The sequence below is a fragment of the Quercus suber genome, unplaced genomic scaffold, assembly GCF_002906115.3.
Source record: "Quercus suber isolate HL8 unplaced genomic scaffold, Cork oak 2.0 scaffold_66, whole genome shotgun sequence".
NCBI classification, from domain to species: Eukaryota; Viridiplantae; Streptophyta; class Magnoliopsida; order Fagales; family Fagaceae; genus Quercus; species Quercus suber.
This window is the reverse complement of record NW_027069531.1, coordinates 106,808-177,758: the sequence shown is the minus strand read 5'-3', so window position 1 is coordinate 177,758 and position 70,951 is coordinate 106,808. Positions and strand designations below refer to the sequence as shown.

Sequence of the window (70,951 nt, the reverse complement as noted above, 5' to 3'; positions counted from 1 at the left end):
CCCTCAACAGAGGCCAAGGACTCAGCTGCTGGCTGATGCGAAATTGCGGATACATGGCATTACCTAGCCATAGATTGATTTCCTATTAGCTCCTCAATCCGATCTCCTGACGGATACTTCACCTTCTGATACAGAGTTAAAGAAACAGAACCTAAAGTATGAAGCCATGGTCTAGCTACAATGGCCGTGTAGGCAGAATATGCATCCACCACAATGAAGTCTACTTCCACCACCTCCAAGCCTGCCTGCACGAGCAACCTAATCTGGCCTTTTGGGATAACAACTTTACCATCAAAACTCACTAAAGGTAAATCATAAGCTGTCAGATCTCAGGCTTTAAGTTTAGTCCTTTATACAAGTCAGGGTACATGATTTCTGCACAACTGCCCTGGTCTACCATTACCCTCTTCACATCATACCCTCCTATTATGAGGGTGACTACCAAAGCATCATCATGCGGTTGGATGGTTCTAATTTTGTCTACGTCCAAGAAACTCAACAATGGTTGGACCTCCATTCTAGCCCTTTTTAGCTCAAAATTAGTGTCCTCAGCTGATAACCTAGCTACAGACATCACCCTAGAAGGGTGAGAACCAGTTCTCCCAGGTGCAGCAAAAATAACATTGATTGTGCCTAACGGGGACCTTGAAGAAGCGCTCCCCTGAGCCCTTGACCTCGCTTAACCTCCTTGCCCTTCGGGACGATACAAAAACTGCTGTAACCTTTCTTCTTTAACCAACTGGTCTAGATGGTTCCACAAGGTTCTGCAATTCTTAATGGTATGCCCTCACTCCTGGTGGAATTGGCAATGAAATTTTTGGTTGCGCCTCAAAGGATCTCCACTCATTTTGTTTGGCCACTTGAGGTATGGCTCGTTCTTGATCTTGAACAAGACTTGATACACCGGTTCTCAGAACACAGTGTTGACCACTTGAGGAGGTGTAGACTCAGATTGCCCAACAAAGTCCCTCCGGGGTCTGTTATTGTTGTAACAATCCGACCTGAAATCCCTCCTCTTCTGAGAGATAATCTTGCATTTTCCCTTGTCTTACTGTTGGTCCTTCTCAACCCTCTTATACTTATCAATTCGATCCATAAGTTGGCGTATACTGGTAATAAGTTTTCCAGTCAAAGACTTCCTTAAGCCATGATCGGCAGGAAGGCCGAGCTTAAAAGTAATGATGGCTACATTGTCAAAATCACCGTCAATCTCGTTAAACATCTCCCAATATCTGTTCGAGTATGTTTTCAGGGTTTCTCCTTCTCTCATTGACAAAGAGAACACGGAAGTTAAAGGCCGAGGAACCCTGCTGCACGAAATAAAGCGGGATCTAAATGCCCGAGTGAGTTCCTTGAAGAAATCAATGGAACTTGCCCTCAAACCATCAAAGCACCTTATCGCCACAGTCGCTGGATGGGAATACCTTACACATCAGAGCCTCGTTCCTGGAGTGTACAACCATCCTCTGATTGAAGTGGCTAACGTGCTTCACAGGGTTTATTCTACCATTGTACATAGTGAATGTGGGTTGAGTGAACCGTCGAGGAAGTCTCCCTCCCTTAATCTAGTGCGTGAAAGGTGATCTGGAAATTTGGTTGAGTGCTTTACTCATAGCGTCATTTCCCATACCTCCTGGGGATGAATTTCTGTTTCTGCGCTCATAATGATAATCTTCGTCGTATGAGAAAGACTCGCTAGGAGGAGTCCTTGATTTGCGCTAATAACTACCGTCCTCTTCACCATCAGAAGAGAAGTCAAAATTGAATGAAGTTCGCCTTCGCCATTCATGGTGTAAGCTTCCCTTCAGGTGATCAATCTCCATCTGCGTGGCTTTGGTATTTTTCTCATCCTTGACATAGTCTGAGGAGATCTGTTCCAATATATTTCTCACAGGTTTGATTACACAGTTAGTTCTTGGTGATATAGTGTTTTCTATGTTTTTTTCTCGATCCTCCGTCTCATTGCCTCCTTCCTCTTTTATACTATCTTTCATTTTCATCTCCACCTTCCACGTGCAAGCCAGATGGTTGGTGTCGATACTTGTCCCATCAGCATCTCCCATAAGTCTTCATGTAATAATTGTAAGGCTGAAAACCATTGTTCAAGTATCAGCTCCACATTAATGCGGCTAGAGAGTTAGCTGTAGAGCATTTAATGCGGTGACAACAAATTTCTCCTAAGATATTTCAAGACTTCTCCCTGTTTGATGTCTCTACAATGCTTATCTGCACTAATAAGATTTCCTGAAACGTTACCCTGGTCGACAGACAAACTCTTCAGACCTCGGCATTGGTCAGCCAAGGATGCATTTGTCCTCGACCCACCCTTTTGAGTCATTGTGACCAAAACGAACCTCTATTTACTAACACAGTCTCTTTTGATAAATATTTCTCTTCCTCGGACAACCCCTCATCGTCGAATTGGGCCACAAGCCTGACATGCATACTAATAATGAACTCTCGGGCCCAATACCCCTACAACTTTATTTTAAAATGATAATTTTTTCAATTAAAAAAAAGAATGAAAGAAAAAAGATGAGTCTAATGGACCAAACAGGACTGATATTGACCAAATAGATTGAACTGGCCAAATATACTGAACAGGACCAAAATGGACCAAAGCGGACCGAAAAGTAAGAAAGCAAGATTTTAGAACAAATTATTAAATTAATTAAAATAGTAGGTTAAAAATTTTATAATTTACTAATTAAAATAAAAAATTATAAAAAAAATAATTAATTTCGAACATATTGGAAGCTTATAATAAAAAACTTGAAGAAAAAATTAATTCGAAAATGTAAATCAATATAAGTAAAAGTTAATCAATTAAACAAAAAATTGATTGATATAAAAAAATATAATGTAAATATAAGTTATAATTTATATTTTCATGCCTAGTGTCAATTTATTTATTTGTGTGTATAGTAGAACTATGCAGAAGCCGGGTTGAGATTAAAGTTCTTAACTAGACAACTTTTGATGGGTTGGACCAAAATGATAGAACTTTAACTTACGATGTCCAATTAATAATGTTTACTTTTTATTATCAGATCAAAACACAGAGTTCTATCCATGAATGTGTCCTTTTTCCAGGGGACACACCTAGCTCTGCCCATGGATGTACTGAGTTTCAATCATAGGCAAAGTATAGTAGTATTAAAGAATTACAGAAATACGTACGACATGAAAGATGTGCATACTGCATCACTGCTACTAATAGGTAGTGACTCATGGTCTATAGATTCGTATAACCAGCCTGTACGAATTTTGTAGTGCATCAAAACAGTTTGGAAGTTAGGATCATCCAAGAAGTCGGGTTTAGTCTACTACTGATTTATTATTTTTGTGTAGCATGTTTGGTTCTGCAAATTAGTACCTCCTTTGGTGGCAGACCCTACTCGACATTATGTAAAATGGTTTAGCTAGTAGTGGTCCTAAGTTTTACAGCCACGAGGACCATGACCAATCTGGGCCCAAAAAATAAATTTTTTTCCCAATTATTGAGCTAATTTTTTTGGAATCAGGTGGCAAAAGAGGATCCTATAATAAGCACAACAACAAAGGCGGCAAAAGAAGTTGGAAGTTGGTGATTAATTGCCGAGCTATTAGCCTATTATACTGACTCGAGTGTTGCCACCACAATATTTTCATAATACTTTCATAATAAATCATAAATAGTAAGTTGTTATTGGTTCTAATTTGAATTCAAAATTTAAATTATTTTTGGCAAAAACACTATTTTGGTCCCTACATTTTTGTAGCAATCAATTTAGTCCATGTTATTTTCAACTTGTAATCAATTTGGTCGTTGTCGTTAACTCACTAACGAAAAATGCCTACATGGCAAATGGTGTGAACAGTTGGTATACTTGATGCTGACATGGCATTAAAATAACAATAAAAAAATGCTCCATCAGCATTTGAATAAGCAAAAATTTATTTATCAATTTTAATGAAAAAAAAAGTAAAATTAAAAACCAAAAGCTAAAAACATGATCCCAGATGATTTTGAATGTGAACTATAGGGGTGTTAGGCCTAGGAGCCTATATTTATGTATATATTGGGTTAGGGGCCCAATTCAAGAACATTAAACAATCCGAGGACGGGTAAACACTTTCATGAGGAATCATGTTAGTAAGTAAAGAGGTGAAATCCGGTTAAGGTTGTCCAGAAGGGTGGTCCGAGGAAGAATCCCTCCTCAGCTGGGCAAAGCTGAGGTCAGAGGGTGTGGTCTGCCATCAAGAGTAACATTCTAGATCATTCCATGAATTAGGATAAGTATCAGGAAGGAACAAGACAGAGAAAGGTCATGAAATATCTCAAGGGAAAGCTGCTACCACTGCATTAAATGCTTTTACAGCTAACTATCTGGCCGCATTGATAAGGAAGTGATACCTGAATAGTAATTTTCAACCTTACAGCTACTACCTAAAGACTTTAAGAAGATGTTGATAGGACAAAGATCAACACCTATAATTTGATCTGCACATGGAAGGTGAAGATGAAAGGAGAAGATAGTATAAAATGGAAGAGAGACTCTGAGAGAGAGGGATCGAAAAACTAAAAGAGAATCACCGTAGCCATCAAGAATTAGATCTGTAAACCAACATGAGAGAAATATATAAGAATTGATCTCCTCGGACTTTGCAGAGGACGATTTTCCTTAGTTTAAATTAGTTTATCTTTCTTTTCTTATTACCTGAATCCATTCTATCTATTGTCCAACTCATTAAAGCCCAGTTTTCCAACCCACTCTCTACAAATTTATTATATTGGGATTTTTGGGCCTAAGTTCATCCATCACTTAGGCTAGAAACCCAAATTGCGTTCTTACATGAACCTAGATATGGAACCTATTCAAATCTCAATCATCTACAAATCCCCTCTGAAATTCAGCAAAAATAGTTCAAATACATAGAACCTTTGAGATTTTCTCACGAAACTGACGGAAAAACAAAATCCAAAACAAATTTGCCAAAAGGATTTTTTTCTCAATGTGTAAATGATTCCAGGGACAAAGTTAGGAACATGAAAAGGGAAGTGATAGAAAATATTGAAGGGATTTTTTTTTTTTTTTTTTTTGCGTTCTTTTGTTTATGAAATTTTCGGTAATGAATTGAAGTTGATGAACAATTTTGCAGTAGTGTTGAGAAAGTGAGTGGAGATATTGTGAGTTTGGGTTTTTGGGTTTTTGGCTACGGTTTTGGGCTTCGTGGAATGGAACGAAAGTTGTGAGGGAACGAATAGAGATATTGTGAGTTTGGTTTTTTTGTTGTGGTTAAGATCTGGGCTTAGTTTATGAAGATGTGTGCTTCCAAATCTAGGTTCACGTTCAAAATCATTTGGGTTCATGTTTTTAGTTTTTGGTTTTTAGTTTTTTTTTCTTTTTTTTTTCATTAAAATTGATAAATTAATTTTTGTTTATTCAAATGCTATGGGACAATTTTTTATTACTATTTTAATACCACGTTAGCATCAAGTATGCCAACTGTTCACACCATTTGCCATGTAGGCATTTTCTGTTAATGAGTTAACGGCAATGATCAAATTTATTATAAGTTGAAAATAACATTGACCAAATTGATTGTTACAAAAATGTAGGAACCAAATTGACTGTAACCCCAAAATGTAAGGACTAAAATGGTGTTTTTGCCATTATTTTTTTATCCACCTGTAACTCTCAATAACAACATAGCACTTAAGATTTTTTATGAAAATGTTATTGATATAGTATTTTTTTTTATTAATCAATACCGTGTACGGAAAATTGATTACTCACTTTCTATTGCATACTTTGTACCCACTGTCTTTTGAATCAATCTTTTTAAATTTAAAATTAGAAAAAAAAAAATGATTTCGCAAATTTCACTTGAAACTGTGAAATTGTGTTTTAAAAGCACAATTTCAGTCATGTGATGATGTGTGTTCGGTGACTATCAATAATAAAAGTTCAATAGACAGCTAAGGAGTAGCCGAGTTTTCTGTTGGCTGGCCAACTAGTTATAACTTTACATTTATTGGCGCGAAGAAATGGATGTTGCCATCATTTTCAAGCTTTTTCATGAAAAGAAAGAGCGTCACGTGCTTTGTTTCCAATTTCTGTTATCACTCTTAACTGTCTCTGCAACTTTTTAGTCTACATTTTTCCATGGAAGAAGTGGAGCTTGCCTCCAGTTCCAACCCAGTTGTAAAAATGGAAGATACATCTAATGCAAGCAAAAAGAAGAGTGTTTCATTACTTGGCCTATTTGCTGCTGCTGATAAAATTGATTGTGTCTTGATGTTTTTCGGAAGTGTCGGGGCTTGCATCCATGGTGCTGCACTTCCTGTGTTCTTTATTTTGTTTGGTCGTATGATTGATTCTTTAGGACATCTATCCAAGAACCCTCACAAATTGTCTTCACAGGTTTCCAAGGTACGAGGAACTTTGATACCTTCATTTTGACTTTTGGATTACCTTTTAGTACTTTTTTTTTTTTTCTTGGAATTCATTTAAAAATTAGAATGAAGTAAGACTGCTAACTAATGGGTCAAAATGGATAAATTCTCGGGGTAAAACTTAGGTACATGAACTAGTCGCACTACATTAAGTTTCCCAATTGAATTAATGGTCCTTGGAAAAGATAACATAATTTGTGTTTTACCAGGTGTTCGAATTCAATTGGGGAACCTAACGTGTCTAACAAGTTTAGCAAGATGTTTACCCATAGTTGATACTTTGCATGTGAGGTACAGAATGCCATGTTCACCTCTTCTATATAAAGAAATAAGGAAGTCTTATACTATTTTAGAAAATTGGTATGAAATTTACCAAATCATATAGAAGGATGAGAGGCAATTTTGGAGTTAAAAGGGTATTTAACCAAGATGAATTCAAGTTGATATCTTCCCAGCTCGTCCAACTACTATAATTAAAGAGTGATTCAAGTAGGGCTGTTTTTTGTGTATGTTAGAAACTAGAATAATGATTAAAAGATTAAATTCATAATTTCCTAAAAGTTTAAGCTTTTGAAACAATTGGTAATTTTATCACTTTCCTTTAGAATTCATTACTATAAAGGCTTTTGAAAAGCAGTCTGCACTAGAAATTTTGAGTTTTGCCCAACCATTGTTTTATAATGTATATCAGTTTGGAAAGAAGTAGCACTCAATGTTAGAATATACATAATGATTCAGGATTAATATCCTTTTTATATATGCACTTGTACTGCAATTGTATCTGAACTTTTGTGTTTTTGCAGTATTCTCTGTACTTAGTTTATCTTGGAGTCATTGTTTTGGCATCAGCGTGGATAGGTATGTCTGATGATACTAAGTCTAATCTGGCTGGCATTGTTATCCTTTCCTGCCAACTGCTTTGGTTTTTTCACCTAGTTGAGTGTAAGCATCCTTGTTTACTTGATGTTTTCAGGTGTTGCATTATGGATGCAAACTGGAGAGAGGCAAACTGCTCGTTTGAGAACGAAGTATCTTCAATCAGTTTTAAACAAGGATATCAATTTCTTTGACACTGATGCCAGAGATTCAAATATTATTTACCACATTTCCAGTGACGCAATACTAGTGCAGGATGCAATAGGTGACAAGGTATATCATAATACAAGTGGCTATGCTTGATGATATACTGAACAAATTTGGCATTGGATTTTAAAAATGAATAAGATTATATTGTATCTTAATGCAGACAGGTCATGCTCTGCGTTACATTTCTCAGTTCATTGTTGGATTTGCTGTTGGATTTGCATCGGTATGGCAGCTTACACTTCTCACCTTGGCTGTTGTTCCATTGATAGCTTTCGCAGGGGGGGCTTATACTATTATTATGTCTACCTTATCAGAAAAAGGTGAGGCTGCTTATGCTGAAGCTGGAAAAGTTGCAGAAGAGGTAAACAATTGCCTTTAAAACATCTCCTGCTATCCCCATTGAATTGTTGCAAATACTAATGGGGACATTTGATAGTTGTTACCTCTGTGCTGAAGCTGGATTTTAACATGGCAGTTACTTCAAATAACATAAAGCATATCAGCATAGAATTGATTGTATATCTAATTACACCTTGGCTGATTGTTGAGCTGATTCTCATGTGTTCTGGCTTTAACATTTTTTTTCTTTTCTTTTCCTCTTCCCTTTTGCATGGCTCAGGTTATTTCACAGGTTCGTACAGTGTACTCATTCGTAGGAGAGGACATAGCAATTGATGCATACTCCAAATCACTTAATAGAGCCCTTAAACTAGGGAAGAGGAGTGGCTTGGCAAAAGGAGTTGGTGTAGGATTTACATATGGCCTTTTATTTTGTGCGTGGGCATTGCTTCTCTGGTATGCCGGCATACTTGTCAGACATCGGGACACAAATGGAGCAAAAGCGTTCACGACAATTATCAATGTCATCTTCAGTGGATTGTAAGTCCCTTTTTTAAAGATGTTTGCAGGTATAACTGTTCCATTATATTTTTGTTTAGATTAAAAACAAACTTCTTTTTTTGTAGTGCTCTCGGTCAAGCAATGCCAAACCTTGCTGCCATTGCGAAAGGCCAGGCGGCTGCTGCCAATATCATAAGCATGATTGAAACAGATTCCAAGTCTTCTAAAACATCAGATGCTGGAGTAGTGTTGTCAAAAGTAGCTGGTCAAATTGACTTTTTCGAGGTCTGTTTTGCTTATCCTTCACGATCCAGTTTGGTTTTTGAAAATTTGAGCTTCTCAATTACTGCTGGGAAGACCTTTGCAGTAGTTGGTCCAAGTGGCTCAGGAAAGAGCACTATTATTTCCATGGTTCAACGTTTCTATGAACCCACTTCAGGTATGTAATGCCCACCTTGGCAGAGACTATTTATTTTTAGTGTCCAAATTGTGATTGTAGGAAAATTCACTAGTTGACTTCTGAATGTAAATTATTAAACTTTGAAAGCTCATGTGGCTTATGCCTGAAAATGTACAAGGTAACATACTGTTGGATGGACATGATCTCAAGAGCCTTGAATTGAAATGGCTGAGGGAACAAATGGGATTGGTTAGCCAGGAACCAGCATTATTTGCAACAACTATATTTGGAAATATTCTGTTTGGTAAACAAGATGCAGACATGGATCAGATTATACTAGCTGCCAAAGCTGCAAATGCACATTCTTTCATTGAAGGATTACCTAATGGTTATGATACTCAGGTGTGTCCTATTGCAAGCCTTTGTCAAGTGTACCGCTCATTGTCCATTTTTCATATATTGAAACTTAGTGCTCGTTCAGTAAAACAGTTTTAAACTGCACATTTTGAAAGGTTTTTTTTTTTTTTTTTTCGTTTTAATGAAAATAATTCTGCTCTCCTGAGTTAAAATTTCCTAGGCACTTTGGTTCGTTTGGATTAGCCTTTTTTTTTTTTTTTGGTTATCTTATTATTATTATTTTATTTTCTTCTCAAAAAAATAGTATTAGTTTATTTACTTATATACAACTTCTTTTTNCAAGTAGGGCTGTTTTTTGTGTATGTTAGAAACTAGAATAATGATTAAAAGATTAAATTCATAATTTCCTAAAAGTTTAAGCTTTTGAAACAATTGGTAATTTTATCACTTTCCTTTAGAATTCATTATTATAAAGGCTTTTGAAAAGCAGTCTGCACTAGAAATTTTGAGTTTTGCCCAACCATTGTTTTATAATGTATATCAGTTTGGAAAGAAGTAGCACTTAATGTTAGAATATACATAATGATTCAGGATTAATATCCTTTTTATATATGCACTTGTACTGCAATTGTATCTGAACTTTTGTGTTTTTGCAGTATTCTCTGTACTTAGTTTATCTTGGAGTCATTGTTTTGGCATCAGCGTGGATAGGTATGTCTGATGATACTAAGTCTAATCTGGCTGGCATTGTTATCCTTTCCTGCCAACTGCTTTGGTTTTTTCACCTAGTTGAGTGTAAGCATCCTTGTTTACTTGATGTCTTCAGGTGTTGCATTATGGATGCAAACTGGAGAGAGGCAAACTGCTCGTTTGAGAACGAAGTATCTTCAATCAGTTTTAAACAAGGATATCAATTTCTTTGACACTGATGCCAGAGATTCAAATATTATTTACCACATTTCCAGTGACGCAATACTAGTGCAGGATGCAATAGGTGACAAGGTATATCATAATACAAGTGGCTATGCTTGATGATATACTGAACAAATTTGGCATTGGATTTTAAAAATGAATAAGATTATATTGTATCTTAATGCAGACAGGTCATGCTCTGCGTTACATTTCTCAGTTCATTGTTGGATTTGCTGTTGGATTTGCATCGGTATGGCAGCTTACACTTCTCACCTTGGCTGTTGTTCCATTGATAGCTTTCGCAGGGGGGGCTTATACTATTATTATGTCTACCTTATCAGAAAAAGGTGAGGCTGCTTATGCTGAAGCTGGAAAAGTTGCAGAAGAGGTAAACAATTGCCTTTAAAACATCTCCTGCTATCCCCATTGAATTGTTGCAAATACTAATGGGGACATTTGATAGTTGTTACCTCTGTGCTGAAGCTGGATTTTAACATGGCAGTTACTTCAAATAACATAAAGCATATCAGCATAGAATTGATTGTATATCTAATTACACCTTGGCTGATTGTTGAGCTGATTCTCATGTGTTCTGGCTTTAACATTTTTTTTCTTTTCTTTTCCTCTTCCCTTTTGCATGGCTCAGGTTATTTCACAGGTTCGTACAGTGTACTCATTCGTAGGAGAGGACATAGCAATTGATGCATACTCCAAATCACTTAATAGAGCCCTTAAACTAGGGAAGAGGAGTGGCTTGGCAAAAGGAGTTGGTGTAGGATTTACATATGGCCTTTTATTTTGTGCGTGGGCATTGCTTCTCTGGTATGCCGGCATACTTGTCAGACATCGGGACACAAATGGAGCAAAAGCGTTCACGACAATTATCAATGTCATCTTCAGTGGATTGTAAGTCCCTTTTTTAAAGATGTTTGCAGGTATAACTGTTCCATTATATTTTTGTTTAGATTAAAAACAAACTTCTTTTTTTGTAGTGCTCTCGGTCAAGCAATGCCAAACCTTGCTGCCATTGCGAAAGGCCAGGCGGCTGCTGCCAATATCATAAGCATGATTGAAACAGATTCCAAGTCTTCTAAAACATCAGATGCTGGAGTAGTGTTGTCAAAAGTAGCTGGTCAAATTGACTTTTTCGAGGTCTGTTTTGCTTATCCTTCACGATCCAGTTTGGTTTTTGAAAATTTGAGCTTCTCAATTACTGCTGGGAAGACCTTTGCAGTAGTTGGTCCAAGTGGCTCAGGAAAGAGCACTATTATTTCCATGGTTCAACGTTTCTATGAACCCACTTCAGGTATGTAATGCCCACCTTGGCAGAGACTATTTATTTTTAGTGTCCAAATTGTGATTGTAGGAAAATTCACTAGTTGACTTCTGAATGTAAATTATTAAACTTTGAAAGCTCATGTGGCTTATGCCTGAAAATGTACAAGGTAACATACTGTTGGATGGACATGATCTCAAGAGCCTTGAATTGAAATGGCTGAGGGAACAAATGGGATTGGTTAGCCAGGAACCAGCATTATTTGCAACAACTATATTTGGAAATATTCTGTTTGGTAAACAAGATGCAGACATGGATCAGATTATACTAGCTGCCAAAGCTGCAAATGCACATTCTTTCATTGAAGGATTACCTAATGGTTATGATACTCAGGTGTGTCCTATTGCAAGCCTTTGTCAAGTGTACCGCTCATTGTCCATTTTTCATATATTGAAACTTAGTGCTCGTTCAGTAAAACAGTTTTAAACTGCACATTTTGAAAGGTTTTTTTTTTTTTTTTCGTTTCTTTTTTAACTTCACTTTTTTCCTAGGTAAAGCTTTTTCAAACCACCTCATTTTCAATAAACTGAAAATAATAAAGTTTTATTACGTTGACCATGTCCTATAATGCACAAACATACTGATGGTATACTACATTTAGAGGACAATCTTGGAACATGATCATAACCTCATTATTTTTGGCAAATATGTTGTCCTATCCTCAAGTTTGATGGTTGTTGAATTCAGGTTGGGGAGGGAGGAACACAGCTTTCAGGAGGGCAAAAACAAAGAATTGCAATTGCAAGAGCAGTGCTGAGAAACCCCAAGATTTTACTTCTAGATGAGGCCACCAGTGCTCTTGATGCAGAATCAGAAGTCATAGTGCAGCAAGCACTAAATAAAATAATGTCAAATCGGACAACAATCATAGTTGCACATAGGCTATCCACTGTACGAGATGTTGATACAATCATAGTGCTAAAGAATGGTCAGGTTGTTGAAAGTGGGACGCACATGGAATTAATATCCAAGAACGGTGAGTATGCAACTCTGGTGAACTTGCAGGTTACAGAAAATGTTAAAGATCCTAGCTCAATATCTCGCTCTGGAAGTTCAAGGCATTCCAGCTTTAGAGATTATTCTGCAAGTTCCAGTTTTCGAGAATATCAGAACCATCCCCTGGAGTTTAAATCAAATACTATAAGTGAAATGCAGCCAAGTGATCAAAACTCATCCCCATCAAAGCACACTCCATCGATTTGGGAACTACTAAAACTAAATGCTCCAGAGTGGCCTTATGCAGTACTTGGCTCAGTGGGTGCAGTTCTTGCTGGCATGGAAGCTCCTATGTTTGCCTTTGGAATCACACATATCTTGACTGCATTTTATTCTCCTGATCTTTCTCAAATGAGAGATGAAATCCAGCGGATAGCTCTTATATTTGTTGGAGTGGCAGTTATTACTATTCCTATATATCTATTGCAACACTATTTCTATACATTGATGGGAGAGCGTCTCACCACTCGTATTCGATTATTAATGTTCTCAGGTTATTGTCTCTTCACCATACAACTACAATTATCAAAAGTAATAATCTTCTTGACGCAGGATAACAGCTACAAGCATGTTCAAAATATAATCATTCATTCTAATTAAGAACTATATGTCTTTCTTCAACTGCAGCTATCCTTTCCAATGAAGTTGGCTGGTTTGATTTCGATGAGAATAATACAGGCTCACTGACATCAATTTTAGCAGCAGATGCAACATTAGTAAGAAGTGCTCTTGCTGACCAATTAAATATGTAATTTATGCCTTTTTTCAACAATATATATATATATATATAGAAAATTCTATTTACTTTGAATAGTAAAACTACATTTATAACATTTTCAAAACAAATTCATAAGTGGCAAGTTGTTTTTTGTTCTAATATAAGTTCACCACAAAAATGTCTTAAATTAGGCTATAGTAGAATTTCTATCTTGTATAAAAAAAAAAAAAAATTTAAAAAAATTAATAATTTATCACCTAATCTTTTATTTATTTATATATTTTCAATTTATGGTTTCCACTTTTGATTATTGTTCTCTTTATAATTATTATGTATAACACAACATTTCTCTTTCAACGTTATATTGCATGAGGCAGATCATAGCCATAGGTATGGGAACATACAATTTGGCACGTCTCTATGACTCCACAGAATAAGGCAAATATAATATAGAATGAGAAAACAATGCTGCTGCCCATGTTGTCAGAGTCCCATGTTTCTTCATCAAATGTGCCTTTTTTTACTTATATGTCATGTTCTTATTGTTTTTAATATTCACTGAAAATTTTCAGGTAGCAAAACGATGAAGAAGTCAAAATATAAATGTTACTTAAATTTAAAAATAAAAAATAAAAAATTAAAGTACTCTTAGTATTTGTGTCCTTATCTTTTTAAGAAAGAATAATAAGTGTCAGAGTCTTAAACCATGTTAAACAATTTCATTTTCATCCTCTTCGGGATCTTGAGGGAAGTCTCAAACCTTACCAAGATCTTATTTCTGTTTCACTTCTTTTCTTATAATGAAAAAAAAAAATAGAAAATATCATTGCTAAGATATTTATATTAAAAAATATTGTAGATTATCGGGAGTCAATTACATAACAGAATGTTAGCACTTTCTTATCAGATAAAATTTTAATGTGATACTAAATTCATGCACTTTTAATAATTTGGTGGGACTTTTTTTTGGAAAATGTTAAAACTGTCATTTTACTAAATTAATATTGTTAGGTTCTAAAACTTTAGGATCTTAATGTATTAGAACTTCAATGTGTAATGTTAACAAACTATGATCAAAATATTTTAGTCTAGATTAATGCTACTCAAAGTGTGGTTATGTGTAAAGTTAGAATCGAGTAATTGCAGGAAATTACTATTCAATTTCTGCAAGACTTGACTGATCGAAAATTAGACTCAATCGATCGAAACCCGTGCATATTGTTTTTTGCAGAATTTTCTAACTCAGCACAAGCCCATATGACATGTAGGGTTTTATGTTTTGCTTCAAGTATAAAAAGAAAAACTCTAGTCACGTTTTAAAGGTTGTCGATATGTTGTGTGTGTGAATCTCTTGTGAGATCCAGAGGTGTTTATCTTCATACATACTTAGTGTTATCAAGATCAAGATTGATGTTGAGAGCTTGATGATCACTTCGGTTGCTGTTTCAAGAGCTTAAAGAAAACACAAGTGGGAATACTTGTGGTTGTTGTGGATCAAGGAAAAAAGTAGTTCGTGGACTCGGAGCTATCACATGGTCGTGATAGTAAGTTTTCTACTTCATATAGCAATAGGATGTTAGTAGTTTAAGTCGCTATTGTAAAACTTCAATTCTTTCATAGTGTATCTGTTTTACCTTAAGGATAGCTAGGTTAAATCATTTACAGGTTTTTTACTGGTTTGGTTTTTCTAGGTCATCATATCGTTGCGTTTTTTTATTTTCCGCATTGTTTACATAATATGATTTACTTGTGTTAACCTAGATTTAAATAATTTACCTAAGTAATCACTTGGCTAAATAACTAGGTTAACCATTTTATGTTTTAAGAGGTCTAAAAACGCACAAACATGATAATGAATGTGATTAGTATTAATTCAATAACATAATAAATCAACATCTCATTTTTTTAAGATTAATAACACAAATTTATAAGATTTATGTAGTAACCCTTTGAATATGGGCGGGTGGGAATTTCATTGTGCTCCATGCCGTCTATATTGAACATTAAAATGAGTCAAAAATGGATACATGTGTGAGCCGCACATACCACCCAGACACCCAACATACTCATCCATGTGCAACGATGAAATTACTCTTATTATTGCTATTTAACATCGAATTACACAACAAGAGGTATATTGATACAATTCTCTCAATTTAGGGTGCCAATAGAAAATTTTGATAGTTTCAAGGGACAATGGAAATGAGGCAAAATTTTCCAGTGGAGAATAGTAATTTTCTTCTTTTTTTTGCAATTTTCCCTTTAAATTACAAGGTGAAGTTCCATCGCCCAAATTAACTATAAAATTGAACAATCAACCTATTAATGAATTGATAATAGGAAAAATGACTCCTGTTCTTAACAATTTCAATCAATTGCAAAATTTTAATTAAAAATTCACAAAGTCAAAACGAGAGAAATTCGCAATGTGGACATTGATCTATTTCAAAATATCTCATTTTAATTTTGAAACTAATGGAAATTGTTAATTACATGGGCATTTTGTCTATGATCAGTGAAGGGGGGAATTTCATCCTATGTTTCTTATTTGACGACAATTTATATTATCAGTTGAACAAATTAAAATGATACAAATATTTGAAACTTAAAATTATAGTTCCCACATCTTTTAACACGTAGAACTTTCAAACAAAGTTGCAGGCTTGCATGCTTGCAGGGCAGGTTATTGTTGGACCAGTAGTTAATTGGTTGTGGCTCATTAATTTTAATGATAGGACATAGACCATAAAATTTCCTCTTTCACTATCATCATATTAGAAAAGTGATAGCAAAAAATTTAATGGGACTCACGTTTTTGTTCTAAGGCAATATTGAAGGTCAAAGTGAAGGACCCCATGAACAGCAAATTATGATTGTCAAGGAGGTTGCTCAGTCTTGTAATTACTGGTTTATTCGTACTTTTTGTATAGTGATGATGATGATGATGATGATGATGATGATTATTATTATTATTATTATTATTATTTTGCTGAATTAACTACAAGATTTTTTTTTTTTGGAGAAAGAACACTGTAATTTTAATTAATTCAAGCCAAATCGGCTTGTATTACAGCAATGAGATGTGGAGGAACATCCTTCACATCTCGTATTTGTTCTAAGGTCAGAGTGGATGACTCCTTGGTCAATATTGAAAATTAGCCTATCAAGGAGGGTGTTAAGTGTTGTATTGATTTTTTTTTTTTTAAATATTTTTTGAAAGTTGGGATGAAAGATTTTTGAATATTTGATGTATTAGTTGAAAATACAAAAAAATACCAGTTGAATTATAATGCTCATAACATTATAGTTACTACTTGTGGTAATAGTGGATCAAAAAAATTTTATTTTTTATTATTTCTTTTTTTATAGCTGAGTTAACTACAATATTTGATTGTATTTGAATTTCTACTTTTTTAAATAAATTTACTTTTCTTCCAAAAGAAAAATTATGCCATCAAGTGTAAGCCAAGGGCCCTAATCTAATATTACTACTCATGTCCCACACGGGTTTCTTTTAATTATCAATGGCGATTTTAAGAAAAATTATAAATTCCAATTATTGTATTAGTCACTATTAGCCATTAATGAGTGGCTTCATCTCATGTGAGGTCCAACGATTGGTGTAATTAATTTGCTTATAATTAATCATGATAAAATTCAAAACCACTACATGACAATTCAAAAAATTAATTATGTATTAAATTATACGATTAATTAAATTATTTAAATAAACAAGATAATATATATATATATATATATTTTTTTTTTAAAGTAGGTTATATACTAGTATATATATATATATTTTTTTTTTTAAGTAGGTTATATACTAGAAGTACACAAATATAGTGTGGGGAGTGGAAAGATCACCGTCCAGATTAAAGCCCACAAATGAAATAGGCCACGGGAATGAGATTAGGACAGATTTGGCTACAAGGAGGAAGTCCAAGAAGGGAATAGACTGTAAGAAAAAGAAAGTTAAACCTCACGCTTGAGAAGGGGAATGTGTGGTATAGTGACTCCCGTGAAGAGAATGGAAGGATAATCGTGTGTTCAAACAGCTGCACGGATGATCCACATACTGCCACTAGAAGGCGCTAGGAACTGCGGGAAACTTCTAGAACACGCAAGAAGATAGAAGATTTTTATCTCTACCTCAATTTGGGAGTGCTCACCTAACCTTTGCAGCATTAAATGCATGTAAGACAACCTAAACAGTAAAAATATCTCACTGGAGGAAGAGTTCAGGGATAAGGAAGGGGAAGAAACCAATAAAGTAAGAAAAATATTTTTGAAGACTAGGTCGGCAGTGTAACAGCTGTAAAAGTAGGAGTAGAAGTGAGACTTATAAATAAGAGGAAACTTCAATGGAGAAGGAGGCAATTTTCTTTTTGGAAGAAGAAGAAAAGTCTATCTAGGGAGAGTAATAGAAGTAGAAAGAGAGAGAAACACTAAGGGTTTCACCACGGGAACAAGAAAGTTTCCTATAGCAACATCTATAACTGTAATTGTAACACGAATGATCAAAGAAATCCACTACTTGTGTTTCCCATTGTGGAGTGTTTATTCCTTATTATTTATTTGTATTTAAGTTGTGTGAACTGTTATAGTAGAATTTTAAGGCAAGTACATTGGGGGACAAATTCCATGTCCCTACAATTAACGCCATCAATGGGAATCACTCTACCAAGCAGAAGACTGAAGAGTTGGATTTTTTGGGACAATGGCCAACCGAACATGGAGCGGTCTCGCTCATCTGGAACAACCTAGTATGTCGAAAGAATATATCCATGCAGGTCGACATGTGAGGTCTGAAGTTCATAAGGAGACTTAGCAGCAACCTAGCCCTCCTTCACAAGGAGAAAGGTCAGGTACCAATATGGAGGGCCCATCCTATGCAAATAGGGATATGGAGGTGAAAAGGTAGAGGAAGCAAGTGGCCCTATTGCAAAGAAATGCATAGAAGGACAAAGAATTGCTTCGCCGTAAGGACAAGGAGCTATATCATTAGAGAAGACCAAGTCCAGCATCCAATCACTCTCGAGGAGATAAGCACGGAGTGGGTGATAGGAATTAGAAAAGGGATAGGAGATCACCTCATCTTCATAGGGAAAAAGAGAAAACTCCCCCTAGGGAGGAGCAGGATGGGGAGAGGCTTAAAGGGCTAGTTCATCATTCCCAAGTCCTTACAATGCCCCATGTTACTAGTAAGGATGCCACGAGTAAGGGTCTACATCAAATATCTCAGTCCCCATTCTCGAAAGAGATAGAGAAAACAGACCTACCTAAGAGATTTGCTAGGCCAACTTTCATAATTTATGATGGCAAGACGAATCACGTGGAGCACGTCAGTCATTACAATCAAAGCATGGCCATATACTCTAAAAACGAGGCCCTGATGTGTAAAATTTTTCCTTCTAGCTTAGGTTCGATAACTATGAGATGGTTTGATGGGTTAGAAAAAAAGGCTATTTGAGGTTTTGACAAGCTTATTAAGGCATTTGAAGCTAGGTTTATGATGTGTAGTAGGACCCCGAAACTATTCGCCTCACTCCTCTCGTTAGCAATGAAGGAAGTTGAAACACTTAGAGCTTATTCAGATCATTATTGGGAATTATATAATAAGATCGGGGGAGATAACAGGGAATTGCTACAATTACCTTTAAGGTGGGCCTTCCCATTGATTTCAACTTGAGGGCTTCACTAGCCTTAAAGCCAGTCACAGATATGAACAAACTGATGGAACGGGTAAAAGAGTACAAGAGATTGGAAGATGATCAGTTAAGATAAGGCCAAAGCAAAAGTACTCGTAGAAGTAAAGAAAGAGGTCAAAGCAGATCAGGCCCCTCAACCTCATAGGGATTTTTTCCCCCAAGCTCAGAAGTAAAGGATGGAAATGGTTAGCTCATTATATAAAGAGCCTGTCTACTGAATTGTGGAAAAGATAAAGAATGGGCCATATTTCCGTTGGCTGAACAAGATGAGTGGGGATATTACCAAAAGGAATCAAAGCCTTTATTGTTCGTACCACCGAGATCGTAGACATACAACTGAGGGTTGCCAAACTCTGAAGGACCATTTGCGTCAGCTTGAGAAAGCAGGTTATCTGGCAAAATTCTTAGTTTGAGAAAATTCACGCCCGCAGAAATTAAAAGGGGGAACCACCACAGGAACTTCGACACCAACTCAGGGGCTTATATGGGTAATACATGCAGCTAGGAAATGAGTGGAGACTATGAAAACACCATCTAGGGTGTTGACTGTGAATCTAGCTTCTGACATAGAATTGGAAGGACTCGTACACAAAAGAGTCAATGAGAGGATGTTGACTTCACGAGGAAAGACCTTAGGGATACTATTCAACCCCATCAAGATGCCCTGGTAGTTACATTGCGGATTGGGGGTTTTGATGTTAAAATAGTTATGATAGATTAGGGAAGTGAGGCAAAGATAATGTACCTAGACTTGTATGAGAGATGGGGACTTACTCTTGAGAATCTGACAAGGTATGGTAGTCCTTTATTGGCCTTTGATGGGAGCATTGTTATGCTAACAGGGCAAGTGGCCCTTCCCGTGGAGGTGGAAGGACGAAAGGAGATTGTCCACTTTATAGTAGTGCATTCATACTCCCCATATACAACAATCCTCAAATGTCCTTAGATCCATTCCATGGGTCTAGTACCTTCTTCTTTGCATCAAAATGTGAAATTTTCAACTGAGTAGGGTATTTTGGAAGTACGCGGAGACCAATGTATGGCTCAGAAATGCCAGATAGTTGCTGTGGGGCATAAGCAGGAGGCCGAGTTTGGGTCAACAAACCCCTTGTAGCAACTACAGTCCCTACCCGAGGATACCTATGAGCAACTGGAGAAGATATATATTGATTTCGAGGATAAATATTTCCAACAATGAGCTAATATCCCTATGTTGGAAAAAGTTGAGTTAATCTTGTTTTTAATAAACAATTTAGATGTATTTGCATGAAGTCCATATGAATCACCCAGGATGGATTTGGACTTTATTTATCATCGACTTAATGTTAACCCTCATTGTCCACCAAAAAAACAAAAGTCTCGTAGGTCCTCTAATGTACATGTTAAGGCAGTAAGGAAAGAAGTGGGTAAACTTAAAGAGGCTGGGGCAATCAAGGAGGTTTATTATCCCGAGTGGCTAGCTAATACGATGGTAGTAAAGAAAAAAAAATGGGAAGTGAAGAGTATGTGTAGACTTCATGGATAGATCATTTTCTGGTGCCAAAGATATACTAACTTGTTGATGCAACATTTGGGCACCCCAGGGTGAGTTTTCTTGACGTTTTCCAAGAATAACACCAGATAGCTTTGGCCCCAGAGGACTAAGAGAAAACTTCTTTAATAACCCCTACTAGTAATTTTCACTATAAGGTTATGCCATCTGGGTTGAAGAATGCGGAATCTACCTATCAGAGAATGGTAACCAAAATGTTCAAAGAGCAATTGGGCAGGAATATAGAAGCGTACATTGATGACATGGTAGTAAAGAGAAAGGCCGTGAAGAATCACCTCATTGATCTCGCGGAAACCTTTGAGACATAGCAGAAGCACCGTTTGAAGTTGAATGCCTCAAAGTGTGCCTTTGGGGTAAGTTCGGGGAAATTTCTGGGCTACTTGGTAACCCATCAAGGTATAGAAGTTAATTCGGATCAGATTGTAGCTTTGCAAAGTCTAAAATCTCCTTGGAGCCCTAAAGAGGTTCAACGACTTACTAGGATGGCCGCAGCTCTTAATCAGTTCATTTTACAATCCATGGATAGATGTCGAGCCTTTTTCCAGTTGTTGAAGAAATAGAAAGGCTTTCAGTGGACGAATGAATGCCAACAGACATTTGAGGAGCTAAAGTTGTACCTAGCCCAGCTCCCATTTTGTCAAGGCTAGTCCCTGGAGAAACGTTGTATATGTATTTGGCTGTAACTGATCATGCGATGAGTGCTATTCTGTTCAAATTGGATCAAGGAGTGCAAAAGCCAATCTTTTATGTCAGTAAGTCTCTTGTGAAAGCAGAAACACAGTATCTCCCTTTAAAAAAAGCTACGCTTGCAATAATTCATGATGTATGGCGATTACCCCACTATTTTCAAGCCCATACGGTAATTGTGCTGATTAAGCATCCCTTACAAGCGTTGCTCAGAAGATCGGATTTCACGAGGAGGATAGCCAAGTCGGAAGATTCTTTAGGAGCTTTTGATATTTAGTATAGGCCTTGAACCTCTATCAAAGGGCAAGTCTTAGCAAACTTTGTTACGGAATTCACACCTAAGCAACTCGAAGTTTTGCAAGTAGAGGGAAGTAGGATATTGGGACCTCAGGAAGATATATGGCAGGTATATGTGGATGGAGTGTCGAACTGCCAAGGAGCAGGGGTTGGAATTATACTTATTTCTTCAAAAGGAATCAGAGTGGAAAAGTCATTCAAACTAGGTTTTCCTGTGTCCAACAATGAGGCTGAGTATGAAGCTCTTCTTGTGGGGCTCATAATGTCTAGGTAAGTAGGGGCAGACAAAGTGAAGTTGTATTGTGATTCGAGGTTAGTTGTTAGTCAAATCACGGACGAGTTCAAAGCCAAGAACCAAAGAATGATGAGCTACTTTAGGGAGGTTGGGATGCTAAAATGTCGATTTAAGAGGCTAGAGATATCGCATATCTCAAGTGGCAATAACAGTCATGCAGACTTTTTGGCTACTCTATCTTCTTCAGTGGAAGATCCGTTTTCGAGGATGGTGACGGTTGAACTTTTGCCATTCTCCAGCCTAACTCCTTCCGACAAGAACTTAGTTTTGAGTATACATTTGTCCGTAAGTTGGATGGATCCAATTATAGCTTATCTCCAAAATGAGATTTTGCCCGAGGATAAGAACAAGTATGAGCAGATCAAATGTAGGTCTCCACGGTATTGGGTATCCAAGGAAGGGAAATTATATAAAATATCGTATTCAAGACCCTGTCTGCTATGCATGATCCCGAGGCAATTGAAACACTTCTGGAAGAGTTGCATGAGGGAATATGTAGAGGTAACACGGGAGGCAAATCGTTGGCTCACTGAGCCCTTCCTCAGGGGTATTGGTGATCAAACATGCAAAGACAATCATTGGAGTACTCCAGAAAGTGCGATCAATGCCAAAAGTTTACACCAAGCATTCATCAGCCTGGGGGTCAGTGGAAAGATCCCCGTCTAGATTATAAAGCCCACAAATGAAATGGGCCACGAGAATGAGATTGGGCTAGGTTTGGCTGCAAAAGGGAAGTCCAAGAAGGGAAGTCCATGAAGAGAATGGAAGGATAACCATGTGTTCAGAAAGTTGCATGAATGATCCACATGCTGCCACCAGATGGCGCTAGGAACTGTGGGAATCTTCTAGAACACGCAAGAAGATTGAAGATTTTTATCTCTACCTCAATTTGGGAGCCCTCGCCTAACCTTTGCCGCATTAAATGCATGTAAGACAGCTTGAACAATAAAAATATCTCACTGAAGACAGAGTTCAGGGATAAGGAAGGGGAAGAAACCAATAAAGTAAGAAAAATATCTCTTAAGACTAGGCCAACAGTGTAACAGTTGTAAAAGTAGGAGTAGAAATGAGGCTTATAAATAACAGGAAAGTTTAGTGGAGAAGGAGGCGATTTTCTTTTTGGAAGAAGAAGAAAAGTCTATCTAGAGAGAGTAATAGAAATAGAAAAAGAGAGAAACACTAAGGGTGTCATTACAGGAACAAGAAAGTTTCCTATAGCAACATCTATAACTATAATAGTAACACGAATGGTCAAAGAAATCCACTGCTTGTGTTTCTTATTATGGAGTGTTTATTCCTTATTATTTAGAGAGATGCTACTTCTACAACAATTTTACAACAAATCACAGGTGGTTAGTTGTTATTGGTTCAAATTTGAAACTAACACTAAGATTACTTTTTTGCCCCAACAATAACAACCAGTAATAACCTACCACTTAGGATTTGTTGTAAAAATGTTGTAGACATATCATTTCTCTATTATTTATTTGTATTTAAGTTGTGTGAACTGTTATAATAGAATTCTGAGGCGAGTACCTTGGGGGACAAATTCTGTGTCCTTGCATATGGTTTTTTGAGTTAATAAGTAGTAAGTTAATAAATTAGAGGAGCTTTCCTCCGAATTAATTTAGAAAAAAAAATTCTATCATATTTATTATTCTCAACCAATAAGATGTTGTGTTTTCTTCAGTTTTAATTAGCTTTATTAGTAGTGTGGTGAAACTTACACATCAACAAGTACATATATAATATAACCCAAAAAAGAGGTTTACAATTCATCATTAAATTTTGCATGAGTATCAATTTGGTTTTTGAGCTTTTAATTTGAACAATTGACCCAACCCTACATATTCAATTTATAACAAATCAAACATTTTGTTCTTATATTTATGTTATATTAAGAGGAATGATTATACACAAATTTTCTACCATATTATCAATAAATTTGAAACGTTATCATATCCACACAAAAAAATCCTAATAGAAAGGGTTTTTTTTTTTTTTTTTTTTCGTCATAAATCAAACATGTATTGATAGGAATGGCAAAGTAACTTGTGTGTGTATATATATATAGACTAAGTTAGGATAAAGTTATATTTGGTGTAATTTTAAGTATTATTACACCACCAAATAACTTTTTAATTCATTCTAAAAAAAAAAAACTTTTTATTGAATTAATTTTTTTTATTGAAAATCTCATTGCCTGGATTATATGATCTCTATGTTCTTAACACGCATGCTAAATGTTGTGCCAATATGATATTATTTACTTTTTGATCCATAAAATCTTATAGTTATTGATCTTAGTCTATCTTAAAATTTTGCAAGAATTGAGGATATAAGAAAAAAGTGTAATTTAATGGCAAATTTGTCAAAATTTATATCCAATAAAGAAATGTTGAGTGGTAAAACATTGTTTAAAGTTGCACTATGTGTAACTTAAACCCAACTCAAAACAATCTTTTTTCTATTTTTACTATTCTCATCACTATTCTCTTATTTGTCTCGAACGAATGTTAGAATCACCTTATGAAAAAAGTATTTTTTGTGTTTCAGGTATATGCAGTATGTTGCAACTTGTGAGTATCTCACTCCACACACCCGATACATATGATACCATGTTGTCACTTTATTAGAAATAACAAAATATTTTCACCTTCCCTTGTTTCAAAAACTAAATAGGATAAGGATGAATTCCCATTACTCATCCTATCACCATTTCTACTCTTTTTCTAGTGTGGATAATTCAATAATTACATTAGGAGGAGAAATATTTAAATTGTGGATAGTTTGATAATTACATTAAAATGAGAAAGATTTAAATTACGTACGTCTTAATTGGAAACATTAAGAAGTGCTTTTAAAAAAAAAGTCAATATGAGAAAAATAAAAAGATATAGTCAACATTTATTTGCACCTTTATGGTCTCAATTTTTTTTGAGAAATATATGGTTTCAATTACTTTTTTTTTTTTTTTGGTTTTTCGAATTATCAATTATAAAGAAAAGGGAAAGAAAGGTGGAAAAAATAAATAAATGAGAGTGGTATTTATAAATTTTAAATAGGATGAGCGGTATATGATAAGGGGGAGCTGTAATGCAGTAAGGTGTAAGCCTGTAAGAAAAAGAGAAAAGCTGGCAAAAGGTTGTCTAGGTCAGCGATCGCTTCAACCGCTATTGTATTTTGTATTTTGGATTTCTATTTTCCATCGTGAAATTGTTTTCCTTTTCCCTTTTTTCTCTTTTCCCCTCTCTCGTCTCGTTTCTTCTCAAAACCTCAGGTCCCACCCACTTCACCCATCGTCCTGTCCCTCTCTCTCTCTCTCTCTCACATTTCAATTTCAATTCCAAATCCTTTTCCAATCAATTAGGGCTAAAGCTAAAAAAGCCACACACTCTGTGGGAATTTCAATTTCAAAGAATTCCGATTCTTTCTCTCTTGAAAGCTCTTCCCCAAGAAATGGAGTCTAGGAGATGATCTCTCTCTGAAGAAAGAAAGAAAAACTGAGGTGAAGTGAAATAGGCATTATCATTGTCGGATTAGAATTAGCTTTTAGGGGTGGAGGAGAGATCCAGTGCTTCGCTGCTGGAAAAATGAGTGCGTCCAGGTTCATCAAGTGCGTCACCGTCGGCGACGGCGCTGTCGGCAAAACTTGCATGTTGATTTCCTATACCAGCAACACTTTCCCTACGGTCAGTTTAGAGCTCCTTCTTTCGTAATTTCTGCCTTCAATTTGGTCCTTTTTGTATGCTCATTTTCTTTCATGGATCTTTCTGGAACAAAAGAAAGAAGAAAAGAAACGAAAATTTGAGTTTTTTTTTTTTCCTTTCTCTTTGGACGATTTTATTATTCTTGGAAATGGCTGATAGTATGTTAATTTGTATATGGGGTTTGGAATGATACAAAGATAATTAATTTAAACCGGATTTCGGCTAATTTAAGATAACAATAATTGATCAATTATGATTTTACTTTAAATTTCGTATTTTTGAGTAACATAGGAACTTATGCACACAGAGAAATGTATCTTCTTTGGAAATTTGAGTAGAGCACTTCTACTATTTGTAGGTTGATTCTTGGTTTTGTGTGGTAGGAAATATTCATCACTTTATCGATTTTATTGTTCAAAAAATATTCAGTCTGCTGTTTATTTTGCTAATAATTTTCCTGTAAGATTATTTATTTTCAATTTTATTGTAACATTTTATTCTCCAACAACAACTAAACCTTAGTCCCAATTTTTTTTTTGGGTTTGTTGCGAATCCCCCTCAGGGCCGGCCAAATGTATTCTTAGGAGGCGCCCCAATATGTATCTGTAGTGTGGATCCATTCATAATAGAGTGACTAAATTTTATGTTGGCTGCAAACCCCCTAATTTTTCTGGACTTGGGGACCAGCTTAGAACGAAATATACTAATCTAAGCATAGAAACATGCGGAGTTTATCGTGACATTTTTTGCTTTCTGTAAATGTACTTTGGGTTAAAACTAAGAAGTTATTGGTTGTTAACTATTTTGTCATTTTTCATTGATAATAGGACTATGTGCCAACGGTTTTTGACAACTTCAGTGCAAATGTGGTTGTGGATGGAAGCACCGTTAACCTTGGGCTATGGGATACTGCTGGTAATTATACAACCATCATTTTCAGATTTCCTGGATTTGCTTATCTTCTTCTTCTCCTCCTTTTTTTCCCCTTCTTAATTGTAGGTTTCTAATGAATGATTTGTTGGACAGGTCAGGAGGATTACAATAGGTTAAGACCCTTGAGCTATCGAGGTGCAGATGTGTTTATTCTTGCTTTCTCTCTCATAAGCAAGGCCAGCTATGAAAATGTTGCAAAAAAGGTTTCAAAATCTTGACTAGTCTTTTTTTTTTTTAATATATAAATATATTCATTTTTATGTTGAATGTTTGCATTTGCGTGGGCTGAGATTTTTATTTTTATTTTTTTCTGTTTCAGTGGATTCCTGAATTGAGGCATTACGCACCTGGAGTTCCAATAATCCTCGTTGGAACAAAGCTCGGTATGATTTATTCTCAACATTCCATTTACATGCATTCTTGATTGATACTGTTTGTAATCAGCTGTGTCTGTGGAATGTGGATGGAAGGTTGGTTGGGTACTTAATGACCAGTTTTGGTTTAATTGTCTCCAGTTTTTCAATATTTGAATCCTAGATTAGTTGGGTTTTTGCTCAACGTCAAAGCATTGATAAGATATTTAGGCATTGTCTTTCTTAGGTCTTAGAATTGATTAGGTAGGACTGTTTAACTCTCTTTTTTTTTCCTATGCTTTTCATAAATTTCTATGGCTTCTTGTGGGTAAGTTTAATTTAGGAGGTCATCTTTGTTAGTAGGATGATTGCTTATCATCCTGGTAGGTTTTTTTTTTCTTTTTTTCCAGCAATTGTATTACTCAGTTATGTTCTGCTGCTGGAAATAGAATTTTGTTGTTGTTGTTTGCTACCTAGTTTGACACACGGCAGCATGGATTGATCGCCACCTTTTCTGGTCAGTGACTCTTGTCAAGAAGTTAGGCATACTTCGTTTCATACTTCTTTGTTTCTAGTTGCTATTGATGTAATGGCAGCAAGTGATACTACTAAGGCACGTATAATTTTCATGGCAGTTATGGTATTAAAGGTTGCACTTGTTTGTTCATAAAGTCCAAACAAACCCCCTTCTCAACGTTAACAAACTTCAATCTGTTAACAAATTAAAGATCCTTTTGACTCTTAGGAGCTTGAACTCAAGCAAATATCTGGTTCATCTGGAGGATCCTGAAATGATCTGGAACTATGTTCTTGCAGTTGTGGCCTTCAGTGATAAAGCAGGCCCACATATTAGGGTAGGGGTATGGATGCTGGTGTGGGAAGAAGGAAAGGGGTATTCACATCACTGAAGTTATAATGGTAGAACGATTATTGAAAATACAGATATAAGGAATATGTTATTTGGCATTCCTATATAAATGTTGATTTATGAGTCTTCTCAGGTTCATGCTTCTGTCTTTGGGCTTGAACATGACATGTTACTTGGCAAATGAGGCTAGTTCTGATGCAACATAAACTCCAGGGAGCTTAAATTTTAAATATTGTGCCTGTCAAACAGCCGGCAAGTTGAGTTATGTACTTGTGGATTGAGGTAAGGGAATAGTGATTTTCAAGCAGAAGATGGTTTGTGATGGACCAAAACTAGGGAACAGGTGAACAAAACCTAGAGTCTTCAAGAAGTTATACAAAGTACTAAACCTAATACTGCTGCATAGTTGGGACTTGAAAACTTGATAAGTAACTTCTATGGGAAGAACATAAATGTGATTTTGACTTGTGAAACAAGCAATGCACGACTTTCTATGAATTCAAAATTGTCTTTAAAATCTATTTTGATCAAGCAAGTCATTATTGTACAACCTAGTTTAAGCCATGCACAACTCTACCCTTCAAATCTTGAGGTCCTGTTATCTTTGTTTGCACTAACTTGATAGCCTTGAATTTCCATACTCCAACCAGAAAAGATTGACCATGAACAATACAGCTATTTTGGGAGTGTAGTTATATTGATATGGCTATATGTTAGGTTCATGTCAATTTTCTGATCATAATCCATGTTGGAGTCAGCAAGAATTACACGTAATAATTTAGCATAAGATGGAATAAGAAGGTTTCAATTTATCTTTCAATGTAGATAGTTTTGTAGATTCTTGATCGCTCATTCCTATGTTATTAAATATGGTGTAACTGTCTTTTTTCTTTAAAAAAAAAAAAACTCTATTTGTAATATTAAGTTTAAATTAATAATCACTCAATCATCCTCCTCAGTTTTGTAATAGCACTTGAAAGTTGTGTTATTGGAGATTTATATTTTCAATTATTCAAAGTTATATTTTCATCAGAATCATTTTTGTCCACTTGATTCTAATTTGCCACTACGTTCTCATCATACTCACTTTTTTTATTTGTGCTGATATATAATTTCGCTTCATAAATCTGGAAAGTTCACTGTTATCATTTGAAATTATATGATGCCAATTACAGGCTTTAAACTAATTTCTTTTCTTTCCATGCATCATTTTGATCTTATATAACCTACTTATCTTAAAAAAAATCATGAACCGGAATTTGATATTGTCATCAGATTTGTTATGAAAAACCTACCAATTTTTTCTTTTCCTATTGATGCATTCTGGACACTAACTAGAATGCTTACATAACACACCAACACCACCCCCCCCCCCCCCCCCCCCCCGGACCACACCACATACACACACCTATCCCTCCTCTCAAAAAAATTGTAATTAAAAAAGACATGTCAATTATGGAACTAGCATAGAGTATGACTTTAGATAGAATAGAATGGAAGAAAAGAATACATGTGGTCAACCCTAACCAATCGGTTTGAGAATCAATACTTGACTCCAAAATTTTGGGAATAAGGCTTTGTTGTTGCTGTTATTATTGTTTCCTTCTTACTCTTAGTGCCACTACATATGTGTTAACATTTGGTTCTTGCAAAAAGACTGCAACTTTTGTACTCGGTCTATGTCTAACTGGCCTCCACATCTGTAATGATCATAAGTAGCTTGAGAGTTTACACTGTTTTTGTGTGTGTGTATACATGTTCTATTTTCTTGTTTTTATTTGATTTTGGATTTTCTTTTGGGGATTATCTCTTGTGAGTGTATTTGCTTGAATATAATTGCTTCTGGTTATTCAAAGTATGTTTAAGAACTATCTGGTTTGACTTTCTTTGTTAATACATAATCTGGAGTTTTGTTTTATCGTTGCTATTTAAATTTTTATTCCTTATTCATGAAAGATGTACTTGTTTTCATAATTAGTTCCATCTATCTGCAGATCTTAGGGATGATAAGCAGTTCTTTATCGATCATCCAGGTGCAGTGCCCATCACTACGGCTCAGGTAAAATCTTCTGCATCCTGAATGTTTCTCTTTTATTCTCTACACATCTGTTTTAGTTGATCTATGACCTTCTTAACATGTGGTTTTATATTCCCTTTTTGCTGAAGGGAGAAGAGCTTAGGAAACTGATTGGATCTCCTGCCTACATTGAGTGTAGCTCAAAAACACAGCAGGTTTACACAATTCTCTTCATTTATTCGTGCTTAATAATATTGGAAAATTGCCTTTACGCCCTTGTTACTTATTGGACTCATGTCATATTGTAATTGCAGAATGTTAAGGCAGTTTTTGATGCAGCCATTAAGGTTGTGCTACAGCCACCAAAGCAAAAGAAGAAAAAGAAAAAGGCACAAAAGGGTTGTTCCATATTGTGATTCAGAGGAGGGATTGTATTTGACATAGGAGAATGACCCACCAGCCTATTTTACGTCTCTATATCAGTCAGTCAAGTCAGTCCTTGTGTCTGTTTTAAGGAAGCAGCAACCTTTGGTGTATATTCTTTGACTGACATGCTAGGGATCAAATGTTAAAGCATGAAATTATTAGTTTCTGGCTTTACCTTTGTTTTCATGATCTGTAACTCTGGTGAACTAGCATATTCCTTGTTGACCCCATGTACACGTATCCGTGTTTAAAAATTTGTCTCCTGTATTAACCAGATGCGAGGAAGTGAACTTGGTTATATCATTCGTAATTTGTGTTCTTAATCTTCTACTGTTTCTGTGTGGTACTGCAAGTTTTGTATGCTTTTAAAAAGTATGTTTATATTCTTTTGACAAATACAGTCTAGTCTGTGATCGCGCAAATGAGGAAACCTGAGTTGGCTGTGCACGTCTTAACGTGATTAAACCATACATAATGGTGGATGTGTTATCATTGAAATTTTTTTTGAATCATGAATCATGTTATCATTGTATGTTGTGGTTTATACGAAGGTGCTATAAAATATGCATGGGCGTTTATGATTGCCACGTCTTAACATTTTTCAAAGATGAATTAGCCATTGCCGTCTGTGGTAGACCCTAATAAATTTCTTAATATAAATAATTATGAAATCTTTGAGGAAGTAATTTGATTCGGAGGTCTACAATTCGTTCTTTCTTCTCTTCATGATACCCAGACTTCGGTTATTTGTAGGACTGGCTTATTTTAAAATTTCAATTTGTCGAGCAGTCTGGCAGCCCAACGAACAACTTAAGGAGCTTTTTTTTTTTTTTTCATCAAGATCGAATGATAAAATTAGTTAGCCCCTCCCCCAAACTTCCCCCCCCCCCCCCCACCCCCTCCATCCAAAAAAAAACACTTGATCGGTCTAATTTCTAAACTTAGAATTTTTTTTGCCGAAAAAAAAAAATTTCTGTTTGGTTTACCTTGCCTCCATCGCCAATTCCTTTGTTCTTTCTCTGACATGATGAAGATCTGTTTGGTTTGTGATGATTCTATTTCTGGGTTTTGTTTTGAACTGGGAATTGGAGTTTGATTTGAGGTGCAAAGTGAGAAGAAAGAAGATTTTTGGGTTTGATTTGAGGTGCAAAGAGAGAGAAAAACGTTTGAGGTTGAGGGAGGAGCTGGGAATTTGATCTGAAGAGGAAAGAACACCGGTTGGGAGAGAGAGATAGATGGTGAGAAGAGAGAAAAAATCAATTAAAGAAGTAAGAGGAGAGAGAAAATTCGAATAAAAAAATAATAAACGCAAATGCCATATTCGTCGTACCGTGGCAAAATTGCAATATTACTATTCAATGTTGCAAAAGTTTAACACATTTAACACATTTGATAAAACTCCGTTTTTGGTGTTTGGTGTGTGCCAAATGTGCCATATTATAGCATTTAGCATAGATACCACATCTGCTGTGGATGCTCTTATGGGCCTTATAATGTGTATATGAAAAAAAACTCATTTGGAATTTTTTTTTTTTTTTTTGAGAAACTCATTTGGAAGTATAAACTTTAAAAATTTGTACATAAATCAAATAAAAGGAAAATAAGCTATGGTTAACTTGTCCAAATCTAGCTTTACCCTACACAGGTTTCCCTCCCTCAAAGAGGTGATAGAGCAGGAACATGTTTTACTCGTTCTATCTCGCCATGGAGAGAGAGAGAGAGAGAGAGGATTTGAGTTATATTTGGTTATAATTTCACATGAATTATACATTTTTTAAACCTTAAATTTGCATAAGATCCAACAATAAAAATATCAGTATTTGCCACTTTATATCTTTATTTTAAGAAATTTCACCATTGTCTCTAATCCTGCATTAAATTCTTCCTTTGGCTTAGTTGCCCATATAGCATTCCTTCCAATGAAGTTTTGGGTTCAATGGGTTTTATCCTTGATATTACAAGTTCCTTATGTGATTCGGTTACTAAATCTCCAATCCACATACTCTGTGACTGTGTGGTAGACTAGGACTTCTGGAATAAGCATGGAAGTCCTCACACCATGCAGTCTTCTTTCTCTGTCTTTTCATATATGGTTGGAAGAGAATGCCTTAGCTCACAATATCCCCATGAAGTTGAGTATCCCTCGGAACATCCTTTTTCCCTTTGGCATATGACAGCATATAGATAATTACATCTTCAGGTCTGGAGTTATTGATCAAAATATCTATGAAAATTGCTTAAAACAAAGTGCATAAGTTTAAATTGAACACAAATGGTGCCTCCCATGGCAACCCTGGGATTGCAGGTGGGGGAGGACTTATTAGAAACCATAATGGGCTATAGATCAAAGGTTTCGCAAGATACATNCTTTCTCTGTCTTTTCATATATGGTTGGAAGAGAATGCCTTAGCTCACAATATCCCCATGAAGTTGAGTATCCTCGGAACATCCTTTTTCCCTTTGGCATATGACAGCATATAGATAATTACATCTTCAGGTCTGGAGTTATTGATCAAAATATCTATGAAAATTGCTTAAAACAAAGTGCATAAGTTTAAATTGAACACAAATGGTGCCTCCCATGGCAACCCTGGGATTGCAGGTGGGGGAGGACTTATTAGAAACCATAATGGGCTATAGATCAAAGGTTTCGCAAGATACATGGGTAACACCAACAATATCACGGTTGATATCTAGGCTCTACGTGATGGGCTATTATTGGCTAAAAGACCTTGAAATTTCATATCTTATTTGTAGAACTTGACTCTAGTGCTATGGTCAAGTTGGTGCTTAATTTCTCTACAAATGCTCTTATGGGACCTCTTTTGACTAATTGCAAAAACTGATCCATGCTATACCCAACAAGCAAATTAGGCATGCCTTCCAGAAGCAAACAAGTGTACCACCGGATGTGGTGGAGCATTAGCTGGCCTTGATATGGCTACATGTAACAAGCTTATCAATAACTAATCTATCATATATCCTTTTATTAACAAAACAAAACAAAACCAAAAAAAAAAAAAACCCCGAAACCACCTCATTATTCTTTTGGTATTGTAATGATTATATTTCCTTTCTCTTTCATTTATGCCTTATTTAATATTGAAAATTTAAACCACCTCATTATTATTATTATTATTATTATTATTAAACCCTTATAATCCATCCCACTCACCCACTCTAGTCCCCAGAAAAATACACCATATTTCGGGTAAGGATGGCAATGGGGCGGGGCGTGCCGAAGGATGGAGTCTTCGCCCCCGCCCCACATGATTTTGTCTTATCCCATCTCAGCCCCATCTGCATGATGGGAAAATTTTTCTTGCCCCATCCCTTCCCTTTAGGGCCCGCGAAACCCCACCACACTCCGTAAAACTCTACTTCTTGTTAATTTGCCCATAATTATTACAATTTTTTTAATAAAACATATTTCATTAATAAAAATATACTTAAAATTACAAATAAATTTATCCCATCAAATCAAACTAATTTTTAGCAAAAATTAAATAATATTATCCAAATGTTTTACAAGACAATATCACAATAAAAACAAAAATCTTTTACTACAAAATTAACGATTCAATAGTATATAAATTTGTTTCTAATAAAGACAAAAGAAAACGTTAAAATTGTTACATTATTTCCAACATTGCTAGAGAGAAAAAAAAGGCGGAGAACCATGTTAGGTAAAATAAAATAGATTGATAATATGTTTGTTTAAATTGTAGGGTTTTAGAGTATGAAAAATTTACAATTTAACTCTTATTAATGTAAGGCAGGGCAGCGAGATGGGACGGAGATAAGACAGACAAAGATGGAGCGAGGTGGTTCTAAACTCATCCCACCCCGCTTCATAATTCGGGGTTAAAATCTCGTCTTATCCCTGGCCTACCACCTTTGCAGAGTGATAAAAATCCGTGTAAGGCGAAGCAAGGTCAATCGAGGGGGACCAAAATTGTCATCCTTAGTACCAGGTGTATGGTTTCTCCCGATCACAGCTGGACGTGGTAGTTTAACTCATTTCAAAAAAACTACTATTATATTTACAACTACAAATCAATCACAACTGTGGTGAGTCCACTCTAATACTTCCCTACCAAACGTTCAACTCTCGTTAGTCGTTAACGTTCCTGTTTTTATTTTTTTCGATAGGATTTGTTCGTTTACGTTCGTCTACCTTCATTACATTCATTGCCTCATCACTCCTTACTTTCCAAACCAGTTTAGGGAACACAGAGAGAGAGAGAGAGAGAGAGAGAGAGAGATATGATGATAAACGGAATTGAGGACGAAGATAAATGGCTGGCCGAAGGGATTGCCGCCATTCAACACAACGCCTTCTACATGCACCGCGCTCTCGTAATCTCATTCTCATTTCTCTTTACTTTTCCCCATTTTTTAACCTAATCTATTTCGTAAACCCTAATTTCCACAATTTCTTTTAATTTTAATTTGATTTCTTTTTTGTTTTTAATCGTCTCAGGACGCCAATAATCTCCGAGAAGCCCTAAAGTACTCGGCTCAGATGCTATCGGAGCTTCGAACTTCGAAACTCTCACCTCACAAATACTACGAACTCTGTAAATTTCTTTTTTCTCTCTCTTTCTAAATTTGCCTATCAATTTGATTAGTTTGGTTTTAATTTGTGAAATTTGGTGTGTAAGACATGCGAGCGTTCGATGAATTGAGGAAGCTGGAGATGTTCTTCAAAGACGAAAGCAGGCACGGGGTTTCGATTGTGGATCTCTATGAACTTGTTCAGCACGCTGGCAACATTTTGCCTAGAATGTAAGCTACTTTTGATCATGCTTCAATTGTTGTCATTTCAATTGCATATGGAATATTTTGATCACCTTTTGCAAATGTGGCAATTATGAATCTGCAATTGATAGGAATCAACAAGTTATCAAAAACTGTTTTGTCTCTTTGAGAGGGAGAGGTTTTTATTTTTTTGCCTGATTCTTATTCAACTGTGTACAAATAGTCAAGGAAAAATGAAATTTCTCACATATACAAGTTGAAACTAGAGCAAAAATAAAGTATTTCTTTGCCAGCATAAGAGAAATAGAATGAATAGAAAAATAACTGAAAGAATCCTTGATGGTTAGGTGCATTAACTTAATACCAGAACTGATAGTTAATTAGAAAGGCTACTCGTTCATGGGTAGGTGGTTGTACCTTATGAGAAGACGATAAATTTTGCAAATAGTCATTTTTATACATAATTTTTTTTTTTTTTACAGGTCCAGAAGGCGGTTCTTGTTTTTGCTTAATTTCAACTTTATTTTCCATAACCTTGTCTCTTGTCTTTCTTAGATAATATTTGGCTACAAAAATCTTCAATGATTTATTTATTTGCATGATTGTGTATTAACTTCAAATATTTACTGATTTCAACATGGGTATGCTTTAATATAATTTAATTTGTAATTTTGTCCACATTTCGGGGCTACAAGTTGATATAAGCAAAAGAAAATAGAAGGTCATATTTTTTTAATTTAAGGTGGAAAATTTATCCTCTTCTTCATGAGGAGGGAAGTATTATATACTTCAATCAGAAATTATCACGATGTGTTGGAATCAGCTAAGGGTTTAATAGGTCAAATATCATTTGAAAATTTCAATTACGTTTCGGAAAAAAAAAAGGTGAGATGCTTTTCATTGTTACCTGCCCATTCCAATTAAATTTGAATTTCTTTCAGATGGGCTTATTCATGTTTGGTTGTTTCAGATATCACATTTTTGTCAGTGCATGTGAAGTCCATTTTGTTGATTTACCAGGTATCTCCTATGTACAGTAGGATCTGTGTACATCAAATCTAAGGAGGCTCCTGCTAAGGATGTCCTTAAAGATCTCGTGGAAATGTGTCGTGGTGTTCAACATCCAATCCGTGGGCTCTTTTTAAGAAGTTATCTTGCTCAAATCAGTAGAGATAAATTACCTGACGTTGGTTCAGAATATGAAGGGTAAGGTGGTTGCTTGATTACATATATTTCCATTTTCAAAATGAAGTTATCTGTTCCAGCAGTTGATTGCTCCGCGTTTTAATCTGTTCAATATTCATGGAATTGTGCCATTATCTTTCTGCAGAGATGCTGACTCTGTCATGGATTCTGTAGAATTTGTGCTCCAGAATTTCACTGAGATGAATAAGCTTTGGGTACGACTGCAGCATCAGGTTTGTTGGACTTCTACAAATCCTTATCTGTTTTCATGCTTGAACATGCATAGAACCACTGAACATGCATGCCACAGAGGTAAAAATGAGCCATGATGGCATGATTTTGGCCATGCAGATGTTTTGGTGCTTGTGAATCATTCATACTCTTTGGCGATCCTGAGTTGAGGACTTCAATTGGGCTTTCTGGTCTGCAGGGACCTGGTCGGGTGAGAGAGAAGCTGGAAAAGGAAAGGAGCGAGCTCCGTGATCTGGTAATATCTGAAACTACCACCAGATGAAATTGTGTAATAGATTTGGTAGAGTAATAAAATTTCTGTTTTTCTTATTTGATTTACTAGGTTGGGAAAAATCTCCATGTGCTCGGTCAAATAGAGGGCGTGGACCTTGGAATGTACAAAGATGCAGTTCTTCCCAGAGTCTTAGAGCAGGTCTATTAATCTATTCTTTTCTCGGGTTTTATTTATTTACTTATTAAATTTTCTTCTAAATTTCCACCCAAGAAGCCCTCTCTGATCAACTTTCTAATAGTAACGAAATTGGGTTGTGCAGATTGTCAACTGCAGTGATGACCTTGCTCAATATTATCTGATGGATTGCATAATTCAGGTCTTTCCTGATGAGTACCATTTACAGACCCTTGAGACATTATTGGGTGCTTGCCCCCAGCTTCAGGTGAGTGTCATGACATATTGGATATTATTTTCTTTTTCAGGGTTGCATAAGTTCTTACGTTTGGCTTTGTTCTGCTATTTTGTTTTTGTTTCGCGTGGGGGACGCAGAAGACATAGTTCAACAATTCCAATCTGGAGACACATTGCACACCCCTTGCTCTAGGTAGTTGCCATGCTGCCCATGATATCATGTCCTTAGGAGGACTATTCAAGTCTAGTGTGGGAGGGCAGGAGCATTTTAAAAGATGTAGCTTTTATGGGAAGCTTCAGCTTTTTAGGAAGCAAGTCCTGGGTGGCTTCTCGAAAACAGCCTAAAATGCCTAAGCATCTTAACACAATCAGTAAAAAGCTGAAGCACCCTAGTTGACATGGCATCTTTTTTTTTGAAGGGGGAGGGGGGGTGCCATTTGAGCACGACCTAATTGGCTGAGTTTACCTAACATCCTACAAGTAACTTCAGCTTTTTAATATTTTAAATACCCTTGTAAAATCAGTCTACAAATGCATCCTTTAAGTGGTTTACAAATGCATACTTTGGAACATGAACATTGTCTAGGAACTAACTATGGTGCAAGAATTATTATTAAATGCCTCTGAAGTGAACATGTGAAAATTGTCTCCTTATATGATAAACATACAGCACTAGGTTGGGAGAACACATGCATGTCTACCCTTTTGCATAATACATATGTGAAGGATCTTTGATATCAAAATTTTGAGTGTCTTGCCTTTCTTCTTAATTCTGATTAAAGCAATAAACTCAATAAAGATAGCCTTTTGCCTTTCTTCTTTTCCCTTAACCACTATCTGAATATGTTTCTTTTTGCAGCCAACAGTTGACGTCAAGACAGTGTTATCTCAATTAATGGAGAGATTATCAAATTATGCTGCTTCAAGTACAGATGTTAGTTCTCTATATGCTGTCTTTGTGATATATGCTTTCTCATTTTTTTGATCATGGTTTTCTTGTGCCAGGTGTTACCGGAATTTCTGCAAGTGGAAGCTTTTGCAAAATTGAGCAGTGCTATTGGGAGGGTAAGATTTCCCTAAGTTTGTAAATTTATGTTGACTGTTATTCAAATTTGGAAGCACTATACAAACTCAACTATTACATTACATTTCTTTTTTCGGGTGTGGAGAGGGGTGGGGGGGAGTCTCTGGTTTTAATCTTGGCAGTACCTTTGTTGCAATTTCTTATCTTATAAAAACAGTTGACCTATAGCTACTGCTTTCTTGAAATTTTCTTACAAAACTAGAACTGATGTCCCAGATATCCAATGTACTGAATTAACATGGCGTAGCACAAAACTTAATTAGATATCATTGGACTGCCTTCATTTTTCATGCTCTGTGCACTGTTTCTTCAACGGAAATGGGAGATGTTCTTTCATGCTGGGAAAAAAAAAGCAGCATTTAGTTCAAAATCAGAAAGGAATGACCTAAAACAAATTAAGGAGGTATCTAATATTATAACTTCCAATTGGAGCATGCACTCCATTTGATATATTAGCAATGGGGACATGTAACCTGAAAAGAGAATGCACCCCACATTATATATCTGCAATGGGAGAATAGGGTACATATATCCTGAAACATATATTAAAAAGGAGTTTTTTGATAGGTAATTGCAATTGTTTAAAAATCAAAAAATGTACAAATCAAAGAAAAACAGTAAAGCAAAACAAGACTAGAAAAGAACATACACAGAACCAGCCGTATAATTAATGGCACAAAAGTAGAGTGTCTAGGAAATCCATTAGAGAAAACGTGGACAGAATGGAGGACTTCAATCCCCATTCATAAAGAGTCTTCAGAAATAAAACTTGAGGTTTGGTACAGTGGACTCTTTGTAAAATGCGGCAATTCTTTTCACCCCAAATGCACCACATCAAACATACCAGGTCGCCCCCTTACAGTCCCATATCTATGAGAACCCAACTTACCATTCCAGGATTTTAGCATTGAAGCAACAGAGTTTGGCAGTACCCAAGAAATCCCAACTAGGCAGAAGAGAAAATACCACAGGTTAGAGGCACTTGGGCAATGCAGCAACAAGTGCCTGGTGATTGTGAAAGAGATGCAGAGTTAGAGCTGTGGGTGTCAACATGGTGAATGTGGGTAAAGAAATTTACTTAGGGGCTTTGGTTTTTTCATAAAACCACAGTTGGGGTATTCATATTTGAAGGGAAAAGAGAGCCTTACAATTTTTTGCTCAACTGACTCCATGTGTTGGGCTTGGGCATGCAAATGCATTTATTATCCTTTCTTTAATTTAACAGAAGCCTTTCTTCAATTTTTTCCATGCTATGCATATGTTTAATTTAAATGTGGAATTGTGCTTTATATATGTTAATCAACTACATGCAATGGCAGGTGATAGAAGCACAGGTCAACATGCCTATTGTTGGAGCCATAACTTTATATGTCTCTCTTCTTACATTTACTCTCCGTGTTCATCCTGATCGACTTGATTATGTGGATCAAGTACTGGTATGTTGTCTCTTGAAGCTCATTTATAACAATGATTAGAGCACCTATTGGTTCCACCTAACTATTGCATGAAATTTTATATGGAAGGCGTTCTGGTCAGAGTAGATATATAACATGGATGGAAATTTTTTGAGGTTCTGTTTAGAAATGGATTTTTCTGACAAGGTTATGCTGACTTGGTTGTTCTTTATTTGAATTTTTATTACAGGGAGCATGTGTTAAGAAGCTCTCTGGCAAACCAAAACTTGAAGACCAAAGAGCAAAAAAACAAGTCGTTGCGCTTCTAAGTGCTCCACTGGAGAAATACAATGATGCTGTCATGGCCCTGACACTTTCTAATTACCCCCGTGTGATGGATCACCTTGATAATGAAACAAATAAAGTCATGGCAATGGTTATTATTGAAAGCATCATGAAGAATTACACTTGCATCTCTACTGCTCATCAGGTGGGCTTCTTGTCTGTTTTTTCTACGATCTTAACTTTTTCTTATTGGAGGAGTGTGGTTAATAACTTAATATGCTGTTTGTAGGTTGAGGTGTTGTTCGAATTAATTAAAGGGCTCATCAAGGACTTGGATGGAACTGCTGCGGATGAGGTGCATATAAAAAGTTTTTTTGCAAACAGAATTTCATCTTATAAGATAGAGATTTGAATATTAAAATTCACTTGGTAGCCTGCTATCAACACCTTTTGATACACGTGATTTTTTATTTCTTTCTTTATTTGGGATATTTAATCTTTATTTTACTGTTAGAAACATATAATGATTTTTCTTCTTTACATCTCTCTCCTTGGTTTGTTCCTGCCATATCCTACCAATAGCTTGATGAGGAGGATTTTAACGAAGAACAAAATTCTGTTGCTCGGCTCATTCACATGCTTTATAATGATGACCCAGAGGAATTGTTAAAGGTAAGTAATTGATGTCTTGAAATTTTTCTGCATCAGCATTGTTTCTTTTGATGCTAATGTTACTTGAATCTCCTTAAACCCATTAACATCTTATAAAATACCATGGATGCTCTCTTTTTTAAAGATATTATTGTTGGTGGTCATTAAATGGGTATGCTATGAGCTGATAGAAATAAAAGAGATAAAGAATCTAAAGTCAGCTTGTTATGTACAATGGAGAGTACAAAAATCCTAGGCTTTGGACTGTCAATCAAAGTTCGCACACATCTGGGAAAAAAAAAGCAGCATTTAGTTCAAAATCAGAAAGGAATGACCTAAAACAAATTAAGGAGGTATCTAATATTATAACTTCCAATTGGAGCATGCACTCCATTTGATATATTAGCAATGGGGACATGTAACCTGAAAAGAGAATGCACCCCACATTATATATCTGCAATGGGAGAATAGGGTACATATATCCTGAAACATATATTAAAAAGGAGTTTTTTGATAGGTAATTGCAATTGTTTAAAAATCAAAAAATGTACAAATCAAAGAAAAACAGTAAAGCAAAACAAGACTAGAAAAGAACATACACAGAACCAGCCGTATAATTAATGGCACAAAAGTAGAGTGTCTAGGAAATCCATTAGAGAAAACGTGGACAGAATGGAGGACTTCAATCCCCATTCATAAAGAGTCTTCAGAAATAAAACTTGAGGTTTGGTACAGTGGACTCTTTGTAAAATGCGGCAATTCTTTTCACCCCAAATGCACCACATCAAACATACCAGGTCGCCCCCTTACAGTCCCATATCTATGAGAACCCAACTTACCATTCCAGGATTTTAGCATTGAAGCAACAGAGTTTGGCAGTACCCAAGAAATCCCAACTAGGCAGAAGAGAAAATACCACAGGTTAGAGGCACTTGGGCAATGCAGCAACAAGTGCCTGGTGATTGTGAAAGAGATGCAGAGTTAGAGCTGTGGGTGTCAACATGGTGAATGTGGGTAAAGAAATTTACTTAGGGGCTTTGGTTTTTTCATAAAACCACAGTTGGGGTATTCATATTTGAAGGGAAAAGAGAGCCTTACAATTTTTTGCTCAACTGACTCCATGTGTTGGGCTTGGGCATGCAAATGCATTTATTATCCTTTCTTTAATTTAACAGAAGCCTTTCTTCAATTTTTTCCATGCTATGCATATGTTTAATTTAAATGTGGAATTGTGCTTTATATATGTTAATCAACTACATGCAATGGCAGGTGATAGAAGCACAGGTCAACATGCCTATTGTTGGAGCCATAACTTTATATGTCTCTCTTCTTACATTTACTCTCCGTGTTCATCCTGATCGACTTGATTATGTGGATCAAGTACTGGTATGTTGTCTCTTGAAGCTCATTTATAACAATGATTAGAGCACCTATTGGTTCCACCTAACTATTGCATGAAATTTTATATGGAAGGCGTTCTGGTCAGAGTAGATATATAACATGGATGGAAATTTTTTGAGGTTCTGTTTAGAAATGGATTTTTCTGACAAGGTTATGCTGACTTGGTTGTTCTTTATTTGAATTTTTATTACAGGGAGCATGTGTTAAGAAGCTCTCTGGCAAAACAAAACTTGAAGACCAAAGAGCAAAAAAACAAGTCGTTGCGCTTCTAAGTGCTCCACTGGAGAAATACAATGATGCTGTCATGGCCCTGACACTTTCTAATTACCCCCGTGTGATGGATCACCTTGATAATGAAACAAATAAAGTCATGGCAATGGTTATTATTGAAAGCATCATGAAGAATTACACTTGCATCTCTACTGCTCATCAGGTGGGCTTCTTGTCTGTTTTTTCTACGATCTTAACTTTTTCTTATTGGAGGAGCGTGGTTAATAACTTAATATGCTGTTTGTAGGTTGAGGTGTTGTTCGAATTAATTAAAGGGCTCATCAAGGACTTGGATGGAACTGCTGCGGATGAGGTGCATATAAAAAGTTTTTTTGCAAACAGAATTTCATCTTATAAGATAGAGATTTGAATATTAAAATTCACTTGGTAGCCTGCTATCAACACCTTTTGATACACGTGATTTTTTATTTCTTTCTTTATTTGGGATATTTAATATTTATTTTACTGTTAGAAACATATAATGATTTTTCTTCTTTACATCTCTCTCCTTGGTTTGTTCCTGCCATATCCTACCAATAGCTTGATGAGGAGGATTTTAACGAAGAACAAAATTCTGTTGCTCGGCTCATTCACATGCTTTATAATGATGACCCAGAGGAATTGTTAAAGGTAAGTAATTGATGTCTTGAAATTTTTCTGCATCAGCATTGTTTCTTTTGATGCTAATGTTACTTGAATCTCCTTAAACCCATTAACATCTTATAAAATACCATGGATGCTCTCTTTTTTAAAGATATTATTGTTGGTGGTCATTAAATGGGTATGCTATGAGCTGATAGAAATAAAAGAGATAAAGAATCTAAAGTCAGCTTGTTATGTACAATGGAGAGTACAAAAATCCTAGGCTTTGGACTGTCAATCAAAGTTCGCACACACCTTGTGAAATGCAAATAAAAATACTGGGTGCCAACAATAAATTAATACTATTTAAGATATTGTAATGCTAGATATAAAATAATTGTAATTTTAAGCCTCAAGAATCAGAACCCTCAACTTATTTTCTGCCTTTTATTATTATTATATACTAATGCGAATATATATCTTGTCTTGGAGATATCCCATGAAGCAATAATGCATTGGTCCAAATCATTTTTAGGTTAATTTGGTCTACAGTTTGTAGGAAAACTCTTACAGATTTTGGGGTGTTTCAACTTTTTTGATGGCAGGGCTTGTGTAAACCTCTGTCTGACATTTGTTCAGACATGTGAAAAATATTGGGCTGTGCTGAACATCCCATGTCTTTTTGAAACTACAGTACTTGTTTCCATTACCATAAATCTTAGGTTCTGGTATATTTTTCACCTCATGTTTATGACATAAGAATTGTTTTCTGATGTTCTCATTTTCCAATCTTCAGATCATATGTACTGTGAAGAAGAGTATAATGAATGGAGGACCAAGACGCCTGCCTTTTACTGTTCCTCCTCTTATATTTTCTGCACTCAGGGTATGTTTCTTCCTGGTTATGGCAGACTGTTGTTTCTTTTTTTCCATGCATGCAATTTCCATTGCAAGATATACATGAGTGAAAAAATTGCATCGAGCACTTTTTTCTTTTCGGTCTGGACTTGACTGTGAACGAAGAAAGAATTTCTGGAGTGAAAATTTGTCGTCAGATTCTTGTTAGTACCTTTATAATATTATGGATAGTCAACAAGATTGTGAATCTGACTTCTAGAATTTTTGCTGAGGACTTTAATGATTGCTACTCCTTTGAACCAATCAGCTTAGAAGAGTTTGTGTACCCTATGCACATTTTATGAGTCTCTGTTCTTAGTCAACCCATTTAAGGTGCATATAGGAGTATTTCTGAGAGCCTCTTATAAGTTACTGTTCTTAATCAATAAGTAAGCCATATAGTTGGGAATTTAGAACTCATAATCTTAAGGCTTATACTCAAGATCTAAGGCATAATCCTTTTTTTTTTAAATAAGTGAGATCTAAGGCATAATCCTTAAACTTAAGACTAATATCAGAAGCTTTTTTTTATTAAAAAAAAAATTACATGTGTTCATAGAAACTAGAATTAGATAATATATGCAAATTGAAAATTTCAATTTAACAGTTTCAAAGCATTAAGGCCAAGTAAATTACATAGTGTGCTAGTTAGGGGTGTAAATGGGTGTGTTGCAGTTACAGGCAATTTTTTTCACTGCACAACCATGGTCAGCTTCCTGGTTTGCTCACCACACTGCATCTTAAAGGGGGTCAGTGACCGAATCGGCTCGGATTGGTGTGATTGGGTCGGTTGGCCAGTTAGTTCAATGCTATGATTTTTTTTTTTTTTTTTAAAAAAAAGAAGCTAAATGATGAATATAGGAAATACTTTTCTCTCAAAAAATCTTTTACATTGATAACACCCGAGCCATTTGTATCACATATTTTACATATCTTTTAAAAAAAATTAGTCAAAAACAAAGAAAATAAACTTTTTGAAAAAGAAAAAAAGAAAAAAAAAAAAAGGAGATTCTAGGGTTTAGTTTACAAATTTTGGAAATTACATTTGGGATTTGGGATTATGGACAGGGTTTTTCTTCAGTGCAGTCTCAGTTTGTCCAGCTTGTTGTACACCCCTAATGGCTCAGTATCCTTGAAGCATCTATAAAAGATGACATATTATATGCAATAGAGCTTTGAAAACATTAAATGAATCATAGTGTTCTGGAAAATGGACATACTCAACCCTTAATGCACTTCAAGTTCCTAACTTCTTTTTATGAAGAAAGGAACTCTATATTTCTAGTTTATGACATGGATCCAGTCATTAGATTTTCTAAGGACTTGGTTCAAAGGTGAGTTGAATCCCTACATGTAAGGTTTACATTTATCAAGAAGTCATTATTTATGCTATCTTTGTAACTACCATTGCTATGAAAACTTCATCTGCCTTGGGGAAAGAAAGGAAAGAAAAATAAAAGAACCAAAAATCTTAGAAGGCCCAAATTGTGCAGAAATATCACCATTTTCTACTACGTGTGATTGTGTACAGTGAAAGAATACATATGAAAGAAATGTAATTTTGCTGGCAAGAACTTGAGCTGATGATAAAGAACTGCACTTGAAAAAGTCAATTCTTTCTGACCACTACACAGTATTTGTAGTTGGTAGTTTTTATTTGGATGCTATTTATATACAAAAAATCAGCATACATATCTTTTTCTCTTTTGAGTTTGATTTACTCAATTTTGGTGGAGTAAATTACCTCTTGAATTTGTGTATAGGAGTTCACATTTGATAGTTTATTATAAATGAACCTTAATTTTGAAAGACTGTTCAGAAAGTTGTTTGTGGCTTGCAGTTGATAAGGCAATTACAAGGTCAGGATGGGGACGTAGCGGGAGAGGCAGTGCCTGCAACTCCAAAGAAAATTTTTCAGATATTAAATGAGGTAACTTTTGAACTGATGTGGAAGACAATGTCAAATTTTATATATTGATTCTTACAAGACTGAAACTTTTTAGACATGTCCTTGTAGACAAAAATACTTCCTTATAGGCTTTTTGACAGGGTTGTCCATTTTGTTATGTCTGTTGGATGGTTCAATTTAATTACAAAAACTCAGTTTTAAAATTTCCTTATCTGGTTTCCTATATATCTTCTTTCACTAAAGTAAATATGGATTTTTCTTAGTGATTTCTATTTTTTATTTCCTTTTTTCTCCCCTCCTTATAAATTCATTTTCTATGTTGCATGCGTGTACTCTTAATATGACATTATAATTGTTTTGTTTCAGATGATCGAATCTCTTTCTGCTGTTCCATCTCCTGAACTGGAATTAAGGTTGTACCTGCAATGTGCTGAGGTATGCCTTGACTTTGTCTGGTACTGCAGAAAACAAGATCAGAAAATAATTTTTTGGGAGCTCCTAGAATTCTTTTCTGGAGCATGAATAATGATACTTTTTAAAAATAATATATAGTTTTCAAGATTCCCCCCTGCTTCATTGTAACTACCGAATTATTAAAAAAAATAGTTTTCAAGATTGAGGGAGAAGGCTTCCTTTACTTTTTGTGGCAAAGTGGTAATAAAATTTCTATTACTTATTAAAATAGATTTGTGTAAAACATTTTACAATGGCATGACATGTGTGAACATTTCTATTACTTATTGTGCATGAAATTTTACAATGCCATTACCATAAATTTACTCACACTTAATTAAATAGAATCACTATGCATTTTGTCTTGATTATATTTTCCATTGATAAAGAAAGCCTTAATGTCATGACAGATATCTGTAGCTGGGGGACTAACTGTATGTTTCTGAACTCTTTGTTTTTTTGTTCCTTGCTGATCAGGCTGCTAATGACTGTGGTCTTGAGCCTGTTGCTTATGAATTTTTCACTCAGGCATTTGTATTATATGAAGAAGAAATTGCGGTAATTGTCCATGAAATAATTTCTTGTGATTGAGTTTGCTTTGGATTACTGACAAGAAGTGGCCATTTGTCGTCAAATGTTTTAATCAATAAGCAGTGCCTCACATTTAGCCTAGCCATATTTGTTTTATTCACACGAGTATTTACCTTTCTTTTAGGACTCCAAAGCCCAGGTGACTGCAATACATCTGATAACTGGAACCCTTCAGAGGTTTAATGTATTTGGTGTTGAGAATAGAGATACTCTAACACACAAGGCCACAGGGGTAATGATGCTTGAATTGCTGTCTAAATAATGTGCTCTTGTTACTCATTCCTACTAAAACTCATAATGATGTTTTTTCTTTGTGTCAGTATTCAGCAAAGCTTCTAAAGAAACCTGATCAGTGCAGAGCAGTTTATGCATGTTCACATCTTTTTTGGGTTGATGATCAGGATGGAATTAAGGATGGAGAAAGGTACACTGCAAGATATCTTACATCCATATATCTGACTATACCCGTTGCCTGGTTTCATTTGTCTTAATGTGTCAATTTGTTGGCATTTTATTTTTGGCATTATTTTTTTCTGCTTGTTGAGTATTCTTGATAATGGAAGCAACATAGTAGTTCTTGATCTTTTATTATCATTGCTATTAAGCATTTTGCTTCCTAGGGTATTAAGCTTTCACTTCTAGGGGTAATCCATAGTTTACCTGAGTTGCCACATAAATGGAAGAGGATATAACTACTGGTGCTATTTCTATTTACAGGGTCCTGCTTTGCTTAAAGCGTGCCTTGAGGATTGCAAATGCTGCTCAACAGATGGCCAATGTTACACGGGGTAACAGTGGGCCAGTCACACTCTTTGTTGAAATACTGAACAAGTCAGTGGTTTAGAGTCCTACCAATTTGAACTTTGCTGTTATACACGCATGGTTAATAGCTTTTATGTTTATTTTTTGATTCATGGGTCGTTATATGCATCAGGTACCTTTATTTTTTTGAGAAGGGAAACCCCCAAATTACAAGTGCTGCAATCCAGGGTCTAATAGAATTAATCACAACTGAGATGCAAAGCGAATCTACAGCCCCCAATGCTGCTTCAGATGCTTTCTTTGCTAGCACGCTGCGTTACATCCAGTTTCAGAAACAGAAAGGCGGTGCAATGGGTGAAAAATATGATTCTGTCAAGGTTTAACTTATTATGTGTTAAGTTATGCTACTGAAAAGTGTGGATATATAAACAAGCAAGTTTGGGGCTGAGAGGAAGGAAATGATGGGGAGAGGTGAGCAATGAGCACAGTTGTATAAAATGCCTGCACCTTGACAGGAACTCATATATAGGTTTTTCTTCCACCTCCCTTCTTTTTTCCCTTCTCCCTTTCGACCATTTTCATTATTTTTTTTTTAAAGGTAATTAATAAATTATTTTTTATTGGTTTGAGGGTTTGTGTGAGTTTTCACTGTTTGTGGCTTGCCTTTTGATCCCTCTACTGTTCTATACTCGAACCTTTATTTCATCAAATAATATGCTGTTTTTGGGGCTAAGATTGGCATCTATTAATTGTTATATTTGTATGCTTTTAAAGACTCAATCATTCATAGTAAAATGTGTGTGCCTACGTGCATGTGCATCTTGGGTTACAATCATGGGCAAAGTCGTTTGGTTTAAAACTTCATTGTTTTGGAGTTTAACTCGGAACCACGCTATGAATTTACTGTCAGAAAGGCAAAACATTTGGAAATTGCAGTGTTGCACCACTTGGCGACATTGACTGCGAAGCATGATAGTAGAGAAGGTATCTCATATATCAAATATATACATATTCCTTCTCAGTGTGTCAGTCTCACAAGACTTGAAATGAAACTTCTTCCGACCTATTTGCACCAATAAGCCAGGCAAATTTTGATTGGCCAAATCTAGGAAGGGAGAAAGTGTAGGGTTGGAAGATCAAAGTTTGAACAACTTCAATGTTTTGAATCACTCATGAGTCATGTCGTACTAAAATCGAATTGAATTGATTAGTTTGTTGATGTTCATTTATTAATTATTTGTGGCAAGGTGAAAAATTGGTTGCCTGTTAGGCTGCCACTTAGGGCAATCTTTAATAAAAATAAGGTCAGGGAATGGGATGTTCATCTGTGTGGTTGCCTGGTTGGTTTCAAAGACATTTTGACATCGCATTGACACGGTTTCTCCAAAATAAGAATTGTCCCTATATCACAAGGTTTGAAAAGCTCAAAAGGCCGAGGTCGATGGTGGTCATTACAATTATTAAAAAAATAAGGAAAAAGTTAACGAATGCCGTAAGGACATATGTTAGTAATCCATTTTGGGAACATTTTTATGGAAAAAAAATATATATTTTGACAGTATTTTCAATTTCTCATAAAAGTTGTTTAAAAGCTTTTCTAAAATGGTCTATTAACAATTGCTTAGCACCTATTAACATGACCCAAAATACAAAAACAACAAATCACCAATTACCACTGCCAATTCGAGTCATGGTTGTCATGGCGATGGTAGTGTAGTTTTTATGAACATCCCTACCCATCTATATATAAAATAATAAATGAAACTGAGAAAAACTCAAATTAAAATTTTAAATTAAAGTTCCAATTTTACGTCATGTGTCCTAAATTATTTATTCTTAAATTTATTCTTAAAGAGTTTTATTTATTAATTTTAGAATCAAATGTGAGATCACATCATAAATATTCATCTAAGTGAGTTATTAAGTGCAAAAATCAAAGAGTCTAGAATAAATGAATTGTAAAAAAAAAAATGTTTCACAATAATTTTTTTTAATAAAAATGGACAATTTACATTTTATACCTAATAATATATTTACAAAATTTTTTAAAGAGTTAACAAAATATAAAAATGACTATCAATAGTATTTAAATTATATATATATGAATTATATTGTGCATTTTATTATATATTTTTAAGTGTATCTATACATATGCATGAGGTTATAAGCTAGTTAAGAGTAATGATTGTCACATAATGTCTACCACATAGATTTCAATTAAAATTGTGATATCATATTTTCAAAACTTGTGTTTTACCATTTCATAATTATAACTGAAATCGCGTTTAAAAACACGATTTCAAAGGCGGCAGGTAATTAGCTATATATGCAACAATAATTCACCTTCCATAAATATCTTGATTACCTTTGCGCTTTGCCGCATGGTTACCAAACTATTGGCTTATAAAAAGTATGTCTGCCTCCGCCTACTTGAATATCTTCTCGCATAACATTTTCTTCACGTTTCTTGACTCCATTTGTTAGCCATCTTGGAAGAACGTTGACTTCACCAAAATTAGTAGTACTCAAACGTCTGCTTGATGGCTACTCAATATTTAAAAAGAAAGTAATTTGGTGAGTTAGATAGAATTCCTCAGTCAAATATTCAAACTAAGGAAATAAACAGTACCAATTACCAAAGTTGAAAAACATTCAAACTAAGGAAACCAACATCCGTGTAGCCCACAATCTATCTTCCACATCGTTTTCTTTTTTTTTTCTTTTTTCTTTTTTCTTCTTCTAAATGATGTACAGAACTTTTTTGTGATTTGTTTATAATTTTGTACATGTCACTTCCAATTGCAACTTTTCTTCCTTGTATTATTTTCAAAGCGAATTCATGAATGGAACAGTAGAGGTAGGCGCTATTAACATATTGTTTCTGAATTGTGACATGCATAAATTTTAGGGGGTTACTTATCCCCCGTAGAATACTGTGAAGTCAACAAATTGATAAGGGTTTGATCAAAGTAGAAATGATGATAAAGAAGAAAAATAAAGCAAGAAAATGTTTTTTTTTTTTTTTTTTTTTTTTTTTTTTTTTTTTTTTTGAATTACTACAACTAACACTCTACTTTCTAGATCATCTGAAATTTTGCAAAGGCTTTCATATAGCTAAAAAGGTTTGGCTTTCTCATCAGTTTTTCATGCTTCTTCTTCTTCTTCTTTTTCTGAAAAGAAAAATACATATATAAATTCAAACACTACTTGAATTTCAGATTAATTTCAATGGTGCAAGAACACGAAAAAGTTCATCTAAAAACGTTTTAAAGAGCGTGAGAAAGCACTCTGCGGCTAAGACAGTGATTTTGAGAACAAAACGAGAAAGTGCTTCCCTGTAAGTTGAGCTATAAACTCTCAAACATTGAAGTATATTGTGAATTTTGTTCCTAACTATGCGTTGTGTATTTAGGAGCTGGGTTTCGTATGCCAAATATTGCGCAAATCTGGCAGTCCACAGGGGAAAGACTATGTTTGAAAGGCCTTCTGTTGGCCAACCAAGAGGTTTGAACCATATTCATATGAAAAACTCCTTAGATTGTATGAAAAAAGAATCTGAACTCTCTCTGTTTTGCAGGTTTGGAGTCAGATTTGAGGCCTGATTTTTATTTCAGTGAAAGCCATGCTACCTTAAGACATGCAGATGCACCAGCAATTGTAAAAGCTAAATCTCATGCATTTCGGAAATCTGAATACGTAATCAGAGATGGTAACGGGGGCTTCAAAATCAGCAATTCCAGCCTTAATCATCATTACAAGAAGGAAGCTAATTTGAGCTTATCTCTTCTCCCAATGAAGTTACCAGAATCAACACTTGGTTGGCCACTTCTCAAGAAAATTGTACCCATGAGTCACAAAGCTCTGAGTAAATCTCAAGCTAGGAAGATGTCTGTAGTTCAATGGGCAATGAACCTACCTCATCGATCTATGCCTTTAAGTTTACAGAACCAGGTTGGTTTGCATTTAAATAAAACCGATATGTCTTTTGATAGAAAGGCTGTCAAATATTCCTATAAGGAGAGAGAGAGTGAGGAAGGAACTAGGCCCCAGTTGATTCAGGCCTCTGAATTTGAAACAGTTCATGGTAGCAAAAGAACAGAAGAGAACTTTGGACTTGTTTGTGAAAACAAAATGGAAGTTCCTTCAAGTTCAGCTTCTGTCCATATAAAAGAATCTCCACAATCAAAGCCCGGTTGGCCTCTTCTTCGGATTGCAGCTTCTGCAAATGTAAATTCTTCTAGAGATTTTAAAGCTAGAAAAATGTCTGTTGTTCAATGGGTAATGAGCCTGCCTAAACGATCAATTTCAGTATCTCCACAAAAAAAGACTAGTTTTGTTTCTAATAAAACGGAAAGTCCTATTGAAAGAGAGAGTAGTTATTCTGGGGATTTAAATAGTAAGAATGGTTCAACAGCATCAGGAAAGCTACTCAAGGAGTTGGAGCTTCTCATTAGAACAAACTTATCTGGCTATAGGTGGTTTAGCCACAAGGAGCTAAATAATGCAACTTCTCATTTCTCCTCAGGTTAAATCTTTTTTCCTCTTGGGCATATAAGGCTTTGTAGGTTGAGGCAAAATACTTTCAACATAGTTCTCTATCTAAATATTTTGTTTTTTGACAGAAAATCTTATTGGAGAGGGAGGTTGTAGTAATATATACAAAGGATATCTTCCTAGTGGCAGAACAGTGGCAGTAAAGATACTAAAATCATATAAGAAAGCTGGGAATGACTTCTACTCAGAAATGGATATCATCTCCACATTAAAGCACAAGCACATTACATCTCTTATTGGTGTATGTGTCGAAGATAGCTATCTTATCTCTGTCTATGACTTCTTTCCCTTAGGAAGTTTAGAGGAACACTTACATGGTAATCTTCTGACTTGCAAGGTAATTTGCTTCACTTAAGAGTTCCATTAAAGTCACTCATGTGCATTTTTGAATCTGCAATGCAGGTCAAAGTAACAGATCTGTATTGTCATGGGAAGTGAGGTTTAAAGTGGCAGTTGCAGTTGCAGAGGCTTTAAATTACCTGCACAACGAATGTTCTCGGCCAGTTATTCACAGAGATATAAAATCTTCGAACATTCTCCTCTCCAATGAGTTTCAGCCACAGGTATGCTTTCATTTTTATTGTTCTTTAAAGTAAAACTACAACCACAATCAAGTCTTGGTTCCAAAATTTTGAGATCAGCTATAAATCCTCAACAGACTTTAGGGTCGATCACATTTATTATTTTCCATCATTCTTTTTTATGGAAGTAACTTCTATAAAAATTCCTGCTCTTAGCCGCAAGAATTATATAGACTTTTCAGCTCTGTCCAAGTTCAGGAAGAAAAGATGTACTTCAAAATAGAAAGCTACTAGGAGCAATTTCACATTCTCACAAATTTTGATAAATGTAGAGATTAAAATCTTAAATCCAACTAACAAAGTTATAGGAATAGTTTTCTTAGTTGCTTTTGAGATGTCTATAAGTTCAACATTCTTGCTGATGCAGGTTTAAATTAATTTCTTGAATGCAGTTATCTGATTTTGGGCTTGCTGTATGGGGACCCACAGATTCAACCCATGTGATACATAGTGATGTGGTAGGGACTTTTGGATATATTGCTCCAGAATATTTCATGCGTGGAAGGGTCAGTGATAAGATAGATGTATACTCCTTTGGTGTGGTTCTTCTTGAGCTGTTATCAGGAAGAAAGCCAATTGGTTCTGAGACCCTGAAAGGACAAAAGAGTTTGGTCAAGTGGGTAAGAACTTTATTCTTTACATACTTTTCTATTGCTGATATTTTTTCATCCATACTAGGGTTTTTTTTTTTTTTTCTATTGCTTCTATAGCTGTGTAAACAAATTGCATTCATCTAGGCAAAACCATTACTAGAGAGTGAGGATCTTAAAGCACTGTTGGATCCAAAGTTAAATGGGAACTTCGATGTTGATCAGATGCATAGAATGTTCTTGGCAGCAAGCCTATGTGTTGGCCAGTCAGCTCGGCGTCGTCCAAAAATAAGTCAGGTACTAAAATACAATTATATGGTTGTTAGAATTGATATTGTTTTTAAGGGTCAGAATGAAGTTACATGTAACTATTTCTTAATGTTGCAACCCTCAATACGATTACGTACTAATTTCGTCAAAATGAAGATGAGATGACAATCAGCACCATGTTGTTGACTTCAAATGGCCAATTGAATTTCATTACTTCTACTGTTACTTCAAAGCTTTTGTCCCATTACTTTGGACATTAAGATTATTTTCCCTTAAAAGACTTCCTATAAGGCTGTTTTTCAAATGGGCTTTTAAAGCTAGTAGCAAACATGTTGACCTTCAAGTTCTGTTTCAATTCGTTGAGGTTCTCTTTGATATTGATTGGCATTTAACTAGCTGACACTTTTGTGGTCCCTGGCCCAGATACTAAAGCTATTAACAGGAGAGAAGGATGCGTATAATTGTGTCAGTTCCAATGTTATTGATTTCAAAGAAATAGAAAATCAAGATGATGATGACATTTTTCCAGAATTTTATTGCAACCAACAATACATGGGCTCCACTTTGCTTAAAACAGAAAGCCACAGCGGCTCACTAAGCAGTAGTGATATGTCTATACATAGTGCAGAAAAGACCCGACACTTCATGTTGAAGGACTACTTGAAAGAACGGCAAGACTGATCATCATCATCATCATCAATGATTGATGCCATGCAACTTAGAAGTTCACAAATGGAGGAGAGCTCGGTACCATACATACTGTGTATAGAAAAGAAAGGTCCTATACCAAGCAATTATCACCGCTGGTTGAAGTTTAAGTGTAAAGTGTGAGAATTCTTGTTAATATTGTATTTTATTTGGCAAACTGAACGAGGGGTAGTATCACAGGGAAGATGAGAGGGATTTTGCAGAATGCAGTGTTACGGGATACATGTACAGTTAAATTTATTATCACAAAGCTTTCCCTACATTTTGTTTTTTTTATGAATTCCCCACAATCAAGAGAGAGAGAGTGAGGAAGGCAAACAATTTCAGTTTTTTGTCTTTGAGAATCATTGAAGATTGCAATTAGAACAGTTATTATAATTTAAAACGTGCATTCTTTAATCTGTTAGTTTAAACATTGGTTTGGGTAGTCATTGAGGAGCTGAGCTGATGACAAAATTTTGACATTTTGGATGCACGATCAAATGTACTCATGATTAAAGATTAATGGCTGTAACAGACTCATTCAAATTGAAAATTTGATAACAATTTCCAATCCTCAACAATGGGGCTTACAAATTACAATGTGCTTTTTAGGTGCTCTTCGCAAAACTACTAAGCACCGTACATATTCTCAAAATTTTCTGGCTAGTGCTCACTGCTCAACACAACTTTATGTACAAACCGCTAGTGTCAAAAAAAAAAATTTCAAAAAATCAAAATGGAACCGTGTAAGGTAACGCATGTATTTCAGCCTCGGGTAAGTAATGGGCATGTGGCCACGAAATGGGACATCTGCAACTCGAGACATCATTCCCAGCTTTCAATCTTTTAGACCCATTTGTATCCGCCTGCTTCTTCCCAAGGAGCCAATCTTCATCACCAAAATCATCTCCCTGGTAATGAGGCGGAGGCAGAACCCAGTTCTCAAATAAAGTTTTATACGCTGATTCCTTCCTCTGAATCTTTTTTTCTTGTGATGTTAGTTCAATCCTCCTTGGCACTGTGCAGGGCACTTCTTTCTCTGGGTTTGGTGTTCTTTCAATCTTCGTTGGCACAGGGCCGGGCACTACTTTTTCTGGGTTTGGTGTTCTTTCAATCTTCATTGGCACAGGGCTGGCCGTTGTTTCAATCTTCCTTGGCACAACTTTTTCTGGTCTTGGTTTTGTTTCAATCTTCTTTGGTACAGGGCCAGGCACTACTTTTTCTGGATTTGGTGTTGTTTCAATCTTCCTTAGCAAAACTTTTTCTGGTTTTGGTTTTGTTTCAATCTTCATTGGCACAGGGCCGGGCACTACTTTTTCTGGGTTTGGTGTTGTTTCAATCTTCCTTAGCACAGGGCCGGGCACTACCTTTTTTGGCCCGTGAGTAAGCTCCTTGGCAAGTATATTTTTAGTTGAATTGATAGCACAGTCCTTTTCATGACTCCGTACATCAACAATTCCATTCTTCTGTTGAGCAGGGGTAGATCCATTCTTCTGTTGAGCAGGAGAATCTACCCTTCCAGAAGTAGAGCACAGCTGCTTGTTGCTTCGCGATGCATCAAGTTCTTTGTGCTTTTTCAACGGCAACCGTAATCGAAGAATGGTTCCTGTTTGAATCAAAAAATGAAATGATATTTTAGTATATGCAAAGAGCTAAAGACTTCTTCATTTTTGTGCAGAAGTTAGAGAAATCCAACTAACAGTTGCATCCCCAAATGACAGGTTAAACTTAAAACTCACCATGACTGGAGATGTCACTAGATGGTGAGGTTTCCCTCTTCCTCTTGTTGCTCTTCTGAGTGCTGTCAGACAAGTAGCTAACATTTGGAGAACAGACTGCCTGCCCATGTTCTTCAGTAAGGCCACTTCTTTCCAGTTGCTCAGTCTCATCTTCAATTCGCTTTTGAAGATTGCCACCACATGACTCTGCTTTACTTTGCACCGATTGGTCATACTTCTTATCATTGAGCTTTATTGTTGTTTTGACATCACCAATATCAGGGAGTTGCTCATTCTCTTTCCGTGCTTTCCTTTTTTCCTTCTTTTCCTTCTTCTCCCTCTTCTTCTCTTTCTTAGATTCTGTTTTGTCCTTCTCCGTTTTATTTTGGAGCTATATACAGCACCAGAATAGCAATTTTAAAAACAGAGGGCGAGGAAGTAGGAACACCCAAAAGAGGCAAGCACAGCCAAGCTATTGAAATGGTTACATTTCAGTGCTAAATGAGAAATTCTTCTTTTTTTAATTTTCAAAAACACACAAGCAAGGCACTAAAGAAGTACCCATAGAGTACCATTCTTCAAGGTTACCATTCACATTTGGAAAATGCAACACTTGGTAACAAGAAATCATATTTCTACTACTAGTGAACTCAACCATATTGTCAGGTAGTTGTTGACAAAAGGCATATAATCAAAACCAAAGTCATGCAAACCTCCACTACAAGACATGGTCAGAACCAATACAACATAAACTACACTATTTGGAATCGAATCATTAATCATACAGAAAATGCATTTACAACCCAAATAGTAAGGTCAAAAGATATAAAACCACTCTAAAGTTCAGTTAGTAACACAATATCTCTCAGGTGTACAGTCGACATATAATCTACACATCACATCCAAACCAATACAAAAATACCAGATCATTGTACATGTTAATTGCAGCTGTTCAGTATAATGTTTATCCAAAATCACAGGGTTTTCACAATGATCCCCATCTTCATCACTTGGCTACACAGGGTGGTAACATGTATATGAAGATACATGTGAAATGATTTAATGTGATTGGTTAAAAAATAGACATGTTGACCTCATAACCTGAGAAGGTAGAGATTTGTGTTACAAACTAACTTCAGAGAGATTTTATGTTTTAAGACCCAACCACAATGAGAGTAAAATATATTTTCCTCTTATAAAAACCCTATGACAATAACACCAAACACAAACAGGGATGAATAAATGTTCAAGACCGAAAAATATGCACATCAAGGCACTAATCAAATGGTAATAAGACCAAACAAATAAATGGGTAAGCCAAATGCTAAAGTACACCCTCTTTTCTTAGAAACTAACTCGTCTACCCGATGGATTAAGCCCCTTTCCTCATATTCTCTCAAACTAACTCGCGAACCATCAAGTTTACTTTCCATTGAGAACTCCAATTCCAACCATAATAAACTGCAATCAAATCTCACAATCCACCAAATCACTCCTCCATGCCGCGAATTACATAACAATGGTTGTTCATTCATCCAATGACTTTCTCATTTTCAATCCATACAAGGTAACCTTCATAGGACAACATATTCCTTTCTCTCATTCCCACTTTCACCTTATAACACTCTCTCCTTAACCTTATTTGTATGGATATACATGGGTTCTGGTCTTGTCTCCTCAAATTGAACTTTACAGGATACAACTAAAAATTAAAACTACATAGACACCAAGATTTGTTTGTACAAACTCCAAAGATCAAATCCTCCAAACCCCACTTCTTGTAAGACCAAAAAATCTCAGTTAAATCATAAACCTAAATTCTGTTGTCTGAAGCAAAACCCTAACCCTAAAAGTTCCTAGTATCCAAACCAACAAATACATAACTTAGTTACTGTCATTCTCCAACAAAAAAACCTTACACTTATACCCAAACACTCCTTAAAAAATACTAAATTAAAGAACTATGAGCACAAATCTCATGATTCAAGATCAGATTTCGCAAAATCAAACATTCGTACAAATCTTTAATTTTTTAATTTATTTATTTCTAATTTTTCAAAAACAATCAGAGAGAGAGAGAGCAGTAGTTGAGCATAAACACAAAACCAAGATTTTGCTCAACAAACCTTAATCGATTCGATCAACACCGCCTCGTTCCTCACAAACCCCGGTGGTGGGTAAGGGTAACACCGAGACATCTTATTTGAATTTTTTCGCAACCAACCACAACAATCAGTCCCCAAAAAGATTTGAGCGGTAAATCGATTCGATATTTTTCTCGATCTAAACGTTAATCGTGTTTAGATCGAAGGAGATCTGGAACCCTAAAAGGAAGAGACAGCTTCTCTCTCTCTCTCTAGGCGGCTCACCCAAACAAAAGAAGAAGAAATAGACGATTTACGCGTAATGACCTTTTTAGGGTGAATAGAGGGGTCTTTATATAGAGCCAGATTCAGCGACTTCCGAGTCGGTTCCTATTTCCCATTATGCCCTTGGTGGAAATCTCCTAGTTTTCCACCTTTTTGTGAGTTTGTTGCGGCCCTTTTTGGGTATTTTGATTCTTACGCCTAATTCTACACGCAATGCGACAACGGACCCACGCCCAATGAGTCGCGTTTTTCGCACGATCCAATGGGAATAGAGTGCTTCAATAAGTTGAAAATCAAGTGGGCCGCGGCCCAGCTGTTGTGAGATTTTCCCAAACGAAATAAGCCACACAAAAAAGTGGGACCTTCTATAACACGCGTCACTCATGCTTGCACTCCACCACTCGACCGCCGTGGTTCTTAGACCACATCATTGTTATATTTTGTTTGTGGAAATTTTGTTAATCAATTTTTGTCACCGAATATAATGATTAAGTTGCAATTTCTTACTTGAAGTTTTAGGTAATTTTGATTTTATCCTTTTTAAGTGCTTGTAAAATATAAAAATTATCACATTTTAACAACCAATTCTAAAATTCACTTACATCATGTTATGCAAAATTATGTAAAAATATATTTTTTTTTACTGTAATCATGCAAAATGAATAATGCTAGTATAATTTTACTATTTATTTTGCATTTAGCTTTTTATTCTTTCTTTACATATTTTGATAATGAAAAAAGAGAATGGATGATAATTGTTATGCGTAAAAAAAGAGAAATAATTACGAAAATCAAGAAAATTTTATATTTTAATGAAATATAGTGTAAGATATAAAATATGGTGTGAGGTATTCTGAAAAATAAGTATGTAAAATAGAAAAAATAGATTTATATGCCACAATAGACATAAATTTTCATACTAGCTAATGCGAATGCTCTAGTATTGCATATCATTTAGATACAAGTTCTTCATCCATGCATTGTGATGAGGTGTCCATTTCATTTTACTATCATTATGAACAAATAGCATCCATATTACATAGCAGGCAGCTCAACCATTAGGACATTAAGGCAATGGCCTAAGGCTCTCAAACGGAACAAGGCCCCTTAAAATATAACAGACTATATTTCATTGTCATATAATATTGCACAAAAATAATAATAAAAAAAATTAGGGTCTTTCACTTAGGGGGAAAAAAAACATTTTATTGACTGATAGAATGTTTTGTCTATCTATCTTACTATATGAGCTTATAGCCCACTATATGGAATGACTTCAGCCCAAAAAGCTCAAAAATAATGAATTTGTAGAAAATGGGTTGGAGAATTGGGCTTTAATTGATCAAACAGATATTGAAATCAATCAAACGATCAGAGAATGAAACAAAATAGGATTATACTAAAGAAAAATGGTCATCGGTAAGTTCCAAGGTATACTGTTCTCTTATATTATCTTCAAACTCGATTACAAGTTTTGTTCCTGAATATTATAAAGTTTTCCTTTAGATTTTTCCGATCCCTCTTCTTTGCTCCCTCTCCTTCCTTTTATGCTCTTTTTCCTTGCCATCCCTATCTTCCATGTGCATGCCAAATGGTGAATCTGGATACTTGTCACATCAACACCTCCCATAAGTCTTCATGTAGTAACTGTAAGGCTGAAACCCACTGTTCAAGCACCACCTCCACATTAATGCGGTCAGGGAGTTAGCTACAAAGCATTTAATGCAGAGGTAACAGCTTTTTCCTCGGATATTTTATGATCCTTATATGTCTTAAGCTTCTGTAGTACTTATCTACATCAACTAAGTACTTATGTGACATCTCTTCAGATAATAGATCATCTCCACGGGCAATAACCTCGGTCAGCCGAGGTAACTCTTATTCTCGGTACAACCCCTTAAGTCGTCATGATCTAAATTGACTTCTTTGTTTGTTAACATGGACCCTTCTGATAACGTTTACCCCTCCTCAGACACATTTCGTCCTCGGCATGGGCCTTAGGTCCATTACACAACATGTGTAATGGACCTCCAGGCCCAATACCGCTACACTTACGATATAAAAATTTTAATTAAGGCCCAAAAAATTAATAAATAAAAATCATTTTTTAAATATTACACTCTTTTCGAATGTTCAATATTTTATTATTACTTTTTACTATGTTTTCAATAGTTTAAGAATGTAAAAAATTTTAATCTTCCATAAATTGTATCATTCCTATTTCTCTTTATCAAAATTAATATTATAGTTAATAGTTTTCGAGGCAAATTTATTTCTAAAATCCATTGTTTAATAACCGAAGTTCAACATTGCCAAAAGAGACGGTGGCCATCTAAAATATGATATTTTATTTTGATATTGATTGTTTCAATATTGTTAGAATTAAAAGTTTCGAAATGCATTTTATAATTATATGAAAATAGTCCAATTAAGGTCTCAAATTATCTAAAAATTTTGGATTTTTTTCCCTAATTCATGTATTGCTTATAAAATATTAAGTAATAATACATTTTATATTTGAGCTGTTGGAAAATATGGTTTTGCATCTCATACAAAATACACAGCGGAAGCAACAATCACGGATCTACTTCATTCATAAGAGATAATATGTAACCTTGAATTCTAAAATAAAGAATAGAAAACGTACTTTGATGCAGTGAAATTCAAAACCAAGACTTGAGAATACCTTTTGTAAGGACCTGATTTGAACTCCTAGCCCAAAATGTGTATGGACTTAAGCCCAAAAAGTCTAAAATAATAAATTTGTAAAGAATGAGTTGGAAAACTAGACTTTCAATGAATTAAACAACAAGTAAACAGATCTTGGTGACAAAGAAAGAAAGATAACAGACTTTCACTAAGGAAAAAATGTCATCGGCAAAATCCGAGGAGACTGATTCTTATGTATTGCTCTTGAAGCTTGGTTACAAGTCTAGTTTTAAATTGCTACAATGTTTCTTTCTTGATTTCCCAATCTCCCCATCCATTGAGGGTCTCTTACATTATATAATCCCTTTTTGACGATCTTGATTATACACCTATTGATCATCTAAGCCACAACTTAAGTGCTTGTTTCATTGGACACCCTCTCTAACCCTTTGTGAGTTGGGAAGGCTAAGGTTGCACTGTTCAGGAGTCTTCTCCACATAAATGTGACTAGAAAGTTGTCTGAAGAACATTCAATGCAGTGGCAGCAACTTTTCTTTAGATATTTTTGGGTTCCCTTCCTTCGTACATCCATGATGCACGTCCCTATCACTATAGCTTCCTGGAAGGTCAACCTGATCGTTGGAATACATATTTGAGTTGTATTTATCATATCTGAGGAGAAGTTCCTCCTTGGACCAACTTCCACTCACTCCTTACTTATGAGATTCTAAATTGGAATCACTCATAATTATTTATTCCTCCTCGGACAATTTCGTTATCGGCACAAACTCAAAGCCCAATATATGATTTAGGCCCTTAACCCTACACTTTTAATCTTCATCTCAATCCCACATGGTGCCCAAGAAGTGTGGTCTCTTAATCAATCTTTTTGTACATTGATTTTCGAAGAAAATCTTTCTTCTTCTCCTTGTAAAGAAAAACTGTTTTCTTTTCTTTTCATCATATGTACATTCTAACTACCTTAGCAGTTACTTTATTTAATAACTCTTATTAAACAAAAATTGATTATCTAATTGGGTTAGCCTTTTGAGCCTACCCAATTGAGTTTTAGTTTGTGGCTTGAGATGGGACCAAATAGAACAAATAAGACTCTAACTCCAACGTGCCTTGGGTTTTTCTGTCAACTCTCGACAAGTCTAAAGTTATCATTAATTATATTCAATACCACTATAAGAATATAACTGCACTCTAAGTCTTATTAATAAATTATATCCTAAAACTTTATTATACATGCAACCCCTTTATTAAAATATTCGTAGTAATACAAAGTCATTAATATTAATTGAAAATTACTACATCTTAATCGAAAATTACTACATCTTAATCCTTGAGTATCTGATTTAATCCTTTATGTTATTCGTTATATATTTATGAAATCCAATTTCATAAATATATACTTTAGTAACTTCTTACTAAAGTGGTTGGGCCCAACACTTTGAATAACCAAACCCATTAAACTTATCTTAAGGGAATATTTTATATCTCCGTTAAGAGATTATGAATTTCATCTTGATAATATATATTCCATTAATATTAAATGTGGCTGCCCAACATACTGAGGTTTTGATCATAACATATAGATTTCACTCCTAATATATCAAAGCAACCTACTGTTGAGAATTCAAACCGAAATTCCAACCCGTGAGAAACAAAAAAATAGAGAAAACACACGTCAAAGGAAACAATGACACACACAAGACAGTATTTACGTGGTTTGGCAATTTGCCTACGTCCACGAAGTTGCAGGGATTTCTATATTATCAGGGAAAAATACAAAGTGCGGCTACAGTGTTTTTCTCTTTCTCTAAAAACACAACAACAGTAATAAACCCTAATCACAAAAGGGACTTTTATATCCTGCACACAAGATTACAATGGGTTACAAAACGGGTAAAAAATTTAAACATAAATTAGGCTCCACAAAGCCTAACAAATCTCCCACTTGGAGACTAGTTCAATCACCAACATCAGCCGTTATCCTTCAAAAGCAATCCCTCATCCCTGCAACTTATCCTCTTGTCCTCAAGTTAGAAAGCCAACTGAAGCTGCACACAGCTTCAACTTCTCAATAGTGACACCCTTAGTCAACATGTTTGCCAAGTTCTTAGATCCACATATCATCTCAAGTATTACCAGCTTATCTTCAATAAGATACCGGATAAAGTGGTATTTTGTCTATATATGTTTTGACTTTGAATGAAAAGTCGAATTTTTAGCAAAAAAAATTGCACTCTGACTGTCACTGTGTAGAATGCCCATCTTCTGCTTCTTATCCAATTCATCTAAGAAACCATGTAGCCAAATCATCTCCTTTCCAGCTTCAGTTGCTGCAGCATACTTAACTTCTGTAGTAGACAAAGTAACAATCTTTTGTAAATTTGAAGCTCATGATATAGCTGTACCACCCAGAGTAAATGCAAACCCAGTAGTATTCTTTCTACTATCAATATCGCCAGCAAAATCAGCATCTACATAACCCTGCAGTTTCAAACTTGCACCTGTGAAACAAAGACATGTATCTGATGAACCCTTCAGATATCTCAGAATCCACTTGACTGCCTCCCAATGCTGCTTTCCAGGCCTACTCATGAATCTGCTCACAACTCCCACTGTATGTGTAATGTCTGGCCTTGTACACACCATAGCATACATCAAGTTGCCAATAGCTCAAGTATAGAGCACCTTGCTCATATGGTCCATTTCTTTTTCTGTCTTTAGTGACTGTTCTTTACTTAATTTAAAATGACTACCAAATGGTGTGCTCACTGGTTTAGCTTCATTCATGTTAAACCTGCTGAGAACTTTCTTCACATACTCTGACTGTGAAAGTTTCAATGTACTATTAGCCTTGTCTCTAATGATTCTCATACCAAGGATTTGTTTTGTAGCTCCCAAATCCTTCATTGCAAACTGTTTTGACAATTGCTTCTTCAGATTATTAATCTCCTTAATGCAAGACCCTACAATAAGCATATCATCCACATACAATAGTAATATGATGTAAGAATTGTCAAAAACCTTAACATAGCAACAGTGATTAGCTTCACATTTCTTGAACCTAATTCTATGCATAAAACTATCAAATTTCTTGTACCACTGTCTAGGAGCTTATTTTAGGCCATACAAGCTCTTTCTCAGTTTGCAGACTAGATTCTCTTGTTCCTGAACAATGAACCCTTCTGGCTGAATCATGTAAAGGTCTTCCTCCAAGTCACCATGAAGGAATGTCGTTTTCACATCTAACTGCTCAAGATGTAAGTTTTCTGCAGCCACCATTCCCAACACCAGTCTAATTGTTGACGTCTTCACAACTGGAGAAAATATCTCTGTGTAGTCAATGCCCTCCTTCTGCTAAAACCAATCTGGCCTTGTAACGTTTGCTACTATCATGCTCATTCTTTATTCTGTATACTCACTTGTTGTGCAAAACCTTCTTTCCTACTGGCAATTCAGTCAGTTCCCATGTTTGATTCCCCAACAAGGAATTCATCTAATCCTTCATGGCTAACTCCCACTTGCTTGAATTCTCACCTTGCAAGACTTCATCATAACACTCTGACTCACCACCATTAGTCAACAGGAGATAATTTAAAGCAGGTGAATAACGCTGTGGAGCTCTAATGTTCCTGGAAGATCTGCAAACTTCAGCTACAGGTGTACTCTGATCTACCTGTGAATCTACATTCTCTTTATCTTATTCACCCATTTTTTGGACAGTACTTTCAGTTAATCCATCTAAGTTAACAAACTCAGATTTCTTTTGATCTATCTCTATAACATCTGACATTAAAGTTGACTTGTCATTGTACATAACATGTTCATTAAATATCACATTTCTACTTCTGATGATTTTCCTGTTTTGTTCATCCCAAAACCTATAGCCAAATTTCTCATCACCATAGCCAATGAAAAAACATATCTTAGATTTTGTATCAAGTTTACTACGAGTATCAGAATCAATATGAACATAAGAAACACAACCAAAAACTTTTAAATGTGAAAACTTTACCTTTTTACTGCTCCAAACCTCCTCAGGAAGTCTAAACTCAATGGGAACTGATGGCTCTCGATTTATCAAGTAAGCTGCAGTGCTAACAGCATCAGCCCAGAAAATTTTTGGTAGTCCACCATGCAACCTCATACTCCTAGCACGCTTATTGAGAGTTCTGTTCATGCGCTCAGCCACACCATTCTGTTGTGGTGTCCCAGGAATGGTCTTCTCCATCCTAATTTCCTGTGCAGCACAATACTCACTGAACCCTCCATCTATGTACTCCCCTTCATTATCTGACCTCAAATATTTTACTTTCAAACATGTTTCTGTCTCAACCATAGCCTTCCACTTCTTAAAGGTTTCAAATACATCAAATTTATTTTTCAGAAAATAAACTCATACCTTTCTGCTTGAGTCATTAATGAAAGTGATGTAGTACCTTGAACCTCCAAGTGATGCAACCGGAGAAGGCCCCCACAAATCAGTGTGTACTAACTCCAATTTTTCAACCTTCAGTGTCCTACCAGTTTTCAAAAAGCTCACATTTTTCTGCTTTCCTAAGATGCAACTTTCACACATGTCAAAATCAATGGACTTCAATTCTGGTAGTTTTCCTTTTGACAGCAGCATCTTCATCCATTTCTCACTCATGTGACCAAGTCTGCGGTGCCATAGGCTTGTATCAATACTTGCATCAGCAATTGCAATTGTGTCTCTTGGACTTGAGGTCATATATAGAGTACCAGTTTTCTTTCCACAAGCCAATACCCTAACTCCCTTTGTAACCTTCCAAGTAGCACCAACAAATAGTATTGCATGCCCTTCATCATCAAGTTGTCCAACAGAAATCAGATTCCTCCTTAGGTCAAGAATATGTTGAACCTTCTCCAGTAACCAAACAGACCCATTGGGTAACAATATCCAAACATCTCCCATACCCACAATATCCAAGGCTAAACCATCAGCCAAATACACCTTATCAAAATCACCAGCAATATAATTTTGTATGATTTATTGGTGTGGAGTGGTATGAAATGAAGCTCCTAAGTCCAAAACCCAATCATCAAGTGGACTGTCTACTGTAAGAAGTAATGCATCCTGTACGTCTTCTGTTACAGTATTAGCAGAATCATCTTCATTCTTCTTCTTAGGACTTTTGCATTGGTTCCTAAAGTGACTTATTTTCCCACAATTCCAGCATTGTACTTGTTGGCCTAATCTAGATTTACTTTTGTTCCGATTAGAATTTTTGGATTTTGATCTGCCCCGATTTGAATTTCTGTTATTACATCTGCCTCTTGTCTCAAGGTTTAGGGCAGAACCAGATCCTGAGGTTTCACCAGCATTTCTTCTGTGAATCTCCTCAGCCAGAATTAAATCTCATATATCATTGAACTTGAGCTTTTCTTTTCCTGTAGAATTGCTAACTGCCATCCTCATTGCCTTCCAACTATTTGGAAAAGAAGCCAAGACGATCAGAGCACGAATCTCATCATCAAAATCAATTTCTACAGACGACAATTGATTTGTGATAGTGTTAAATTCGTTCAAATGTTATGCTACTGATGCATTCTCTGCCATCTTCAAATTGAACAGTTTCTTCATTAGATGCACCTTGTTTTTTGCTGACGGCTTTTCATACATACCAGACAAAACCTTCATCAAATCTGCTATGGTCTTCTCTTTTAGAATGTTGTGTGCAACAGACCTAGACAGAGTTAACCTGATAACTCCTAGTACCTGTCTGTCAAGAAGAGTCTATTCCTCAACCTTAATAGTCTCAGGTTTTGTCCCCAAAAGAGGCAGATGCAATTTCCTCCCACAAAGATAATCTTCAATTTGCATCCTCCAATATGCGAAGTCTGTACCATCAAACTTTTCTATTCCAGATGCCTTTCCTGCTTCCTTTGCCATTGCTCACACTCAAACCTAACTCTAGGCTCTGATACCAGTTGTTAGGATTCAAACCGAAATTCCAACCTGTGAGAAACAAAAAAACAGAGAAAACACACGTCAAAGAAAACAATCACACGCACAAGACAGTATTTACGTGGTTCGGCAATTTGCCTACGTCCACAGAGTTGCAGAGATTTCTCTATTATCAAGAAAAAATACAAAGTGCGGCTACAGTGTTTTTCTTTTTCTCTAAAAACACAACAACAGTAACAAACCTAATCACAAAAGCGGCTTTTATATCCTGCGCACAAGATTACAATGGGCTACAAAACGGGCCAAAAATTTAAACATAAACTAGGCTCCACAAAGCCCAATACCTACACCTCATGATCAGGTCCATTATTCTTTCAGGATTTAGGGTTGATGTAAATAGAAATCGTGAGATTTATTATTCATTTGATAGTCGTTAAGAGAATAATAAATCTCACAGCGGTCTAGTTCAATATATCTTAACTCTTAAAACATATTAACATATTAATTAGAAGTTTTCACTTCCATGATCAAGACAAATCATCTTAGTTAATATGTTATAGTCTTCACAGATGAAATGCCCAATTTCATCACCGACTACGAACTAAAATTTTGAATTTACAAAGAACTTGTAATTTATATCTTTTGTGACTTTTCACATAAATCACATACTATGTCATTAACCAAGATAATGTTCCATTAGTTCATTAATAAATAGTCTTATATAATTAAACAATTTAATTATTTATGGCATGCCAACCAATTGGATTTTAGAGCATAAACCCCAACATGAGCCTGGTCCCAAAATATGTTCCCTAGACTACACTGTATTTTTATGAACCGTGAATTTGAACTAGGTTTTAAAAGAATGTGTTTTAAATTGAATTGAGGTATTCAATAGAAATGACACCGTTTAGAATTTACAAAATTTTAAAGCTTTTATTTTATATTTAAAATACTTTATGCATATGAAAAATCTTCAAAGAAATGTGGTGTTATTTTGCATGAAATGCATTTAACATCCCAACAACATGATTAATATTTCATGATTTTGGCATTTATTAATTTTATTGTAGTGGTATTACTACCCAAAAAAAAAAACCAATTTAATCGATCCTAAAGCTGTTTAAAAAACATGTATCAAATTGATGCATTTTGCAAATAAGTGTTCAACGAGTACCACAAATTAGATATTGGAAAAAACTGATAATTTTTTATAAAATATCTCATTTTAAATCGTTGTCCTAGGCCACAAAATGTGTTTAGTCGGCCCGCTAGAATTCAAATCATTACTCTTCATTTTTTGTATCTTATTGATCTTTGTATCATTTCTTAGTTAATATTCTTCATTTTTTGTATCTTATTGATCTTTGTATCATTTCTTAGTTAATATTCCAACTGATATACAATTGATTTGATAAGAGAAGTGAATACATTAGTAAGAGAATGAGTAGCTGTAAATCTTGTCAAAGGCAATGTTTGGTTACTTCTTTGTCTTAATATAAGACTCAGGTCTGGTGCATCTTGACCAACGTTGCCGACTACGACTATCCACTCTATTTAATAAGGGAAGGGCATAAAGCCCGCCATTTTGGATTGTCTAGTAGAAAAACCAGTATTCCTAACTTTTACGAAATGAGAGTGGTAAAAACTAAAAAATATAGTTGTGTGAGATAAAATAAAGAGTTAAAGCCAAAAATTCCAACCCTCAACTTGTAAAGGATTGTGATGCATCACAAGACATACCCAAAAATGCTATAAAAAAAAAAAAAAAAAAAACATGAATAATGCATTAAAGTTAAACCATTCTATGAAAAGTCAAGAGAAGTGGAGAGAGAAAGAGTTCTATTACGCTGTCATGTTCACCGAGGCCTTAATATACTACTACTATTAAACTCTTCAGTTATTACACAACTATTCACCTCTTTAGTTACTATGAATGAATCTTGTGTTAGATAAGTTTCAAACTTCCTTTAGCCTGAACAAAGAAAATAATTGTTTTAGTCATGGTTAAGGACATATGTTGACTAAACTTGATTTTTTTTTTTTAGAGAGGACTAAACTTGATTGGTTGCACTTTCTCAACTATTTCGATCCTATGGAAGCAGCTTAACGTGGCATAATTCGTCAAAAACCAACCAATAAACAATAGTGCTTTTTTGGGGCTAAAAATGGTTAACTGAAACTTTTAGCAACAAGGAGCAAAAGTTACAAGTATCATGAAAGATGGCGCACAATTTATTTCACGAATCCTCAGATTTTACAAGTGACCCAAACCCACATAAAGAAATCCATATATCGGGTCCATGAAAAGCCTAAATTAGCCCTATAATAACTTCAAAACCATGCTTTAAAGAATACAGTATATTACAAAAGAGATGGGTTCAAGTTACACCTGGTGTAACTTGAAAAGAGTTACACATTTTTATAGCATTTGATTCTTGTAAGATCTAATGGTGAGAAAGACACTAATTTTCACATCATTAATATATTAAAATTTAATTACATAACTGCCCCTGAAATTAATGTACATCACTTTATTATTCATTTTTTTACAAAAACTATGCACCTTCTCTCTCCAATTCATCTCTCCCATGGCTCCACCTTATTACGTTGGCCACAAAACCAGCAAAGGAACAAAACATACTTAACCAACTAAGTTTGTGGAGGTTGTTTTTCTCAAAAACAAAATTTTTTTGGAGGTGGCTTTTAATTCTTAAACGAGTTGGGTTTTTCAAAAAGGGTGGGTCTTAGTAAAACTCGACGGTGGTAGGAAAGGCTTGGTCCTTGGTTAAAAATGATGGTTTTGGTCTAAACCCATTATCACTTTGTAATACATATGCAGCAATCAATTAGAATCGTACAGAACCTTAAAATGTGCGGGGACTGTCACCATGTGGCAAAATTGGTGTCCAAAGTTTACAACAAAGAAGTAATTGTTAGAGATAAAACTTGATGATTTCACCATTTCAGGCTTGGTTTGTGTTCATATACATAAAGATATTGGTGAGAGCTTAATAAAGGAGACACTGTAAATTATTGATCCAAGATTCATCACAAGTACTGGTGATGATATTGAACTAGTGTTACCATGTTGATACAAAATCTGTTTACAAATGCAGTAGCTGTAAAGATCTGCAATGTTAGCATATACATTATCTAGTTAGCGAAAAAACGAAGTACCATTTGGAAAGATCTGCAATGTTGGACCATATGAAGAAAACGAGCAATGTGGTGACGGAGATGTGACAAAGAAGGGTAATGAAATTGTACTTGACAACTTCAAAAAGTGGGAGACTAACCAACGGCTTTTTTTTTTTTTTTTTCCTGCCAACAACTTGGCCGTGGAGGTGGAAGAGCAATGGAGGAGAAAGAGATAGAGAGACAGTGAGACGTGCAGTGGAGGAATTTTTTTTTTTTTTTTTTGGTGAGAGCTTAATAAAGGAGACACTGTAAATTATTGATCCAAGATTCATCACAAGTACTGGTGATGATATTGAACTAGTGTTACCATGTTGATACAAAATCTGTTTACAAATGCAGTAGCTGTAAAGATCTGCAATGTTAGCATATACATTATCTAGTTAGCGAAAAAACGAAGTACCATTTGGAAAGATCTGCAATGTTGGACCATATGAAGAAAACGAGCAATGTGGTGACGGAGATGTGACAAAGAAGGGTAATGAAATTGTACTTGACAACTTCAAAAAGTGGGAGACTAACCAACGGCTTTTTTTTTTTTTTTTTCCTGCCAACAACTTGGCCGTGGAGGTGGAAGAGCAATGGAGGAGAAAGAGATAGAGAGACAGTGAGACGTGCAGTGGAGGAATTTTTTTTTTTTTTTTGGGAGAAACAGTGGAAAAAAAAAATTTGGAGAGAGATGTATACGTTTTTGTGTTTTTTTTAGGTTTAGAGATAGATATGGAATGCAATGAATAAGGGGTAATTAATGAGATCTTAATCAGAATATTAGCATTAATGAGTGGGCACACAAATAATCAAGCCTTATTTTGCATCAGACTTGTAGGATCTTCACAAAAATGGTTGTTTAATGACTTTAATGACTTTTCCTATTATTTCTCCATACTCCACTTCTAAAACGATATGTTCACTTCTTAAAACATCTCATACACATAAGTAGGAATAGAAGAAGGGGTCAAATTTATCCGATAGTTTTTTTTTTTTTTGGGAGAAATAATCCAATAGTATTGAAAATGTAAATAACAATTTAGTTATTAAAAAAAAAAAAAAAAGACATATGTAGAGATAAGGGCCTAAAATCATATATTGGACCTTGGGCTTGGTCCGAAAACATTAAATGGTCTGAGAATGGACAAATAATTATGAGGGGTTCCAATTTTAAAGTCTCGTAAATAAGGAACGAATGGAAGGTGGTCTGAGGAGGAACTCCTCCTCGCATATGATGGATGCAACTCAAATCTGTATTCCAACAATTAACGTGACCTTCCAAGAAGCTTCAGTGATAAGGACGTGCATTATACACGTATAAGAGTGATGGGAACTTAGAAATATCTAAGGAAAAGCTGCTACCAC

The 70,951-nt window shown here is 35.4% G+C and overlaps 6 protein-coding genes across 6 annotated transcripts; 5 read left to right on the top strand and 1 right to left on the bottom strand.

Annotated features, from left to right (window-relative positions):
* The first annotated feature begins 6,126 nt into the window (after positions 1-6,126).
* LOC112013271 (ABC transporter B family member 13) lies at positions 6,127-13,118 on the top strand. The gene is made up of 9 exons (XM_065772927.1): positions 6,127-6,416; positions 7,243-7,297; positions 7,413-7,588; positions 7,686-7,886; positions 8,145-8,404; positions 8,491-8,804; positions 8,944-9,167; positions 12,058-12,859; positions 12,994-13,118. The coding sequence occupies exons 1-9, from the start codon at positions 6,150-6,152 to the stop codon at positions 13,116-13,118; spliced, it is 2,424 nt and encodes an 807-aa protein (XP_065628999.1). The 5' UTR covers positions 6,127-6,149.
* Positions 9,783-10,725, top strand: LOC136067283 (ABC transporter B family member 13-like). The gene is made up of 5 exons (XM_065772891.1): positions 9,783-9,833; positions 9,949-10,124; positions 10,222-10,284; positions 10,376-10,422; positions 10,681-10,725. The coding sequence occupies exons 2-5, from the start codon at positions 9,963-9,965 to the stop codon at positions 10,715-10,717; spliced, it is 309 nt and encodes a 102-aa protein (XP_065628963.1). The 5' UTR covers positions 9,783-9,833; positions 9,949-9,962; the 3' UTR covers positions 10,718-10,725.
* An 11,671-nt stretch (positions 13,119-24,789) lies between the features above and the next one.
* LOC112013274 (rac-like GTP-binding protein 5) lies at positions 24,790-30,256 on the top strand. The gene is made up of 7 exons (XM_024045671.2): positions 24,790-25,318; positions 26,164-26,251; positions 26,363-26,472; positions 26,589-26,652; positions 29,485-29,549; positions 29,657-29,722; positions 29,822-30,256. The coding sequence occupies exons 1-7, from the start codon at positions 25,220-25,222 to the stop codon at positions 29,921-29,923; spliced, it is 594 nt and encodes a 197-aa protein (XP_023901439.1). The 5' UTR covers positions 24,790-25,219; the 3' UTR covers positions 29,924-30,256.
* Positions 30,257-34,032: 3,776 nt separating this feature from the next.
* On the top strand, positions 34,033-47,768 carry LOC112013233 (vacuolar protein sorting-associated protein 35B). The gene is made up of 22 exons (XM_024045619.2): positions 34,033-34,292; positions 34,417-34,513; positions 34,598-34,721; positions 35,715-35,900; positions 36,025-36,112; positions 36,310-36,366; positions 36,454-36,543; positions 36,665-36,787; positions 37,616-37,690; positions 37,762-37,821; positions 39,160-39,276; positions 39,485-39,724; positions 39,809-39,874; positions 40,102-40,191; positions 43,220-43,309; positions 45,161-45,250; positions 45,596-45,664; positions 46,160-46,240; positions 46,398-46,505; positions 46,594-46,697; positions 46,991-47,104; positions 47,208-47,768. The coding sequence occupies exons 1-22, from the start codon at positions 34,200-34,202 to the stop codon at positions 47,416-47,418; spliced, it is 2,373 nt and encodes a 790-aa protein (XP_023901387.2). The 5' UTR covers positions 34,033-34,199; the 3' UTR covers positions 47,419-47,768.
* Positions 47,769-50,082: 2,314 nt separating this feature from the next.
* Positions 50,083-54,012, top strand: LOC112013230 (protein kinase STUNTED). Its single transcript, XM_065772888.1, has 9 exons — positions 50,083-50,157; positions 50,254-50,372; positions 50,448-50,539; positions 50,613-51,560; positions 51,658-51,906; positions 51,992-52,152; positions 52,563-52,790; positions 52,908-53,057; positions 53,454-54,012. Exons 3-9 carry the CDS (start codon positions 50,506-50,508, stop codon positions 53,709-53,711), a joined length of 2,028 nt encoding a protein of 675 aa, XP_065628960.1. The 5' UTR covers positions 50,083-50,157; positions 50,254-50,372; positions 50,448-50,505; the 3' UTR covers positions 53,712-54,012.
* A 220-nt stretch (positions 54,013-54,232) lies between these two features.
* On the bottom strand, positions 54,233-57,845 carry LOC136067282 (uncharacterized). Its single transcript, XM_065772889.1, has 3 exons — positions 57,565-57,845; positions 55,460-55,829; positions 54,233-55,326 (listed from the first exon to the last, which is right to left on the bottom strand). The coding sequence occupies exons 1-3, from the start codon at positions 57,634-57,636 to the stop codon at positions 54,452-54,454; spliced, it is 1,317 nt and encodes a 438-aa protein (XP_065628961.1). The 5' UTR covers positions 57,637-57,845; the 3' UTR covers positions 54,233-54,451.
* Positions 57,846-70,951: the final 13,106 nt, after the last annotated feature.

Coding starts and splice junctions, on each gene's coding strand:
- LOC112013274 (XM_024045671.2), top strand. CDS start 25,220: ATGAGTGCGTCCAGGTTCATCAAGTGCGTCACCGTCGGCGACGGCGCT. Junction 25,319..26,163: donor CCAGCAACACTTTCCCTACG/GTCAGTTTAGAG, acceptor CATTGATAATAG/GACTATGTGCCAACGGTTTT. Junction 26,252..26,362: donor TGGGCTATGGGATACTGCTG/GTAATTATACAA, acceptor TTTGTTGGACAG/GTCAGGAGGATTACAATAGG.
- LOC136067282 (XM_065772889.1), bottom strand. CDS start 57,636: ATGTCTCGGTGTTACCCTTACCCACCACCGGGGTTTGTGAGGAACGAG. Junction 55,830..57,564: donor TGTTGATCGAATCGATTAAG/GTTTGTTGAGCA, acceptor TGCTGTATATAG/CTCCAAAATAAAACGGAGAA. Junction 55,327..55,459: donor TAGTGACATCTCCAGTCATG/GTGAGTTTTAAG, acceptor TGATTCAAACAG/GAACCATTCTTCGATTACGG.
- LOC112013271 (XM_065772927.1), top strand. CDS start 6,150: ATGGAAGAAGTGGAGCTTGCCTCCAGTTCCAACCCAGTTGTAAAAATG. Junction 7,887..8,144: donor CTGGAAAAGTTGCAGAAGAG/GTAAACAATTGC, acceptor TGCATGGCTCAG/GTTATTTCACAGGTTCGTAC. Junction 8,405..8,490: donor AATGTCATCTTCAGTGGATT/GTAAGTCCCTTT, acceptor CTTTTTTTGTAG/TGCTCTCGGTCAAGCAATGC.
- LOC136067283 (XM_065772891.1), top strand. CDS start 9,963: ATGCAAACTGGAGAGAGGCAAACTGCTCGTTTGAGAACGAAGTATCTT. Junction 10,285..10,375: donor TTGCTGTTGGATTTGCATCG/GTATGGCAGCTT, acceptor CTACCTTATCAG/AAAAAGGTGAGGCTGCTTAT. Junction 10,423..10,680: donor CTGGAAAAGTTGCAGAAGAG/GTAAACAATTGC, acceptor TGCATGGCTCAG/GTTATTTCACAGGTTCGTAC.
- LOC112013230 (XM_065772888.1), top strand. CDS start 50,506: ATGTTTGAAAGGCCTTCTGTTGGCCAACCAAGAG. Junction 51,907..51,991: donor TTTAGAGGAACACTTACATG/GTAATCTTCTGA, acceptor TCTGCAATGCAG/GTCAAAGTAACAGATCTGTA. Junction 52,791..52,907: donor AAAAGAGTTTGGTCAAGTGG/GTAAGAACTTTA, acceptor GCATTCATCTAG/GCAAAACCATTACTAGAGAG.
- LOC112013233 (XM_024045619.2), top strand. CDS start 34,200: ATGATGATAAACGGAATTGAGGACGAAGATAAATGGCTGGCCGAAGGG. Junction 34,514..34,597: donor TCACAAATACTACGAACTCT/GTAAATTTCTTT, acceptor TTGGTGTGTAAG/ACATGCGAGCGTTCGATGAA. Junction 46,698..46,990: donor GGAATTAAGGATGGAGAAAG/GTACACTGCAAG, acceptor TTCTATTTACAG/GGTCCTGCTTTGCTTAAAGC.